The 72089-nt window shown below is 35.2% G+C and overlaps 2 protein-coding genes, 2 long non-coding RNA genes and 1 pseudogene across 12 annotated transcripts in view; 1 reads left to right on the top strand and 4 right to left on the bottom strand.

The window, feature by feature from the left end:
• Positions 1 to 1035, bottom strand: part of LOC148792164 (putative disease resistance RPP13-like protein 1) — a 1284-nt gene extending 249 nt beyond the window's left edge. Inside the window, exon 1 of the mRNA XM_088903734.1 lies at positions 1 to 1035. This exon is cut by the window's left edge and continues 249 nt beyond it. Coding sequence (XP_088759860.1) covers positions 1 to 1035 — 1035 coding nt within the window.
• Positions 1036 to 1082: 47 nt separating this feature from the next.
• LOC104607447 (putative disease resistance RPP13-like protein 1) lies at positions 1083 to 3281 on the bottom strand. Its single transcript, XM_010273086.1, has one exon. It carries the CDS (start codon positions 3279 to 3281, stop codon positions 1083 to 1085), a length of 2199 nt encoding a protein of 732 aa, XP_010271388.1.
• Positions 3282 to 30863: 27582 nt separating this feature from the next.
• Positions 30864 to 37839, bottom strand: LOC104607396 (uncharacterized). Its single transcript, XR_016085945.1, has 5 exons — positions 37519 to 37839; positions 34817 to 34856; positions 34549 to 34697; positions 31256 to 31386; positions 30864 to 31078 (listed from the first exon to the last, which is right to left on the bottom strand). It is a non-coding gene; the product is annotated as an uncharacterized LOC104607396 (long non-coding RNA).
• A 2992-nt stretch (positions 37840 to 40831) lies between these two features.
• LOC104607445 (uncharacterized) lies at positions 40832 to 41527 on the top strand (annotated as a pseudogene).
• Positions 41528 to 63990: 22463 nt separating this feature from the next.
• On the bottom strand, positions 63991 to 70788 carry LOC104607395 (uncharacterized). Of its 9 annotated transcripts, none has more exons than XR_016085355.1 (8): positions 69584 to 70787; positions 67554 to 67754; positions 67365 to 67465; positions 67173 to 67282; positions 66280 to 66556; positions 66054 to 66128; positions 64224 to 64626; positions 63991 to 64140 (listed from the first exon to the last, which is right to left on the bottom strand). It is a non-coding gene; the product is annotated as an uncharacterized LOC104607395 (long non-coding RNA). The 9 variants fall into 9 exon arrangements; XR_016085356.1 differs by having other exon boundaries at positions 67554 to 67745; XR_736950.3 differs by lacking the exon at positions 67554 to 67754 and having other exon boundaries at positions 64224 to 64389; positions 64514 to 64626; positions 69584 to 70783.
• Positions 70789 to 72089: the final 1301 nt, after the last annotated feature.

The following is a 72089-nucleotide window of genomic DNA, read 5'->3' as shown; positions in this document are numbered from 1 at the left end:
GGATTTATAGATCTTCAATTTGGGAAGAGAAGCAAGATCTTGTAACCCAACACCCTCCTCCAAAACAGGTGTCATTTTATTGGTCCACTCGATGATCAATTCCTGGAATGATGTGAGCTTGTTGAGTCCCTTGGGCAAGTATGCTAGACTTTCACAGCCTCTAATTTCCAATCTCCTAAGAGAGGCCAGAGCTTGTAAGTCTGGCAATGATTGAAGCATATTGCAATTGTAGATTTCCAAATTCTGAAGAATGGCAAGATCTTGTAATCCCTTTGGCAATGCCAAGAGGCTTTGAAAACACCAAATTTTAAGTGTTTCAAGTGTTTTTGCCAAAGGCTGCAATATTGCTGGGGGTAGGAATGTTGTATTTGGAAAATTACGAATCTCCAACTTGGACAATGAAGGGCAATTATGCATACAACTCAATATTCTCCCATCACAATTTTCTAATGATAGTCTAGAAGTGGATGGAAGCATTGGCAGATAAGTCAACACAGAACATGCCCTAATGTCTACTTCTTCCACAGAAGGGAGGAGATGGGGCAACTTCACTAAATTGGGACAACATCCAATCGAAAGCTCTTTAAGGCAAGGAAATTCACCTTCCTCTGCTCCCCACCATCCCCTCAAACTTTTCATCTTCTGGATGCATAGCAACTCCAACATTTGAAATCCCTTGTAATTGTTGTTGTTATCTCTGCACCCATAAAACTCTTTACCCATATATTCCACTTCTTTCATACCATGCATATACAGGTATTTCAGTGAAGGTAGGTTCCCAAAAGCAGGGAGGAATGTGCAATTTTTGCAGCCATAGAGTTGTATATGGACCAACATATCATAATGCTGGAATTCTTTCATCATCCAGTTTGGAAAACTTGATCCACCATAATGATGTAAACCGAGACACCTCAACTTTGTAGAAGGTTGTAGGCCCTCAAGTACAGATTCTGCACTTGCTCCATTTCCTGGAAAGTTTCCATCAAAATTGCTGCTCCATTCTAACGTTAACTTAGTGATTTGATACTTATTCATCAGGTTAGCTCTTTTGGCCTTCTCAATATCAGATACATTCTCCAGCCCTAAACATGCAAGTCATCTCTAACATGACACAGGTCTTTCAACTCTCCTATTGTGCTTCCGTCGTTGTCATTCTTCTTTCTCACATTGAAGAAACGCAATGTTTTCAAAAAACATAATCTCCTAATGCCTCTTTGAGTGAATTTGTTCCACATGTTGCATTGTTCTCCCCAGATATTGTCACCCATCTCTATGTGTTGGAGGCTGATTAGGTTTCCCATGTTTTCAGGAAATTCATCAAGCACACAACCATTAAGCATCAATATTTGCAAATTGTATAGGTTGCACAATGACTCGGGTAGCACTTGAATGCCAGTCCAGTTGAGGTTAAGCAATCTTAGATGTTTCAAATTACCAATTGAATCCGGCAAACTATTGAAACTATTAATTCCACTCAAATCCAACACACGTAGGCATCCAAATTGTTCAATTAAGTGACGAGGGCCATGTAAAACTTCTTCCTCCTTAAGAAACCAACTTCTTTGTAACAATATAAATGTCGATAAATCCTTGTATTTGTATAATTCCATTTCCATTGGCTCTGGTTGGAAACTAACCATTGATATACAATGCACCTTTTCAGAGATGGTGTTATGTGATTTTCCTTTCTCCAACCTATAATACTTGTCTTTTGAAACTAACTCTGCTAAATCATGCATCATATCATGCATCAAGAATATGCTTTCATCAATATCTGAGTACTTTTGGAAAAAGGACCTATTCAACAATTCATCAAAGTATTTGCTGCCAAGGTCTTCTATAATGTCAACTTGTTTGGATGGAATAAAACCTTCTGCTATCCAAAATAGGATCAGAGTTTTCTTATCAAATCTATAGTCTTTAGGAAATAAAGAGCAATATGCAAAGCACAGTTTTAAATGTGCTGGAAGGTAGTGATAACTAAGACGCAAAGCTGGCAAAGTCTCATCTCCTTCTACCTCCCACATTTCACCTTTTAAGATTAAATCCCATTTCTTCACATCTGACTCATTGCATAGAAGTCCACCCAATGTATTTATTGCTAGGGGCAACCCTTTGCATTTCTCAACTATTCTCTTTCCGATTTCTTCTAGTCTCGGATCTATGCCAAAATTTTCCTCATCAAAGGCCTTTTTCTTGAATAACTCCCAACAATCTTTGTTTGGTAAAAGTTTCAACTCAAGAGTTTTTATAGCACCTGTAATGGAGGAAATGCTTTTAAATCGCGTGGTCACTATAATTCTACTTCCTTTGTCTGCAACACTAAATGAGACCTTAAGGGCATTCCAGGTTTTATGATCAACACTCCATATGTCATCGAGCACAAGTAATAATCTCTTTCCCCTTAGTGCATCTCGAAGTTCACATTGAAGCAGGTCTAAGTTACTGATATTGCATTCTTTCCTAGTTGCAGACTCTAGAATTTTTCTACTTAACCTAAAAGCATTAAAATCTTCAGACACGCAAACCCATGCCCTCATTTGAAAATGTTTTACAACATTTGGGTGATTGTAGATAAGTTGAGCAAGCGTTGTCTTGCCAATACCACCAATACCCACTATAGAAATAACATAAATTTTCTTGTTATCGTATTGATCAGATAACAATATTTTTATCATCTCTTTTGCATCTTCCTCCCTACCAAAAACATCAGATTCATCGACAAAGGAAACACTCTCCTGACGTTTGTCTAATGAGGAAACAGTTTGTAGTCTTCTTTCCTTCACGTCAAGTTCCCATTTATCTGAACTAATCAAATTGAGATAATTGGGTTTGATCTTCTCTTCAATCTCAGCCATCTTTTTTTTCAGATCATTTATGACACTTGGGATTTCATATTTATGCAATATCTGTTGCTTGTTGAAAGAAAAGTTGATGTATTCGCGTACCTTTCTCCCCGACCCGGTCCTAGAAATGTTTAGATTGCTCTCATCTTCGAGACACTGTCGGTGAGATTCATAAATGAACTCGTCCATAGTATAAGTGGCACTATAAACCACATCCCTGATCTCTCTAAGGAAAATCTTCAAGCATGTATCTTTCATTTGCATCTCCTCTGCAACACAAGATATTTCATAAATCAGTTGGAGTATTTTGCAGAGGTCTCTCAGTTCATCTTCAACGCCCCAATTCAACCCAAAATCAATCAACAAATTGGAGCACAACTTGTCAAGCAATGCCTGAACAAGTGGAGATATCACCACGTCTTCTCCTGTTGCCATACTTTCTTGACTGTTGGACTTGGACGACGTATGAAGGAGAAAGAGAAGCGTGAAATCTAACTGGAAATCGAAAATTTTGGCCTCTGGATATATTTTTTTTTAATTGTCAAATAATTAGCATCTAATTGATCCCCGCTTTTATGATGCCGGAGTGGTTAAATCGTCCAAAGTCGTGGTCAAATAATTAGCATCAAAGTCGGGCCCGATATTTTAGGCTAGAACCCGAGCCCGGGGTTTGAAATCTTGTTCAAGTCCGGCCTAGCCTCTCCGGTCTGTCGGATTATCTGGCCCGTGAACAGGTTTATTCAACACCCCTCTCCCATGACTCCACACCCCAGCCCCAATCTGCCAATCATTGATTCTTAGACTATGGGTGCAAATTGATCCGATCCTATTTGATCGAATTTGGAGGATCAGCCCTGTTCAGATCTTTGCATCGAATTCGAATCACTGCTATTTGATTCAAAAAAGATTCCATCTGATATATATGTTATATATTTATATAAATAAATATATATAATAAGTATATATGTTATTTATTTATTTATAAATATATATTTATATTTTTATAAAATCATATATATATGATGAAAATAATTAAAAATATTTGTATTTTTTTATTTTCTTTATTTAAATTGCTATATTTTATTTTTAACAATTTATTAATTTTTAAAGAAAAGAAATCAAATCGAATCAGACCCAAATATCTGATTTCCTAATTGAATTCAAATTCAGATCCATGTCTATCGAATCTAATGCAATTAATAATATCTGATAAGATTCAGATATACCCTGATTTGAATCCATCGGATCGTTTGCATCCCTATCTTAGATAAAGGCCTGTTTTGACAAATGAATGAATCTGTCCAAATAAAGGAAAAGAAAATAAACAAAGTCTATTGACTTGAAAAAAAATTTGAGAGTTGGCGTCCTGGGGAATTCTGATGGGCCATTTTACTTGAGACCCATTATGCAATCCAGCTCGGACTCAGTCCTCATAATACCCTGTTTACACCGTTCTCACCGCCATTTGCAACCGTATATTAGGAATATCTTCATATTTTTATGTTTTATTTTATGGGAAGATATTCATAATTCACAGCTGCAAGTGGCCGTGAATACAGTGTTGTAAGTACTGAATCCGATCTCTATGCAATTAGCGTGGATTTATTATTTGATTTAGGACATTAAATATTAAAATTTGGTTTAACTTATGATTAAATAATTTATATTATCTACAAGAATTGGATTCACTCTAGGAATGAAAACGGGGCAGGTTTGGGGTGGGGATTATATTTCCTGTCTCCGCCCCCAATTCTGAAATTAACCCCCATCTTCGTCCCCGATCCCTATTGGAGATAAAGTTTGTCCTCAATTCTCGATCCCCAATGAGGATGGATTCATTGTGGGGACCCGAATCCTAAAAATTTTTTAGATAATAGTTTTTTTTTTTGAAAAAAGATTTACTTAAAATAAATAAGAATTTTAAATTATAAATAATGTTAGAAATATGTTTTGATATATATATATATATATATATATATATATATATATATATATATATATATATATATATATAAATATTGGGATCGGGGACCTCAATCCCCATCCCCGACCCCATTGAGTTGGGGAAAGTTGGGTTTCCATCGGGGATAGGAAAAATTGTCATCCCTAATTCATTCTAATGTAATGTCTTTAAGACTTTTATTCAAATTATTAATTTAGTTAGGAAAATAAAATAAAATTGGATTTGATTTGTTATTAGAGAATACAGGTTAATTATCCTACTATTAGATTGGGAAACAGCACGATTTGAGAACCAGAATGGGATCTGCTAACTGCACTGTACATATATTTTACTTTAAATAAAACTCATTTTGAAGAAGCACTTTTATATGAAGGATTTGAGAGGAAATTAAAAATTTCCAATTTTTTTGTCCTAATTAAAAATATAAGGAGGTTTTCACCAATATGCTTTTATGCAAGATTTTGTTTTTGAAAACAAAAACAACTGCCATGTTGAAAAAATCCATTGGTTATTCATACAGAATTCAGTATACATATAACATGAGTGTTAATATGTTAATTTTCTACAAATGGACCCGCTGATTGATGGAATGGGCCTATTGAATATCATGTATCTATATGTTGAGGATTGCAACCATTAATAATGCAACGCCACCTTACACAGTTGGTGTTCTTGTTTCGTTTGATTCACAACCAATACTTTTTGTAATCTTGTTGGTTTGGATTGGTAAGCCCAGAACATATAAATGGGCTTCTTTGGCAATGGCGATGTGGTGGCCTTGGAGGAAAAAAGTAGGGCACACATTATAAGTTTCAAAGGCCAACTCTTGGGCTTCAGTATATGAAAGGTTTACAAGTTTCAGTCGAAGACACGAGTAGAAACATATCTTCTTATTTCTTCTCCTTTAACTTTCACCAAGTAGGCCTTTGAAGGTGATGCTGTCTGATTCGAGGTGTTTCAAATTAAGATCGCAATCAGACAATTTTGCTAAATGAGTGAAATCGAGGTAAAAGGATGAAGTCGTGCATCGGAATCTGTAATCAAGAATAAAGGTCAGAGGCCCGAGGAAGTGCTCGTCCGCGCCGAAGAAGTAAAGTAGAAGTATAAAGATTCAAAAGTCCCTTACTCCGAGCAGAAATTACCTATTTATAACTGGAGGTCCGTGTCCTATTCAGATGAAGCTTTCAGGGTTGTTGGGAAGAAATTACCTATCGAGGTTAACTTTTTTGTCCATGCGGGACTCTCTTTCTTGATTGCGCTTATTTATCCCATGTGATACCGATGTGACTGGAGAGAAAAAATAGCCACAAAAGCTGCCATGTGGCAACCATGGCCAACTCAAACATAACCAAAACAGAAGCCAAGGCATTTAATGGTTTGTCTCAGGGCAACGTATTGGAGGCTACATTTCAACCAAGGCTGAGTGTTAATAGGGCTAAGAATTGCAAAAGGATCGAAACTTCTCTCCATTATTAGTAGTGGGTAATTCAGACAACATAAATAGGCTAGGAAAGAGTTAAAGGAAGTCCCTTGGATATTAATAGCGTTTTGGTTGAAACAAGGGACTTGTTTTTTCTGTGAATGCTTCTCTTAGATGGATCCCCCACGAGATCAAAATCCGTTAGCCAATATTTTGGCAAAAATTGGAGTTAATAAATTGGATATGTATAGCAGCACTGTAATGCTTTGATTTTTTTTGGTATCTTCTCTCAAAAACCACTAACTCATGGCTCTCGAATCAGAAAAATGGTGTTCTTTTAAATACAGTTATTTATAGCTTTCTCAGCCAGAAAACATGGTTCACTAATGTGAACATAACATAACAATTATAAGGTGTGTCTCATAGCTCAAATCATAATGCTTCTACTTGATAATCATACAATCAAAAGCAAATAGTGAAATTACATGTACATATGAATCATATAATCAATGATTATATGCCTTGCATGGGATTTGACAAAAGAATTTGGGACAAAAAAGTTAGGGGTACAATTTAGGTGAGCCCAACCTGAGCCTGGTCTGGCTCAATTAAATCTTTTTTTTGAGTTTTTGAACTATAAATGGGCTTGGGCCAAAAACCTCAGGTCTAATTAGGTTAGTCTTGGATTGAGGTATAGAGCAAGGTTTAAAGTATTGATACAGGGCGTATCGGTTTGTTTTGGTACTGTTTTTTTTATTTTTTTTCAAATCTGATTCAGAGGGGCTGGTCCCGTGAACCATTCGCTGACCCAAAACACCCCTCGTAGGGAAGTATTGGGAAGGCCCCGATACAATACATATTGGCTGATACAATCCGATACATATCAAAATTTTGATCCTTTGGTATCGAGTACCCTAACTTGACTCGGTCCAATTTGAGCCTACCCAAAATTTTATGATATACATATTTACATATTATCAACCTATTTTACTTGGAAATTGATTTATAAAGTTAAATACACCCAAGCCCAAGCCCAGCTCAAGATGTTGGGTTAAGTTCAAGTTAGGCATAACATTACCCCTTATGGTTTAGTTAATTGACTAAGTGTATCCTTACTATTTGAAAATTGACTAACATTACCCATTCTATTTCTGACAATTGACTAATACTTTCCTTACCGTTAATTCTCCTTAATATTTGGGGTAAATTACAAAGACTCCCTTGTACTATAAGGTTAGTGATAAAGTCCCCCCTATACTTTTTTTTTGTGACAAAGACCCCCTGAACCTTAACCGTTAGACAAAGACCCCCTTAACCGTTAAGTCAATTGATGGAAAGCATTAAATTACCAAAGTACCTCACTAATTTTTTTTCAATTTTCTTTTTCTTGTTTTTTTTTTCTTAAAATCTATTTAACCTATTGTTTTCCTTAGTTTTAAGTTTCACTTCACATACCTTGATGTTGTCTTTGATTAAGTCTTCTAATTCATCATTTTTCACATTTTCCCCTTTATTCCGTCGGTATCAAGAGAGAGAAACGGAGATATAAGGATACTAACAGTGATTGCTCCTCGTTCAAGAAGTAAATTCCTTGATTGACCCTTCATCAGACATCAACCCCACAGGTTGGGTTGCCCATTTGGACAAAGAGGGAAGAAGAAGAAAAAACATAAAGGAAAGAGAAATATCGATAGAAATTAGGAATGACAATTTTCCCTATTTCCCCGATCTCCATGGAGATCCGCCCCGAATGGGGTGGGGATGGGGATGATTTTCCCTCGTGGGGACGGGGATAGGGAAATTTTCATCCCCGTTAGCGGGGACGGGGTGGGGACGAGGAGAGCACTCTTGCCCCACGGGGACCCCGATCCCCGCCCATGGGGTCCCTACTAATATATATGTATATATGTATACATACATCTATATATTAATATTTTAAAAATATGATTGAATATGTTTGAATATTTTTTAATAGATTGAAAATTTTAATTATTTTATTTTTATTTTTTAAATAAAACAAAAAAAAATTATTAACATTATAAAAAATTATAGGAAATGGGGATCCCCATGGGGATGGGATGGGGAAAACCTTCTCCCCACTAACGGGATGGGAACAAAGACGGGATGAAGATTTTCACGGAGACGGAGATGGGGAGAGGAGAATTCAAAGCAGAGGAAGCATAACCATTCCTAATAGAAATTGAGTGTACCGGTGGCATAACCATCCCCGGTAAACGGTGGAACAAGGAGAGTTCAAAGCAGAGGAGGCATGACGAGCCAGAGAAAGAAAGAGGGGAATCTAATAATGATAAAAAGGTTTGGTGGGTATTCAAATTTTAACTAAATAATAAATTATTCATTTAAGACAAAACGACTGTTAATCTGCAACGACGATGTGAGCTCCCACAGGGTTGCACTAGCTGATACTCAAAGGCGGTTCCGACCTGAATATCAGTGTTCCGGCTGGCAAATGTGAAATACGCCAGACAATTGACGTAGATATTGTTGGGGAAGAATGGGGTCACTATAACTTTGGAGGAGAAGCTCTGAGGCGCGTCTGAAGACACTGTCTTAAGAACGTTATTTGCCCCCACTCAGTTTTACTGAGTTTGCTGTTGGGTTACAAGCAAATTCGTTCACAGGATACAACATAGCCTTGGGCGAGAATCTACAACCAGCAAAGTTGAAGAGTCTCCAGAGAAACCTTCTGTGAGACTGTAGCAGACTGGACTGAGAGAGAGAGAGAGTGAGTGAATTTCGAAATTGTGTGTTTTGGAGTCTGATTCATGCTCCTTAAATAATTTGTGAAGAGGTATGAAGAAAAGGTAGGTGCTGGTTTAAAAGAAGCACATTGAACAGTCACAAATTCAAACATTGTGACTGTTTAAAAAGTAGTTAACAGTTGGTGATTGTTAACTTTGAATTGTGCCTCTTGATCACACCCGATTGAATCATGACCGTTGATCTCATCAATGGTGATCAACGGTCATCAACGCACCAAAACCAGAGCCGCCCATCACGAGCGATGCGGATGCGCGCAAAGTGCGAGCAAAGTGCGCTTCTAAAGCGCCCCATTGCGCCGCACACACGTGCGCGCGTGTTGCGCGGTATCGAATCCCCATACTCTCCTCTACTAATTCTAAGGAGTGTAAATCAGTTTCTATTGAAATACTGAAAGCAAAACTTATAATTTTCCAATGTAGGACAAGTTCAAAACTGGGTTTTGCAAGAGAACTGATTTTTTTCAATCAAGTGTACAGGTGCAATTTCTCATGTAATTGATCAATCAAACTCATTGGATTTAATCTCTCATGAGATTAAAATCCAACAATCCCCCACTTTGATTGATCAATTACATAGTTCTCTCTCAATCCAAACTACTATGACACACTTATGCATACAAAATGTGTTTATCAACTTAAACCTCTTGTTAGTATAATTATCTCAGAGCCTTGTCAAAGTTATTGGTGGTAAGACCTTAAACCAATTACTCTCAAGACAGACCGGAGACACCTATACACACAAAAATGTCCAGTCTCTACAAGAGTTTCAAATTTTGCTTAGCACTGTTATGGCCATGTGCTTCTTTCTTAGTTTCATGAACAATCTCGAGAGCAAACCCATACCCTCATGAGAAGTGGCACCACTTCTATATTCACATAGGTGAAGTTCCACTATGTGCTCCGTTATTTGACGCATTTCAGAACCTCATTAAGAATTTATCTCAACCTCTCATCATAACGGACATCACTATTTATGTTGTGATGGGAAAATTCTCAATGTCAGTGCTAACAGTCACATTGCTGTAACTTGTTGTTACCCATTAAACCCAATACTGATGGTTTTTCAGTTCAGGTTGGGTTACCATTACAGGTGACTAAGTAAAGGGTTTTAATCTCATCTCTTTGGTTGTCATTCTTACCAATTCTCTGGCCAAGCCCTTGGTAAGAGGATCAGCCAAGTTTTTACTTAACCTCACATAGGTTATAGTGATGACTCCATCTTGAATCAGTTGCCTAACAAATTCATATCTCAGACTTATATGTCTGGACTTACCATTGTAGGTACCACTGTAGGCCCTTGACAGAGTTGCCTCACTATCATAGTAAATGGAAATTGGAGGCATAGGACTAGGCCAAAGTTTTATATCTAATAATAAATTCCTAATCCATTTAGCATCTTTTCCAGTAGCCGCTAAGGCTATGAATTCGGATTCCATTGTCAAGTGAGATATACAAGTTTGTCTCTTGGATGCCCAAGAGATTGCACCCCCACTAAGGACGAAAATCCATCCAGATGTGGACTTGTTGTCTCTATTACAGGTAATCCAACTTGCATCAGTGTACCCTTCTAGTACAGCTAGATAATCACAGTAAAATAAGCCAAGTTCCAAGGTTCTCTTGAGATACCCAAGAACTCTCCCAATTGCCTTCTAATGCTCTGCACTGGGATTACTTGTAAACCGACTGAGTTTACTTACTGCAAATGCAATATCAGGTCTGGTACATAGCATAGCATACATCAAGCTTCCTACTACACTAGCATACTCAAGTTGTGTAATTGCTTTACTAGTATTTTTTACTAACTTTATACTAGAATCATATGGCGTGCTATATTTTTTAAACCCTAAATGCTTAAATGGTTGGCTTAATGCATAGCCCCTACTATGCTTTTTAACTTTTATTCCCAAGATGCTATCTACTTCTCCTAAATCTTTCATCTTGAAAACAAAGGATAAGTAGTTTTTAGTTTCATTTATGCCAACCATATTTGTACCCACAATAAGTATATCATCCACATAAAGACATACAATTACTCCCTAATTTTCGTGAATTTTGAGTAGATGCATCTATCAGCACTATTATGTTTAAAACCAAAAGCTAGAATGCAAGAATCAAATTTCTCATGCCACTGTTTAGGTGCTTGTTTTAATCCATATAGTGATTTAACCAATTTACAGACTTTCTTCTCGTTTCCAAGAAGAACAAATCCTTCTGGTTGTTCCATGTAAACCTCTTCATTTAAATCACCATTTAAGAAAGTAGTTTTAACATCCATTTGGTGAATAGATAAGTGATAAATGGATGCTAATCTTATGAGTGTTCTAATAGAAGTTGTTCTAACTATTAGTGCATAGGTCTCAAAATAATCAATCATTTCCCTTTGACTAAATCCTTTGGCTACCAATCTAGCCTTAAAAGTTTGCATAGTTCCATCAGTGTTGTATTTTCTTCTAAACACCCATTTACATTTTATTGGTTTTGATCCTAGAGGCAAATCTACTAGTACCCATGTGTTATTTAACATTATTGAATCAATTTCATCATTTATAGCTTCCTTCCAAAAGGCAGCATCTCTAGAGGTCATGGCCTCACTATAGGTTTTTGGATCATTTTCAATGTTTAGGACAATGGGTATTTTATTTAAAATCTTTTCTCTATCAGTCTCAACCAAAAATACAATTGACTGAGTAGAGATAAAATCTGAACCTAAGTGTTTTTCTGTTCTTTGTCTTTGACTTCTTCTAAGTCCTATTGTAGGTGTTACAGTTGTGTCATTTGTTCTTTCAGTCTCATTATTATCAACATGTATTGAGATATGAGTTTCTCTGTCATTTTCTGTGGATTCATTTTCTGTAGGTTCAGAACACAGTTTATTTTCAAAGAATTCAACATCTCTAGTTTCAATTATTATGTTGGACTCTAAGTCTAGAAGCCTATAGGCCTTGCTATGTTCTGCATATCCAACAAACATACTTTTCTTAGCTCTAAGTCCTAATTTAGTTCTTTTAGGATCTGGAACTCTATAATATGCTAAACACCCCCACACTTTTAGATATGCTAAATTAGGCTTTCTTCCTATCCATAATTCATATGGGCATTTGTTATTAATTATAGAAACAATTCTGTTATGTAAATGACATGCTGTTAGGGAGCACATATTTCACATTTGAACATATTTCTCTCAATAGTACTAGGGAAATGTTTCTTAGCCATTTTAGATTTTACACATTTCACATTTTTCAGTTGATTCATTGTTGTAAGCAATTATACCTAATTTGCTCATGTTCTTTATGGATTTAAAATTCAAGTGTACTAATCTATCATGCCATAAAGAGAAAGAATCAACAATATAAGCAGAAATTTTTCCTTCATTAATACTTAATTTGAACATACCATTACAACCATATCCCTTTCCAACAAACATCCCATTGAAATACTGAAAACAAAACTTATAATTTTCTAATGTGGGACAAGTTCAAAATTGGGTTTTGCAAGAGAAAACTGATTTTTTCAATCAAGTGTACAGGTGCAATTTCTCATGTAATTGATCAATCAAACTCATTGGATTTAATCTCTCATGAGATTAAAATCCAACAGATATGGTAGTGGCTTGAGATCCAAGTACCCACCTTCCATCTAACCCGTCCATAGACCTTGATTTTGATCAAGACCGTCCTGATGTTCTGATCCTGAGACAGCGAGACCACCGGATAAGGTGCAATCAGCACGTTTGATCCGTAGATGAACGGCGACCAGATGTTGAAGTCTTTGTGACCCTCGTACGTCGGAGGCAATCTAGTAGGGAGAGTGATCTGCTGGTTGCTGTACTCCACGAACACATCGAGTCTGTTGTAGTATATGCTGATCTTGTCGTTTGGGTTCCTCTTATGGCCGTGTTTGCCACAATCCCCCTTCTTCTCCGACATCGCTTCTCGCCGTATTCCGGCCCACTTAGCTTCCTAAAAGCACCGTCTCTGTTTCAAAAGACAGCTTTGTCTCTCGAGCCTTGTTTGAGAGCAATACGACAGTTTCTGCAACAACCCGGAACGAATAAGATACACCTATCTCGAGGTTGGACCATTTTATTCTGTTTCTTTGCTTTGGTTACTTAAGCTCATATTTATTTTCTTTGATTTTTCTATAGGATTATTCAACGATTTGAAGGTTTATATCTATGAGCTCCCTTTAAGATACAACACGGATTGGATATTGAATGAGAGATGCAGCAACCATCTCTTTTCAGCGGAGGTGGCGATACACAAACCATTCCTGGATAGTGATGTACGGACACTCAATGCATGGGTAGTCCGGACTCCTTACACTTGAATGGTGAAGACAATGAACGGTATAAAAAGGGTAGTTTGGATATTTAACAATTGAATGATTTTTTTTTGGGAGTACACATTAACGAAAGGAGTCTTTGTCCCCAAAGTACAAGTGGGTTTTTGTAATTTATCCTAATATTCGTTAAAACAAAACGGAAAAGAATATTTTATCTTTTAATTTTTTTCAAATTTTCAAAATAAATCAGGATAAAAGGGACCAATCGTGATGACAACGTCTCCACGGGCATAATGCGACAACCCGGGCTTGGAGCACTGCCGCAATTCGCATTGGTCCACTCCTCGAGCCGAATGATGGACCGGCTTTCACCATTTCACATCCGACCGGGGAACATCGCCGGCCCCCATCCGCTTTCCTTCCGACAATTTAAAGCATTCTTTGACTCTCTTTTCAAATTCCTTTGTACATGTCCAAATACAGCTTTCTACTGTTACTTTTTTATTCCCAGCTGCAACTGCTGGATACCGATCAACAGAAGATCTGAAAAAGAAATTTGTCCTACTCGTACATACCAAGGGATCAAAGAATCGGAGGGGGCGGAGTCGAGTATGTTACAGCCGAAGGAGTTGAGTACGTCAGACAAAGACATGATCGACGTCTTACAGAACTCGGTAAAACAGAGCTCTGCCGGAGACAGCAAAGGGGAGAGAGAGTACATGTCTTATGTGAGCTAAGCCGAAGGCGGTATCTCACATTTGCAGTGAGATAGCCTCGGTAAAACAGAGCTCCAACCTCCTTCTTCCTTCACTTTATTGTCAGATAACCTCGGTAATACAGATCTCACCGTCCCTTCCTCTTCACATACGTCGTCTTATGTGAGCTAAGGTGAATGTTTCCACAACCCGCTGAACTTCACGTGACTCTTCCTCCTCGTCCCGGAGTGGTAGGCCGGTTAATGGTGGTAGAGGGGTTTTTTGCCGACACTCTCAAAGGGGTTTTCAGGTGCAGAAATCGCTCCTCAATTTCTGTAGGAAAAGCTATCCACCAATTATCAAATTTTGTCTATTTCGTTGACTCTGCAAGAAAGGTCTAAGGTCTAGATTCAAATGAAACATTAAATGAATTTGGTACTTCCCTCTTCACCACCTCTCGTCTCCCTCTTTTGATCTTTTCCTCTCCGCCGCATCTCGTCTCCCTCTTTCGTCGGTTCCTCAGACGTGGAAAGGCAAAGGTTAAGGTTCCGTAGATGCTGGTGCTGGTGCGGAAGTTATTATAAGGATAAGTTGAGTATTTCTGAAAATTATAACAGTCATCGAGTCACGTGATTCACATTTGCAGGGTTTATGACGGAATGTTAAAGTAAGGAAAGTATTAGTTAATTGTCAAATACAGTAAGAATAATATTAATCAATTTTCAAATAATAAGGATAGTTTAAAAGTTTTATTCGATAACTTACTAATAAATAACAAAAATAAAATGACAATAATTAGGGATAATTTACCAACAACCAAGTCTCAAGTTTACCAACTAAAGCTTATGCCCAAATTTATGGCCCAACCCAAGCTAAACCTAATATCTTGGGCTGGGCTTAGGATTAGGCGTGTTGGACAGGCTCAAGTTGGATTAGGTCAAGCTTAGGCTACCCAAGGGTTTATTGGTAATTTTCTAGTATTTTTTTATTTTCCTGGAAAATTGAGAATTGTGGTAATTTCTGGTAATTTTGAATAGGTAGACATAATTTCTAGTAACTTTGAATAAATGCTAATAATTTACCGATAAATAATTCAAGGAAAATAAAAATAAATTAATAGCTACTCAAAATGATAAATAATTTATGCTAATTACTGATAACTTCTGGTAAGTTTTGCTAATTTCTGATAATTTCTAGTATTTTTTGATAATTACTAATAATATTAACAATTTTTTGATAATTTTCAAAAATTACTGACAATTTTCCAATAAACAATTTATTGATGTGGACAGCCTTGTTTTGATATATATATAGTACAGATGTGGTTCCCAAAAAAGAAGAAAAAAGAAATATTCTATCACTTTCAAAGAAAAAAAATGGTATGGCTTTGAATTAACCATACCACCCTTTTACTTAACCATGGACTGAACACCACCTCAGTTGTATCTTGGTTCTAAGGGTGTCAATGGACCGATTTTGGATTGGATCCCATCCAGTCCAAAATCAATTTGGATGGATTGAACAACAAGACATATTGGATTGGACTAATCAAGTCCAAAATATTTATTAGATTGAATTGGACTAGGTCCATCCGTAACAAATTTATATTGCATTGGGTTGGATTAAACCAATCTAAATCAAAATAAATTTGAACAGATTGGACGGTTCATTGAATTGGGCCAGTCCAAATTAGTTCAAAACACTCATTGGATTGGATTAGACCTGATCCATTTGTAATAGACCCATATATTCCACTTCTTTCATATCAAGCATAAATAAAGGTATTTCAGTAAAGGAAGGTTCCCAAAACCAGGGAGGAACATGCAATTTTTGCAGCCACAGTGTACATGGATTAACATATCGTAACACTGGAATTCCTTCATGGAAAACTTAATCCACCATAAAGTGAGAAATTTCAATTTTGTAGAAGGTTGTAGGTCCTCAGGCTCAGTTTGGAGGAATATAAATACAAATATGTACAGTTCAAATACATATAAAATAATACAAAATAAAAGGTTTTATGCTCTACATATTTGTATTTGTACTCCTTCCCTTCTGCACTTGCTCCATTTCCTGGAAAGTTTCCATCAAAATTGCTGCTCCATTCTAACATTAACTTGGCGATTTGATACTGATTCATCTTTTGGGTTTTATCTAGTACACAGAGGACAAATTCCAGAAGTCTAGCTTTGCATTCAATTTCGGCAATCTAGAAGCAGCAGTCGATAAATTTGTTTCTTTTTTCTTTCTTTTGGGTCTGCAGATTTGGTTTTCCTTTTTCTTCTTTCTTTCGGTAGAAATAAGTCCCAATTCAAAGCCGGGCTGCCAATCAACAATGCGAGACAGCCACTCAGGAAATATAAACCACCATCCAAGACAAAAGAACCATGTTTGGCCTTCTGAGCCAAGTAGTGGGTAGGGGTGTCAATGGACCGGGTTTGGGGTTAGACCCCATCTAAATCAAAATCAATGTGAATGGGTTAGACTGTTCAATAAGACTTTGAATTGGGCCTGTCCAGATTTAATGGTCCAAAGTATTTATAGGATTGGATTGGACCTAGCTCACCTGTAATGGATTTGTACCGATCCATTGACAGAAGATACGGCTAGGAGTGTCAATGGGCAGGGTTTGGGTTGGACCCAATCTGAAAATTAAGACCAATTTGAACAAGTTGGATGGTCCAATAAGATGCAATGAACTGGAACAGTCCAGACTTAATGGTCCGAAGTATTTATCAGGCTGCAATAGACCTGGTCCAGGTGTAATGTATTCATATTAGACCAGATTGGGTTGGACCAAAACTTGGTCCATTAACAGCCTATGAACATCCCTGTTGGCTTCCTTGAGGACAAAACAAAAGGAAATACTCTCAAAGTGCCAATTTAAGGGTGTCAAAAATAACGAAGGAATGGGCTGGGAGTTAATGGGCCTGATGGTTGCTTATACCCTCAGTTGCTCTCTCGAAGGTAGTCTCACTCGACCATTATTGGTAAAGTACCCAGTTGGTGGGCCCTTGTAAGCTCATCTCTGATTGCCAAATCTTAGGGCTCATTTGATTGCACTTTTTAAATGTCTGAATCTTAAAACATTGCTTTTCAGATCCATACACTTGTTTGGTTTCTCCTCTTAAATTTGATCTGAATCATATTTTCAAATCTTAATTTTGTAGACCTTGGGTCGGCTCTTAATGCGCTCAGACATGTTTCAGAGCCGGTGGAAGGTTGAAGCTGCCCTTACAATATTTTCAAAATGATGCATGCTACCCCTATCTTCTCGTGCGCTCATCTCTCTCTCTCTCTCTCTCCCTGTCTTCCTGCCATCGCCACTACAACTTGCAGCGGTGGCTCTCTCTCTCTTTCTCTCTCTCCCTGTCTTCTCACTTCCCACCACTGCCACTGCAATTGCAAGTTGCAGTGGTGGTTCTCTCTCTCTCCCTGCCTTCCCACTTCTCGCCATCGCCACTGCAAGTTGTAGTAGCGGTTCTCTCGCTCGTTCACTCTCTCTCTTTCTCCTTTGCTCTCTCTCTCTCTCCCTATCTTCCCACTTCTCGCCACCGCCGCTGCAACTTGCAACGACGGTTCTCTCACTCGCTCTCTCTCTCTCTCTCTCTATTCGCCCTATCTCCCCGCCACTGCCCTCTCTCTCTCTCTCTCCCCTGTCTTCCCACCATCACCACCGCCGTTGCAACATGCAATAGCGATGGTTCGGTGAATAATAATAATAATATTTTTAAATATTAATTATTTTAATTTATTATTAAACATTAATTACTTTTTTATTAAATTTACTTGTGTTATTTATTAATTATTAATTATTTTTATTAAGTAGTAATTTTTAATTATTTCATTAAGTTTTAAAAATTATTTTAATTTTTATTTGTGTAAATTATTAATTATTTTAATATTTTTATAGTCATTAAATTTTTAATTTTAATCGTTTCATTTATTAATTAGTAATTATTAATTTATTATTTTTATTTGTATTGTTTCAATATTATTTTGAGGTTGAAAATTATATTTTATGAGATAATGCAAATTGAACTCAATATTTGCAAATAGTATGTTATAGGGGTAAAATAGTAAAATCAGTAAATTTCAGATAGTAAAGGGTTGATCCAAAACAAATAAACTTATGGATTCAGATTCTCTAAAAAGTAAAAAAGTATTTATGCATATTTTCATATTTCAGACACTTTTAATATCTTTTTAACTTTTCAGATCTTAATTATCAGATTTATTATTAATCGGATTAAGAAGTGAAAAAATTGCACTGGGACTACTTGACCAAGAAAGAGGATACTCCTGCTTGCCAATTTGGAATAGCGGAATCAATCGTGGCCAAGAAAGAGCTAATAGCGGTAGCTAAGGGCCCGTTTGGCATTTTCCATTCTATTTATGTTTTTGAGGAATTTTTTGTTTCGGAGCAAGAATTCTGTGTTTTGTTCCTAAAAAATAATTGAAGTGTTTGGCAATGAATTCCCAATGAATAGATTTTTTTCTCTATAGAAATAAAAATAATGTTTGAATAGTCTAACTCAATAGTGAAAAAACCAAATTGATAAAGGGGGAACCAATAGGAAGATGGAAAATCGGTTGGGATGGAAAAAATTTTGGAAATGGTAGACAATAAAATAGATTGGGTGTTACCTGGATAGGTTTCCGGAAGAACAGAAGGCCTTCTTTACATCAAGCCTATCCACTCTCTTCAAAAAATGTAATCTCCCAAAGCCTCTTATTTGACTGAATTTCTTCGGTGATGGAGGCCCATCACAAGGCCCATCGCACCCTAGGGGCGGCAGCTCCTAGGATAAGGGTAAGTCTAGATAAGGTCCAAGAATGATAAGGCAAGACTTCCAAGATTAGCAAGAAATCAAGACTCCAATCAAGATCCAAGATTAGCAAGAAATCAAGACTCCAATCAAGATCCAACAAAGACTCCAAGAAGCATCAAGAATTCCAAGACTTCCAGATTCATGCATAAGGAGAGCCAGGGAGATCGAACGGTGGAAGATCAAACCCAAGAATTCCAAGAAGGTTCGACCTTATCAAGACAACCCAAGAAGATCAAGATCAAGGTCAAGATTCATGTTCTTTCCTAGTTACTTTACAACTTCCAAGATGTATTATAAATATTGGTAATTTTCAGTTAATAGACACTTCATACTTTCATATTTTCTTCAAGTTCTCTTCTTTGAGTTTCGCCACCTTTTCACTCTCCTAGAGAATTCGGTGTTCTTCGCTAGAAGCTAGCGATCGCCCGGTGCTTGCATAGCTAGCCCGGTTTCTCATTGCTTCCACGCTGCGTCAGGTGGTATCAGAGGAGGGAATTCGCCCAGTCATGTCCAACCCAGACGGTAACAATCGCAACCCACCCCATGATGGAGATCATGGGTTTCCAGCTGTTTGGAGAGCAATCGAAGAACAGCGTACAACCACACGTAACTTCGAGCAGCAGTTGGCAGAGATGGCTGAACAACTGCGAACCTTATTACGGGAGGTTGCTCCACGGAACCGGGAACACCCACAGCAAATCGAGGGAGACGACCACGACAGACCACCCGTCCATACTGCGCTACGATGACCAGTCCTGGGCGACAACAGTGATGATGATCTGGAATTTGGTGGTGCTCCAGTTCTTCCCGGCAACGACAAAAACGGTAGAAATTGGCACAATCAAGGTAATTTCAATCCCCGTAGGAATAATGATGAATTTAAACTAAATGTAGATATTCCTACTTTTAGTGAAGATCTTGGCATAGAGGGACTTCTGGATTAGATCACAGAAGTCGATAGGTTCTTTGATTACATGGAGATACCAAAGGAACGAAAGGTAAAACTGGTAGCTTTTTGATTAAAGGGAGGCGCATCTGTTTGGTGGGAACGGATGAGAGAGACCCGGATGAGAGAAGGAAGGGGTCCTATTCGAACTTGGAAGCGCATGAAACAATTAATCAGATGTAGATTTTTACCTCCTGACTATGAACAATATATGTTTGAATCTTACCAACGGTGTGCGCAGGGTTCACGTAGTGTTAATGAGTACACATCAGAATTTTTAAAATTAGCAGAAAGAAACCAGTTGTCTGAAAGTGATAGCCAGCAGGTAGCCCGTTATCTGAGCGGGTTGAGACCGTCCATTAGGGACAAAATTGGTGTATAGATGGTTTTCAGTGTGTAGGAAGCAAGGAACTTAGCCTTGAAAGCATAATTAATGTTCCAAGACAAGGTACGCAGTGATAATTACTGCCGGTACAGCGGGAGCGACAACAGATCGGCAACTGTCGACAGGAACAAATCAGTCCCAGCAGTACAACCCTCTCACCCGGCAAGCACAAGTAACGCCGGTAAGGCTACTACAGGAGGACATACTCGAGGTAATCCTTCCAACCCTCCTAAACCCAGTAACCCTTATGCAAGGCCTGCTCCTATTAAATGTTTTAAATGTAATGAGGTGGGACATAAATCCAATGACTGTCCCAGGAGGAAGGCAGTTAATATGGTAGAAAGGGAGGAAGAAGAAGATATTGAGGAGGAAGTATACTGTGGACCTAATGGGGAGGATGAAGAGGGTCCATATGAACATGAGGAGTATACTTGTGTGGTAAGAAAATTAATGTTCTCCCAGAAAAATAAGGATACTTCTCAAAGGCATAAATTATTTCGTACCAGATGTACTGTCAAGGGAAAATTATTTAATTTAATTATTGATAGTGGCAGTCAAGAAAATATTATTTGCAGGGATGTCATTCAACAATTACAGCTGATTCCTGAAAAACATCACAACCCATACACAATTGGGTGGATCAAAGAAGGAGGCGGCGTACGAGTGGAAGAATGTTGCAAGGTACCTTTTTCTATTGGTAAGTACCATGATGAAGTATATTGTGATATTGTAGATATGGATGCTTGCCATATTTTGTTAGGGAGGCCTTGGCAGTTTGATATAGATGCAAGGCACATGGGTAGGAAGAATACCTAATAACTTGAAAAAGATGGTACACATTATACTTTGTTACTCATAGCAGAAAAAAATATTATAAATACTCCAAAGGCACATGAGAAGAATTTCCTTACCATCACCCATCATCATGCTGAATTTATTACAGAATGTAAGGATACTCATGAAATACATTTGTTAGTAGTAAAATGAGAAGATGTTAATGATGAAAATAAAATTCCAGCTGAAGTACAGGGACTATGTGATGAATTCAATGATGTAGTTCCAGAGGAGTTACCAAATGAATTCCCTCCCATGAAAAATATACAACACCATATTGATTTTGTTCCAGGTGCTAGTCTACCTAACCTCCCACATTACAGGATGAGTCCTAAGGAGAATGAAATCTTACGGGAAAATGTAGAAGAATTATCGAAAAAGGGACACATTCAAATCAGCATGAGTCCTTGTGTAGTACCTGCCTTACTTACACCTAAGAAGGATGGCAGTTGGAGAATGTGTGTCGACAGCAGGGCCATTAACAAGATTACTATTGGGTACAAATTTCCCATTCCTAGGCTGGTCGACATGCTGGACCGCTGTAGTTTTCTCAAAAATAGATCTTAGGAGTGGATATCATCAAATCAGGATCCGTCCCGGAGATGAATGGAAGACAGCCTTAAGGACTAGGGATGTCTTGTTTGAGTGGTTAGTCATGCCCTTTGGACTAACCAGCGCACCCAGCACTTTCATGAGGCTGATGAACCAGGTATTGCGCCCCTTCATTGGTAAATTTGTGGTAGTCAATTTTGATATACAGCAAATCTATCACTGAGCATGTGGGGCATATTAGGGAGGTCCTGAAAACATTGAGGGAAAATAAATTATATGCTAATTTGAAGAAATGCATCTTTATGAATGATAATTTATTATTCCTGGGATTTATTATAAGCAAGGATGGTGTGAAAGTAGATGAAAAAAAAGTGAAAGCCATTAGGGAGTGGCTGACCCCATCCATTGTCACAGATGTCAGACGATTTCATGGGTTGGCAACCTTCTATAGGCGCTTTATTAAGAATTTTAGTAGTATCATGGCTCCCATTACCGAATGCTTGAAAAAGGGTAAATTTCAATGGGGAGAATAACAAGAGCAAAGTTTTGCACTCATAAAAGAAAAATTATGTATTGTTCATGTTCTTGCCTTGCCAGATTTTAATAAATTATTTGAAGTTGAATGTGACGCCAGTGGAGTTGGCATAGGAGCTGTATTGTCCCAAGAGAAAAGACCCATTGCTTTCTTTAGTGAAAAATTATGTGAAGCCAGGAGAAAGTGGTCTACTTATGACAAGGAGTTTTATGTTGTAGTTAGAGCCTTGAAGACATGGGAACACTATTTAATTGCAAAAGAATTTGTTCTCTACACTGACCACCAGGCCCTAAAATATCTTAGTGGGCAAAAGCAATTAAAAAGTGATTTACATGCCAAATGGTCTGCTTTCCTAAACAAGTTCCCATATAAAATTGTGTATAAGAGAGGACAACAAAATAAAGTGGTTGATGCACTTAGTAGGCGTGTAGCTCTCATCAAGACCCTCAGTGTTGAGATTGTGGGTTTTAAGTGCCTAAAAGACTTATATGCCCAGGATGAAGATTTCCAACAGGTATGGGAGAAATGTGTGAATAAGCAGCCAGTAGAAGACTTCTTTATTTATGATGGGTTCCTTATGAAAGGGGAACAACTGTGTATCCCTTGCACTTCCCTACACGAAAAGATCATTAGGGATTTGCATGGGGGTGGATTAGCAGGACACTTGGGAAGGGATAAAATAGTAGAAGCAGTTAAGGGGCGATATTACTGGCCGAAGTTAAGAAGGGATGTATCCACTATTGTAAGCAGATGTTATATTTATCAGACAACTAAGGGACAAACCCAAAATACTGGTCTCTACATGCCCCTACCCGTTCCTACTGCTATTTGGGAAGACCTGTCCATGGATTTTGTGCTAGGCTTGCCAAAAACCCAAAGGAACAAGGACTCCGTCTTCGTGGTGGTTGATAGATTCTCAAAAATGGCTCACTTCCTCCCATGCAAGAAAACAGTAGATGCATCCGCTACAGCCAAATTGTTTTTCAGGAAGATTGCCCGTTTGCATGGGGTACCCAAGACCATCACATCAGATCGTGACACACGGTTCCTCAGTCACTTTTGGATGACCCTGTGGAGGTTGTTTGATTCATCACTTAATTTCAGCAGTACAACCCATCCGCAGACAGATGGACAGACAGAAGTGGTAAACCGGACCTTAGGGAATTTAATTCGCAGCATATGTCGGGAGAGGCCAAAATAGTGGGACTTCGCCATAGCCCAAGCCGAGTTCGCCTATAACAATGTAGTGCACAGTTCTACAGGCAGATCTCCATTCTCCATTGTGTACATGAAGGTCCCTAACAGATGGTAGAACAAATCCATTCCGTCCAAGAGGCCGTGAAGCAGAAGCTAGAGCAATCCAACGCCAAGTACAAGATGACCGTAGACAAGCGCCACAGACCTCAAGTGTTTGATGTAGGTGATGAGATTATGGTCTTCTTAAGGAAGGAAAGAATTCCCGTAGGTACTTACAACAAGTTGAAGCCTTGGAAGTATGGTTCATACAAGATCGTGAAGAAGATTAATGACAATGCCTATGTAGTGGACCACCAGATCATATGGGTATATCCAAGACCTTCAACGTTGCAGACGTTCAATGGTACCTACTAGAAATAACACTCGCCTATCCTAGTCACGACTCGGGGTCGAGTTCTCTCCAAGTGGGGGAGAATGATGGAGGCCCATCACAAGGCCCATCGCACCCTAGGGGCGGCAGCTCCTAGGATAAGGGTAAGTCTAGATAAGGTCCAAGAATGATAAGGCAAGACTTCCAAGATTAGCAAGAAATCAAGACTCCAATCAAGATCCAAGATTAGCAAGAAATCAAGTCTCCAATCAAGATCCAACAAAGACTCCAAGAAGCATCAAGAATTCCAAGACTTCCAGGTTCATGCATAAGGAGAGCCAGGGAGATCGGACGGTGGAAGATCAAGCCCAAGAATTCCAAGAAGGTTCGACCTTATCAAGACAACCCAAGAAGATCAAAATCAAGATCAAGATTCATGTTCTTTCCTAGTTACTTTACAACTTCCAAGATGTATTATAAATATTGGTAATTTTCAGTTAATAAACACTTCATACTTTCAGATTTTCTTCAAGTTCTCTTCTTTGAGTTTCGCCACCTTTTCTCTCTCCTAAAGAATTCGGTGTTCTTCACTAGAAGCTAGCGATCGCCTGGCACTTGCATAGCCAGCCCGGTTTCTCATTGCTTCCACACTGCGTCATCCGGTTCATAAATTAGAAATAATCATCACTTCACTATATACTGGAGATTGGAGATTGATTAGGTTTCCCATGTTTTGAGGAAATTCACGAAACTGATAACAGCTTTCAATCATAAAATTTTGCAAATTATAGAGGTTGCATGCATAATGACTCAGGTAACACTTTAATGCCCGTTTGGATTGGTTTAGATTAAGCAATTGTATGTCTACTGAATTATTTGGCAAATTAACCAATTCAACCTTTTTGCTCAAATCCAATATACGCAGGCATCGGTATTGTTCAAATACGTGTCCAAGGATACGCCTGCCCGCCAATCACGACACCATGAACGGGACAACATTAACGCTGACTAGTAGTCCTCGTATTTATATAGTTCCTTCGCCATTCACTCCATCGATCGCTTGATAGGTAATGAACATTTTCATCAACAAATGAAACAGTCGTCGGACGTTTATCTAATAACGACAAAACCTGTAGTTTTCTCCTTGTTTCATCTACTCTCCATTTCTTCGAGTTTATCAATTTGAGATAATTGGGTTTTATCTTCTCTTCAATCTCAACCAGCTCTTTGATAAGAGTGGTTACGGTAGTTTTAATCTCATCTCTATATAATTTTTCTTTATCATTGAAAGTAAAGTAGATATATTCACGACGTACCTTTCTCTTTGTTGTGCTCTCATCCTCCAGAATCTGTCGGTGAGCTTCATACATAAATTCTTCCGGTGTGTAAGTGCCTTTGTAAACCACATCTCTAAGAAAAATATCGAGGCATGCATCTTCTATTTGTATCTCTGCGACGCTAGCCATTTCAGAGATCACTTGGAGAGCTTTGGAGAGGTCGGTCAGTTCTTTCGCAACGCCCCACTTCAATCCAAAATCATTCAACACACCAGAGTCTAATTTGTCGAGCAACGCTCCAATCAGGGGAGATACCACCACATCCGCCCCCGTCGCCATATATATATATATATATTTCTTTTCTTGCCTTGTAAAGAGGGAAGAACAACAGGAAATAAGATTGGAAGTAAGAAAGAAGCAGCTAATTAAGTGAGGAGATTAATGGAGCTTCAGCAGTAAGGGTGTTAATGGACCGGTTTTAGATTCTATGTGTGCAGTATAAAATTAATTTGGACGGATTAGACGGACTAATAAAACCCAATCCTGTCCAAAAAACATATTTATTAGATTGGATTGAATTGGGTTGGGTTAAGTCAATATCTAATCCATTGATATAAGATAAAAGTATAAGTGTCAATAAACTGGGCTTGGATTGAAATCAATCTAAATCAAAATGTATTTGAGCAGATTAGACAGTACAGATATTAAATTGGACCAGTCTAAATTGGTCCAAGATATTTTTTGGATTGAATTGGACTTGATCTATTTATAATAGGCTCACATTTAACACTGGATCGGCAAGTCCAATTGGCACCTTAACACCTACCCTCCTTAAATTATTGGATAGCTTTAACGTTTACAGGATCCATCATGTGCGTATGGGACCCCAAAACAAAAGCTCCAAACCGGATGAAATTGGCCAACCACCCACCCACTAAAAGGTTATTATGTTAATACTTATGGGCCATAATTGCTTATTTGAAGAATATTGAAAGAATAACTGGGGAGTGTATATTTGAAGAATATTCAATAATTGCTTATTCTAAGAAATGTTTACAGTGTTTACTGAAAAAACACTTATTTTAAACAGGGGTAGTATAGGTACCTTCAAAATTATGTGGAGACTAGAACAGAAATAATCACTTATGAAATAACATTAAAAATAAGCTCAAATTTAGGACTTCCCAAATAATTGCTTATTTTGGATTTATTTCCCAAATGCAAATAAATGCTTGGTGTGGTCCCAGCCCAAAATAAGTACTTATTCGAGTAAATATTTATTTTTAAGTACTCCCAAATTTAACCTAAGCATTTGAACTCTTAATGCACTCCAGATCTGCTCTAAATTAAGGCGTAAAAAATTGGTTTTAATTTATTGACAAAATATTCAAAACAAAAATAAATAAATAAAACACTTGTCGTGCCCAGCCTTATTTCTCTCTATAGCTCTTTCCCACCCTTTCTTCCCTCTATAATCTCCTCTCTTCCCTTTAGTCAAGCGAAGGAAAATCAGAAAAATCTGAGTTTCTAAGCAGATGAATGTAGCATGTATATATATGTCCAATAAAATAATGAAAATGAAAAAAAAAAAAATAAGAGTCCCCAATATCAAGAGATTAAAAGAAGACAGTTTCTTTCCCAGAAAGGCTATTTTATAGAAACATTCAGTTCTTGCATTTCTAAATCACCAACTTAAGTTCTTGAATTCTTCAGAACTCACTAGGAACAATGTGACTTAATAATGAAAGATGAGAATATCCATGATCTTACTATGTAGTCATGTCCAAATCAGGCTGACTGATACCAACTTACGAGTTCACTTTTGACTGTTTTGAGAGCCTCTGCGCGTGGCACCTTAACTAATTCAGGTCCCCATTTGTCATTTCATTTCATTTAAAAAAAATATTAAGCGAAAATACTATTTTACCCGTACTCATTATGAGATATCATTCACACCAGTCTCTAAAAACAGATAAGGCTATTTTTTACAAACAGCCCCAACTTACCATTTGAAGGACATATATACTAACTCTATTCTTAAAGAGTGGGACAGGTTTTTTACATCAACATAATCTCTCTCTCTCTCTAATAGCTCTAATTGCTATTGCTGTCTCCCATCATTTCACATTAAATCTAGTGTCCTTGGTTAGGCCTATGATATGAAATTTTTATTTATAATATTTTACATTAGGGATATATATTTATATACACCTTGTATTTGAATCATTTCAGAATAGTTTATTCTAGTGACTTTTGTTTATTACGTTTGAGATTGCATAGAGTGTCTCATACTTAAAGAGGGGCACAAAGGTCATTGTACTTTGTGTGTGGAATATATATTATTCTGATCGACTAGGTTCAGTGATTTTTTCTTTTTATCAAAGAGAGCAGCCAAACCATTTCTTCATCTTCTTCTCTCTCTTTCTATTATCTTCCTCTCATTCTTTGTCTATATTTCTCGTCTCTATTTTCTCTTTATTTCAGGAAGAAAATCGGGTCTAATCGAAATATCTTATATGGTATTAGAGCCCTCGTTTTTTTCCTAGTTCTTTTTGGTCTTCTCAGTGCCCTTAGCAGATCGAGTTTTAGATTTATTGGAGGATCAAAGAGAGACTAAAAAAGAATTGTCGTTTTTTGTCTAGGGAGGTATCCGTGTCCTCAATTACTGTAGAAGGTGTGGTTTTAGTGGAGTTTTAGAGAAACATTCTAGTTGATGTATCGAGGAGGGACTATTAGTGATCAGTAGGTGTGCAACAGCCTATGTGGGGTGTTCTGATTATCTAAAAGGTCATAGTTGGGTTTTTTTGGACTAGTTGTAATTGGTCTATTAAGGGTATGTATGAGAAATGATTTTTTTTTTTTTTCTGGATTTCTCTTATTAGTGGAAGTGAGTAATAGGTGTGAGAGCAATGTTGAAACCTGTTATGGCACATGTTTCAAAGATTTTGTTTGTGTTTCTTGTTGATAAAAGTGGATGATATGTGTGAAAATAGTGCTGGAAATTAATTATTGCACATGTTTTGGTCGCAGTTGTTTAGTTGCGATATAGTGTGGGTTGTAAAGTGAAGTTTTCTTTTTTTTACACATGGAAACCCTTGGAGAGAATGGTGATAAAAAAAATCCAATGTTATGATTCCCCCTAATTGTATAAATGACTTCCATAAAGATGAATGGTAAAATTATGTGTTATGAACCAAATCAGTAGAGGTTTATCTTAAAGTCAAAAAGAAAGTGAAACATGCGAACCATTGATTCTCAAGGGTATAGTGATTGAGAACAAGAAGATGCACAAATTATAACATAGGTATGGAATAGTATGGAACCTAAAACCAGTCTAAATTTTATGTTTCTTGATACTGTTAAGGAGATATGGGATCATGCCAAAAAGCTCAATTCCAAACAAGATAATACTACAAGGATATATCAATTCTATCAAGAATACTTTAATCTGCAAAAAAGAAAACAGACATCAACTAGATGTAACTAAATTTTTGGTTGGTTTGAAGGCCGAGTATGTACTAGTTATAGCTCAAATTCTTGGAGGCTCTGCTCTATCTTCTCTTGAGGAAATGTTTGTATGGCTTTGTAGGATTAATGTTGGGTCTTCAAAGAGTCCCGTAGTTTTAGTTAGATTAGCCTTTGTAGCGATGAGAGAGGGAGGCCGTGGAAATAGAGGAGGAGGTTGTATAATTCAAGGAGGTCATAGTAGACCCATATTGCACCATGGTTGTGGACATAGTGGAGGTTGAGACTTAAGGGGAGGTCATGGTAGAGATCGTGGTTATGGGCCTAAGAAGTGTACACATTGTGGGATAGAAGGACACTGTTAACTTTTGTTATGATTTACATGGCCATCCCTTTACTTGGGCCAATCATGTAGCAAGAGGGGGTGGTGGTGATGTAGTTAACACTCAATAGAATGGTCAAGCACCTTCTACATCTATTGGTGCATTCGGGAAGATTGAGTATCTTAAGTGATGAATATGAAAGATTCCTTCGAACTACTTTCCAATAGAATACAATCACTCTTACTCACTCAAGTATGGATTGTTTGGCTTCCAAAACCCTTACATTGGATTATTAATTCTAGAGCCTCTAATCATATGATTGAGACTCCATATTTGTTTTGTTCCCTTTCCTCATCTTCTATATCATAAACAATCACCTTAGCTAATGGTTCCACCTCACCCATTTGTGGTACTGACAATATTGACATTGCATCTTTATCTTTTCATTAGTATTGTATGTACCCAAATTATCTTTTATTCTTATGTCTATTAGAAAATTGACCAAATCTCTAAATTGCTCTATAATTTTTTTTTCCCGATTCTTATGTTTTTTAAGGATTTCAAGACGGGGATGAAGATTGGTAGACAACATGAAGTTGGTGGGTTGTATTATCTTAATGGTGGTGGTTCGATAGTAACTCTTCAGTCTTCTCTTATACATCTTCAATGGCATTGCAAATTTTCTCATTTTTCTCTCAAGACACTTGAGATACTAGTTCTATCTTTGAGTCATCTTTCTTCTTGTCTTAAAGTTGATTGTTGTACTTCAAGTCATTTTTCTTTAGTTCATTTTGATATTTGGGTCCAATCAAAGTTGTGTTGTACAATGATTATAAGTACTTTGTAATTTTTGTTGAAGATTATTCGATGATGACATGACTCTATCTTATGAAAGAAAAGAGTGAATTGTTCTCCATTTTTCTAAAATTTTATGCTAAAGTTTGCATTCAATTTGGTGTTTACATTAAAATTCTTTATTCTGAGAATGGGAAGGAATACTTCTATACTCCATTTCAAGAATACTTAGAACAACATGGGATCATCCATCAAAACTCTTGCACCTATACACTTCAACAAAATGGGATGCTTGAATGTAAGAACCATCATCTACTTGAGACTGCTCGGCCCCTTTTGCATCACATGAGTGTTCCTAAAGCTTAGTTTGGAAGGTGTACAAATGCAAATATGTAAAGTGAAAAACCTTGTATTTTATATTATTTTGTATGTATTTGCATTGTACATATTTGCATTTGCATTCTTTCCAAACTAATCCTAAACATTTTTGGAGTGATGTTGTTCTTGTAATTTGTTTTATCATTAACTAGATGCCATTGTTTGTCTGTGGAGGTCAATCTCCCTTCTTTGTCTTGTTTTCCATGTTGTCCCCCTTTTCTCCTATTCTAAGGTTTTTTGCATGTGTTTGTTTTGTTCATAATTTACATTTGGGGATAGACAAATTAGATGCACACTCTACCAAGTGTATCTTTCCTTTGTATGTCTTGATGTCACATTCATTGTGTCTGTTCCATTCTTTACAAGTAGTGAGAGTCATCCTTCATCATCTGTGGTTCCTCTTCTAGTACCTATCACTACAGGAAAAAATGGTTTTAGCCACGAACAAAACCATTGCTAAACGCTCCTAAAAACCATCACTAAAGGCTATAGCAACGGTTTTTTGTCCGTGACGGATATTGGCATGGCTAAAACTTATAGCCATGGATATTGTACACCATGGCCATAAATATACGTATAGCCATGGTTTTAACCGTTGCGAATTTAAAACTTTTCTTGCAACAAATTTATTATGTACCATTGCTATATCAATTTGTAGCAATGGTTTTAACCGTGGCTAAAATGTGCAATATTGATGAATAACTAGCAATAGCAACGGTTTTAGGTAAAATCGTCGCTAAAAGTATTAAACTTCTTTTGTATTACCACAGCTTTTTTTTATGCTAAAAGTATTAAATTTCTTTTGTATTACCACAGGTTTTTTTTTTTTGTATATTAATGGTTGCTATATGATAGAAAAACTGTTGGTAAAACAACTACTAATGGAACGTTTAGCAACGGTTTCATGAAACCGTTTCTAAAAGTTTATTTCTCATTTGATCCTAAATAGACGCCATTACAAAAAAATATATATTTTTTCACCATGTACCTGTATAATAAAAGAAGTTTTTACAAATAAAACATGTACACATTTACACTATATCCATAATGGTCTTTGTTCAATATATACATTTTATATATTCTTTTTCATCACTAATAAAAGAAAAGAAAATTAACAAAATTATCCTCATTGCATCTGAATAGTTGCAAATATGCACGTGCATCACACTCAAGATTTTTGCTTTGGATCATAAGCTTCGATCTGTCAAGTTCAACAAAAATGAATACATAAGAATTGATGTCAAATATAATTAGATATATAAATTAAATAATGTAATAGATTTATATGCATTAAATAATGTAATAGATTTATAACACTACTCCCAGATCTGCAACAACTAAGGTTTGTACAAGGGAAATCTGCACCAGCATAACCCACCTTCAAATCCTTCTTTGCAGGACTTCTTTTGCCTTGCCTGGAATTCATATTGTGTAGACCAGAAGACTTAACAAGAGCCAAATTCAAATTTTTAGACAAAGAAAGGGAAGGTTCTAAAATGAATGCAAGATCTGCAATACCAAAAACAAAAGAATCTTCAAAAATTAATAAGTAATGAATTGTCAAAACCATATAATAATCTAAAATATCTGTTTATGCTTATGCAATTAGAAAATATTCCAAGATTGAAATTTTCAAGTTCCATGCAGCAGAGGATCCAGATTAACTCACACAGTTCCTTGAAATAGTGTTGGGTCTTGTGGTTTGGAGCTCAATGGCTCCATTGACTGGCCATTCAGGGCTTGGTCTGTAGTTTTCAATCACTAATAGGGCTTCACTTAGTATGGTCACTACAGTTTTCAACAATCAAAATACTGTTGAGCTCTAGAGAAAGCATGGATGATGTTACAAAACCAGTATAGATAAGTAGACATGTTCTAAAGGACCAAATAGGACATACCTGGATCCAAATTTAGTTCATTAATAGAACCACATTGTGATATGCACTTGTTCTAATGAATTTTTCTTTCATAAGAAATTAATTGACATTCTCAACAGAAAGAGGATTGGACTTTCATTGACAAAGAAAAATAATGAGTAGATAAAAGAAAAAAAACAATGTTGAGTTTACTTGCAAAAGTGGGAATGGAGATCCATTTCATACTTAGGAGTAAACTGAAACAATGCAAACCCAAAATAAACATTTACTTATTTGGACATAAGAAAAACTTGGTGTTCAAAAGGAATGACAAAATGTTAATGAAACTTGTCTTTTCTTGAAAATGGCTATTCCAGGTAAAGTATAGTTAACCCACTCGATTCAGCTATTTTCTCTTTTGATCCAAATCCCCATATATGCTACATTAATCATGCACTGTTATATATATATATATATAGTAATAGCTAGCTCATCGAAGTAACCAAATCAGTAATTCCAAACTGGGATTGCCTAGCCCAACAAGTAGATGTACATGATGAACCTGAATTGGTAGAGTCATAAGAATTCAGATCTAATGCCCAGTCAACCCCACAATCTTCTTTTCTTATCAATGCAGGGGAATAGTACATCTTCAGAATTCCTTTTTACCTCCCCTGTATTGTGTTAAACAAGAGATATAGGTTCAAAGGGGATATGCATTGTAAAAACCCAGGTAACATGGTAGTCCCAATAATTGGACCAACTTATGACATTTTTATCATTTATTAAAACATGATGTAGGGGAGAAGTAGATCTTTAGAATCCCAAACTCTGCTGTCTTAAGAGTGATTTTTTCCCTTCACAAGTATAAGTTAGGACTGATATGTTCATGATATGTCTAATTGCCTATCTGGAAAGATTCTTAACAAGGTTTCCTCCCGTATAATTGAATTCATTAGCATTCAGCATATAGCATACAAGTTGTTTTTAGACCCATGTTCCCATTGCTTGCTGGGAAGATGCTTGGGCAGATACTAGTCACCAAAAAAACTGGACCCCAAGGGAAAATTGTGAGCAAGGTTAGACATTAATACCTTCCTATTTTCTTATCTACTAGACTACTTCATCAACTAGCTCTCCATTAATGTAGAGCCGAGACCAAAGGCTTTCTAATGAGTCTTCTATTTCCAAGTTCTATGTAGCATATATATATGTGTGTGTATGTGTGTGTGTGTGTGAGGAATTTGGTCTTTAGGTTGGTATAACCATTGCAAGAAGTTAAAGGACTGGATTTGGTTGTCCTGGCTTGGCCCTACTATAAGTGCTTGAGATCATATCAAATATTCAAGCAGTGTTTCAGGACTTGATCTGTGGCTATGGCCCAAACCTGTTAACAATTGCCTCTACTCCATTAATTTGAACTTGTACCCATTTAAGCAGTTGGGAAATATGTACTATAAAAATAAACCAATTCTTGGGAAATATGTACTATAAAAATATTATCATCAATATAGCTTAATTTTCTTCTAAAAAGTTAATCAGATAACTTTTCTTTTGAGAATGATGAACGAAACAATTATACAAAAGAAAAAATCAATTAAAAATTAGCTCTAACCAATAAGCAATTAATAACCCCAACTTCCTAGACAGTCTACGAAAAATCAATCCCTTACATATACATCAAACCCAGCAAACTAATCAATCTTCTTATCCAAGTGAATGAGAATCACATCAGGACCTTCACATGACTATAAATGAATGGCTTGAATAAAGATGAATCCTGTAAGGTCCATATAGAACACAACTTTATGACATAAATAATACATGTCAATTCTTCCATTTCAGATAAACAATATTCCATAGGCACGGGCATGCATGCATTTGCATAGGCATATAGATACATAAATGTATTTCTTTTTCTTTTACACAGATAAACATAATTGCTAATGAAGAATGAAATCTACACGGCAACTTTCTTAGTTTTCTCAGTGGAACAAACTTTGCTACAAATGCCAATGCAATATGTACACCAAATATAAAACCCCCAAGCTTTCAATCCCAGTGAAAATACAAGAAAATTCTTCAACTATAGGAGCAGACATGTAATTTCTTCATGATGTCATTAAATTAGCCAAGAACATATAATTTGTGATAGAATTCTACCAAGAACGTGATAATTATTCAATGTCATAAAATCAAATAAGAAGGGACTAAATTCTTCATATTCCATTTGTCTTTGTTTCCAAGTATGTCCTATGGATCTATACAATAGTCACTCCCATTTTGTTTTTTGTAATAGTGTGTTTTTTTTCGTTATGCTACTAATAGCTCCTTCCCTAAACCTAACTAAAATCAAATGCATCAAAGAGGCCTATAAAAGGCTTCTAAGGTCCTAACCCTGCCCAACAACTATTCTAAATTTGACTCTTTTAATAGGTATTACATGACAGTATCAAAGTGTGAAATCCCCTATTCAGGAGAGCTCTAAATGATTAGGTGGTGGTCTCAACTTATGGATTTAATGCAAAAACTATGTTGGGCTAGTTCCAATTAGCACACTTGGGAATGGGAAGAGGATATGGAGGTGGAGCAAGGATGAGGTGTTCTAGGTTAAATGCTTTTTTGAGAACCTGATTGGAGTTAGTGTAGAATAATCTAATAATTCTCTAAATGTAAGAAGCCCATATCACCTCCTAAAAAGATGGAATTTACATCATATTTTCAGGAAACAAGAAATCAATTAGATATGGTCCAATATGACAAAGTGATATTTCTTCTACTCATTATTAATGGTAGAGAAAAGACTTAAACTTACCCATATGCATCAAGAATCTCTTGAAAAGCATAAATAAATTTATTTGTTTGGAAATATGTTAGTGTATATTCCTTCATATTCAAGGCCTGGAATATGGATCCAACTTTTGAGTTGCTGTCAAATGCTACTCATTGTAAGGCATCTTGAATCTGCACAAAACAAAGAATGATATATTAAGGGTTTAGTAAAATATTTTGACATAGATGATTTATTAAGGGTATGATATATGTTGAACTAGAGAAGTATTGAACATTTAAAGGAAGAATACCTGATTTGTAGCAAAAAGAGAAATAAAAGGCTCCAATCCTCTACAACAAGAAGTTTCTTTGTTAAATCAAAGCTATGCATTTTCAGTGTATGATATATATATGGATTTTTCCTTCCTCACCTTCAAGGTTTCGAAGATAAAAAGTTCAAGTATTAAACATGAATTCAACTAATAAATACCACTAATATCTTTCTATTTTTTTAGCTTAATGGAAAAAATGGATAGAGATGGGAAGAAGAAAATTCCATGGAAGAAATTCCCACATTACAACCCTTAAGAAACAAGAAACTCCATTTAATAGAATAAGTTTGGACTGACCAAAAAGCTCCACCGTTTATATTCATAGTTGATAATCTTTAACAAATTGTCTTGATGATGCATCAGCCCAACACCAATAGTAGTCTTTAGCTTGTTATTGATAAAAAAAAAAATAGTCTTTAGCTCAAAAATTTTCCTAGATACCTAAAAGTCGGAATTTTCATAGATTTTCATATTATGCCATAGCAGTAATTTTCTTTTTATAATAAAATAAAAATTCAATAAGAAAATAAGTCTAAAATATATATAAGCAGACCCAATTAGGCTTGTATTTTTAAACTATGGATTGAGATTGGATTAGGCTTTGACCTTAGGTTGGGCTAGGCCCAGAACCAAGGCCCAAGTCTTAGCATTGGGACTGGGTTGGTCCAAAATCCAACCTAACATGACTAAGTGGCATCCCTGCTCATATGTAAATCTTTTCTTAATAAAAAGATTTTGGCATAATGAAATTTTACCTTGAAGCTTGCAGTATTCAAGCCTTCGTGAGTCTACAACTACAGAATGAAAGCATAACCAGTGGTCCCCAAGAGAATCCAATTCAATTCCATAAATATGATAGAAAACTTAGAAATATTGGCTATCTCAACATTGGCAAACCTTTGCTTATCAACAATCTAAAGGGCCTGGGGATCTGAAATAGAGCACAACCAAGTAATCACCACTTGGTAGCTTAATTCTAGCATCAAACCATTCAAGCCCATGAGAAGGTTAGTTTTGATCCTTGAAGAAACTCCACCAGTTCTTCCTTGGGGGAAAAACTACAGGCCTGGGTCGGCAGTAATATTATGTCAATAATATTAGGTCAGGTTAGGTCAACCCCAATTTATGTCAATAAATTACATAATTGATAATATTATTAATAAGCTGCTTATTTTGTATGTGAGATGATAACATGATAAACTTGACTGAAAATAGGTAGGCACCTTTATCTTTTTTATAATTATATAATTGGGTTGGTGAGATTGGACCTAAAACTATTCAAATCCCTGCCCAGGCCTGTAGTTTGCAGTCTAACCCTCTCCCAACCCAATTGGCCTGTATGCTTTACTCAAAAGAAAAATTAATAAGTGTGCTTAACTACCAAACTAATTGCTATTCTCTATACATGATAAAGACACTCCTTTGTCTTTATATATGTATGTTACTTAACTGTAATATTAGTATAATGAAAAAATAAAAAATGATGGAAACAAATGTTATAATATTGTGATAGAAGGAATAGTTGACCAAAGGGCCGATGGATACCATCACCATTAGAGATACTTAAAATCCGAGCACTAGACTTTTATATAGATGACATTATCTAGAGATGGACCCACTTAGCATGTTCACCTTCAGTCAAGTAGGAGCTCAACCAAGTTTGGACGCCTCCCCCTCAAGTTGTGAAACTAAACTTTGATAAATACATTAGAAAATCCAGGTCTCTAGAGAAAAGAATTTTTAACAGTATTTAAGAGAGGTCTTATTGGCTAATTTTAGGCCCAATTGGTTTGGGTTTTTCTATTTCAGAACTTTTTTTTTTCTAGCCATTATCTGGTTCTAGACATGATTGTATATTTTTAAAGCTTTATTTAGTTACTAACAAGCTCTTCTGATCTTATAAATTATCCAAAAAATCACGGAATGAATGACACCCCCTGGATCATATCCAAAATATGCAAACATACAATCTTCATCTGTTTAGATCAATACATTCATACCGTTATTGAAGTAAATGAACAAAATATATATTAATGAAATTATAGGGGTAAATGAAAAATTCCTAAAACACCAGAGCATAATTGTTCAAGTAATTCCTACATTTCTCAGCCACGAACATTGTAAGGACATGCATTGGCTCAAAAAATGAAAAACTGTTTTATTTTCAAATCTTTTGATTTTCCATTATTTATTCTGGTTTCATCTGGACTGACCTTCCACAACACATCTTCGTGCACCTTTATAGGGCTCAATTGTGCCTTCGGAAGATGACAATAGAATATGGAAAACAAACCACAATGGTGAATCTTCATAGAATACCTTCTAATAACTCTTTTGGTGAACCTTATACCATCATTTAGGAAACATGCTATTAGTTTATAGTTTATCCATCATGGTAAATTTTTCAGTTTTTAATCACCTAAGAAGTAAAGGCATTTTCTGAGCGGCTAACACATATAATCCCACAAAGAATTGAGTTACTTCCTAAAATGCACAGTAATCAAATAACACAAATACACTTATAGATTTAGGTAAAGTATAAGGAAACAGCACAAGAGTTTGATCTAAGAAGGTAGTAACTTATGCTTTTCAGATTTATACTTTCTTTACACATCGTTACTTTGCAAACCCCAATGCCTGTTTATTGAAATGAGACTCTATTGAAATAGAGGTATGCACACCTTTTATTTGCAAACCCATAGGAGAGAGAGAGAGGGGAAAAATAAAGGTGACAACGGAGAATGACAGAGGAGGAGAGAGGGGGAAAGGAAGAGAGAAAACAATAGCGGGGAAGGAATAGCAACAAAAGAGAGAGAGAGAGAGAATGGAGGTTTAGAAATAGGTCATTGGGTTAAGAGGGAGAGAGAGAATGGAGGGAACGCAGGCCAAAATTTTGGGGAGCGCGCGTTAACCCCCAAGTAGCCACCGTCCTAAGCAGTTTATCAAATATTAGCTTCGGTCTGGTTTAGGTACCGTTGCAGTAGGTTAATTTAAACAACGGATTACAGGACCGTGACAAACCTGTTGCAAGTAAATCAATTTACAACCACGGGCAAAGAATTCCGTTGCTATATAGTGTTTAACCACGGTTTTTTGCCCGTTGCCAGAAAAAACGTGGTTAAAAACCATTTTTCTTGTGGTGTATTGATGATCCCATTCCTCTTGTTTCCGTTACTCTCGCATCTTCGTCCTTTTCTTTGCAAGTTTTTACCGAGCGACCACCTATCAAGTACGCGTATATGCATTGATAAATACTTCCTCTAGTTTCTTCAACATCAAACAGATCTAACAGTTGTTCCTAACCATATAATGTCTTTTTCATCTGATCTTGATCTTCCCATTGCATTGCGTAAAGGTAAATACAGTTGTACCTTGCATCTTATCTCTAATTATGTTTCTGTCTCTTGCCTTTTAATTAGTTAATTTTTCTTTTATCAATTATTTATATTCCTAATAATGTTCAGGAAGCCATTACCTCCTTAGAGTGGCGAAAAGCAATGGAAGAAGAACTCTCAACACTTAATCATAGTCACATGTAGGAGTTTACCTTTCTTCCTCCTGATAAACATATTATAGGTTGTAAGAGGGTTTATATAGTCAAATACCCTACCAGATTGTAGCATAGAGCGCCTAAAGGCTATGTTGGTGGTCAAAGGGTATTCTTAGTTGTATAGTGTGGATTATATAGAGAGATATTCTCTCCAGTTGCCAAAATTGGCTCATTTCGTGTATTGATATCCTTAGTAGTCATGTTTGATTGGCCCCTATATCAAGTTGCCATTAAAAATGCCTTTGTACATGGTGATCTCAGTGAATAAGTATATATGAAGCAACTACTAGGGTTTGTTGCTTAAGGGGAGGATAGTAAGGTATATTTTTAAGAAATCAATTTATGAATTGAAACAATCTCTGTGTACCTAGTTTGGTAGAACTAATGAGGTAGTTAATTACTTTGGTATGAAACAATGTTAAGTTGATCATTTTGTGTTTAGCTATGATTTTGAAGCTAGAAAGGTCATGTTGGCGGTATATGTAGATGATATTGTCATTACAGGCAATAATAAATTGGGTATTGATAAATTGAAAGCTTTTCTGCATGATCACTTTCAGACAAAAGATTTTGGCAAATTGAAATACTTATTGTGCATAGATGTTATAAAGTCGAAGCGTGGCATAAATTTGTGTCAGAGGAAATATATGCTTAAGTTGTTAGAAGAGACAGGATTGTTGGGTACTAAACTAACCGAAACACCTATGAACCAACACCAAATTAAGCATCATTGCGGGTGAAGAATTTGATGATCCTAGAAAGTATAGGAGATTAATGGGTAAGTTGAATTATTTAACTATTACCCGGCCAAACATTTCCTTTGCAGTAAGTGTAATCAATTAGTTTATGCAGAAGCTTCACATTCTCCATTTGAATGCAGTTTTGAGGATTGTACGGTATTTGAAAGGGGCCCCAGGTCAAGGATTATTATACAAATTAGGAGAAATTCTTGAAGTAAAGGGTTATACAGATGTAGATTGGGCCAATTCATTGTTTGATAAAAGGTCTACTATATGATACTATACCTTTCTTGGAGGAAACCTAGTAACATGAAAGAATAAGAAACAAATAGTGGTAACAAGAAACAGTGTTGAAGCTGAATATATAGAGCTATGGCATACACAACCTGTGAGTTAGTGTGGTTAAAGGACCTTTTCCATGAGATTGGGTATACATTCAACAATCCTATAAAGTTGTATTGTGACAATCAAGTTGTTGTTTACATTACATCTAATTCAATCTTCCACGATAGAACAAAACATATTGAAATTGACTGTCATTTTGTAAGAGAAAAAGTGTTCAATAGGGTGATAAATACAATATATTTGAATGCAGAGAGTTAATAGGCTGATTTACTTACAAAAGGATTGAGTCAGGGAAAGGTGGATCATATATGTAAGAAATTGGGATTGTATGATACTCTCCAACTTGAGGAAAAGTGTTAGAACCAATAGCCCAAGGGTATTTGAGTCATTTTAAAATAGTTTATTCTAGTGAGTTTTGTTTATTATGTTTGAGATTGCATAGTGTCCCATACTTAAAGAAGGGCACAAAGGTCATTGTACTTTGTGTGTTGAAATCTATATATATTATTCTAGTTGGCTGGGTTTAGTGATTTTTTCTCTCTATCAAAAAGAGCAGCCAACCATCTCTTGACTTCTTCTCTCTCTTTCTATTCTCTTCCTCTCCTTTTTTTCTCTCTATTTATCCTTGTGTTGCACCACCCCTACACATTTTGAAAACTGACCTTGTCGTTAATTGTTAATGGAAAAAATGAAATGTAAAATTTGCATTCTGTTATTCTTCAAATTAGGAAAATAAAATCCAAATTTTGAGAAAATAGAAAACATAGCTGTTCCGTCTCCATCTCCATTTCTGTCACCGTTTCCGTTTTGTCTTTCATTTTTATGGATGAAGGCGTTGCTATAGAAAAGTCTGAAGGGATTTGTGAAGCATATGAAATCTTGACAAACGAGTATTGAAAGCAAAACAAAATTAAGAAATAAAAAAAAAAAGTAAAAATAGATACTTTGACCGCCTAGTTCGAAAGACGATAAAAACTAAGAGTAAAAGTACAAAGAAATTGTTACAGACCAAACCCTTCCATGGAACGGATGCCATTTATGAACAATTTTAGGGGGAATAAATTGTTCACGAATTTTTTCTCTATATCACCATTAGAAGAAAAGCTGTCATTTTATAAACCTAACTTAAAAAGGGATTCATTATTGAATCCATTCACAATGGTTTGCAGATGTTTTGAGAAAGCAAAGTACTCGAGTGAAGAAGAAATGATTGGCACTTGAAACAATTTCTTCCAAATGACTTCCACCCATATTTGGTCTACAATCGTTTGTTTATGCATCCACCGAAGGTCGATTGCTCGGGGGCTGTGCACTGTCCTGTGCCGTGTGTCCTTAAAAAACTTCTCATTTCTCAGTTTCTCAAAATGCAGGGAGTCGAGAAATTTTTAGTGGAAGATGAAATTCATGGATTCACCTGTGAATCTGTGATCAAGCTCCCAGTGTGTGATGCACTCCTCTCTTTCGAACAAGACAATGACTCTATGCATGTCGGCACCTCTATTTGGCCCTGCTCTCTTGTCCTCATCAAATTCATCGAGGGTTGGCTTGTGACCCACACCTCATCTCCCTCCACTCTGAACCCTTATGCTCACCTTCTCAACTTCTTTGGCAAGCGAACCATTGAATTGGGCTCTAGATGTGGCCCTGTTGGAATGGGAGGGACTCTTCTTGCTTTGCCTGGACATCATTCTTACTGATATAGCCCCAGTCATGCTTGCACTCAAGTGTAACCACAAATACAATAAACCCACACTTGGAAAAAACTTGAAGATCAAAACCCTAAACCTTTCTTTCGATTTCGTCATCGCCAATGATGTCGTTTACATAGAGGAGTCTGTTGGTCCACTTGTTTCTGCCATGGAAGCTCTTGTGTGGAATTCTGGTGTCGTGTTGTTGGGTTACCAATTGAGGTCACTGGAGGCTCACCGGTTGTTTTGGGAATTGTGTAAGAGAGTTTTCACGATTGAGAAGATGCCCCACAAGGATTTGCACCCAGTTGTTCAAAACACCATGGGGATTGTTCAGACACCTTCTTACCCAGCTTATGGAGGTTGAACAAAGGGTTACATTGGGTTTTAAAAGAATTTTACATGTCACATGGTGTCACATATGCATAGATTTTGACCATACATTAACAGATGATAATAGAAGAGGTGGAACTACTCAATTGTCAGAAATAGTAAGGGTGGTTTAAAACCATAGTTAAATAGTTAGGGTATAGTTTGTCAATTAGTAAAATAGTAGGGATAGTTTAATCTTTCAAATGTTAAGTCTAGGGTGTCAATGGTATACAAAAATCCGATTTTGAATTCGAGATTCGATATAATCGAATTGAATTTGAATAATTAAAATATCTAATTGCTCGAATTCAAATATCTAGTTCATAACGAATAGCTAATTGTATTTGAATTTGGATTTGACTTGATTCAATTTGATAAATTTCTGAATTTGACAAATTATTTAATTCTTATATATAATATATAAAACATTTAAATGTTTTATATAATATTATATACTTTATATAAATAAAATATTTATTTTATATATTTATTAATTACCTAAACTAATTAACTGGTCAAATTTGAATTTGAATATTAATATTCAATATCCGTCAAATATCAAATTTTCTAATCAGATTCAAATTTACATTTTGCCTGATTCGATTTGAATTCAATCCGTTTACATTCCTAATTAAGTCTAACAAATATTCTTTCTTTTTCTTGAACCACTTCCACAAAGCTTTCAACCAATAGAACCATTGTGATTTTCATCTTTCTTGATTGCTAGATATACATGAATTGACAATTTAAGAAATCCAATGAAAATTTAAGAAAATGTGTTTTGTTCTATAAAAAATAATAAAATAAAATGAAATCTGACAGAAAATTCTAGAAGAGAAAAAAAACCCAGATGTGAAACAAGTTTCATCTTCCCAATGTTTTACTAATATGACACTACCATCTATGTCATCCAATGTGGCATGGTGATGAATTGGTATGGTGCATCACATATCATACAACACTTTGAGCAAAACTATATAACCTCGGTCTTCTTCACTATATAAGCTCTATCGTTGTCTTCTTCTTGAAGCAGCTTGAAGCTCTTGATAACACATTTACAAACATAACACCCCTTTACATTGGAGAAAAATAAAATCTAATGAAATCCTGGATTTTGAAAATTCTTGTCCATTAAATTGGCATAATATTAATTGGAAGTGTGATTGGTGTTGGTTAGTACTTTAAACACTTCAACATGAAATAGGATATACCAGACACTATCTAATATAAACGCCTAGTCAGCATATCTGTTGAGACTATAAACATCAAGTGTTAACCAAACACACTATTCAATAGTCAAAACTTTTTAGCCTAAAATGGCAATGATGCCAAACACAATCTTAGTGGCCCAATCCTCTAAGACATTTCTAATGGGTTGAATTATTCATAGGGGCAGGGGAAAAAGGTCAAAGTAGATTGGGTCAAAGGTTATCCATTGGGTTCCTGCTAGTTTGAAGCTAGTCACACCTCACAAAATCCCCAAAAAAAATAAATAAACAATCGAAAAATGAATGGAAATAAACCTTGAACAAAACTGTGCTTACCTTCCTCTTGATTGATCTCATGGATCAGTGTCTCTGCATCTTCAATGTCTCACATAGCCTCATTTTTTAGGGAGTTTCATGCGTTTTAAGCCTTGTAAAGATCAGAGCACAACCGTGAGACGAAAAGGGAATGCTACACACTTCATATATTTTTATTAGAAAATACAGGTTAATTAACCTACTTGGAGTGGAAAACAGAAAGATTTTAGAGCTAGAGTGGGATCTGCTGCTTTATTTTAGACAAAATTCATTTTGAAAGAGAAGCTCTTTTGTATGAGGGAACTCAGAGGAAATTAAAAATTTTCAAATTTTTTATCCCAATAATTAAAAGGGTAAATTGATGAAACCTCCCCTTAAGTTTTTGACCATTGCTAAAACCTCCCCTAAAGTTTGGTAATGGCAATCACTTCCCCTGAACTTTTTGATACAGTTGCAAGTAGATCCTCTATGGTAAAAACCTCTAATAAGAGTTACAAAAATGTCTAAAATACACATGCAGTTACTATTGAGTATGGTTTCTACGGATGAAAACAATACAAACTTTATGAAAAGAAAAGAATTTAAAGTTGCAGCTTTACCTTTGAGTGATTGATATGAAGGTCAAATTTGGAAAATAAATCAATTTCATAAAAGATATTGGAAGTATTTGGTGTAGTGATTCATATGAAGAGAAAATTTGAAAAATAAACATTTTCGTCAAAAGTAACTGCATGAGTATTTTGTAGGGTTGTCCATGAAAAACCGAAAATCCGAAAAATTGAACCAAACCGAAAAAACCGAACCGCAAAATGCGATTAACCGCACCAATCAGTATAGGATATTTGAAAAATCGAAGGACCAGCTCGGTTTTCAATTAACCTACAAAAAAAACTGACAGTTAACTGAACCGACCAGTATATATATTTTTATGTATATTTTATATATATTTTTAATATATGTCACATATTCTCTATATATTATATGTAAATATATATTCATTATATATATATACTCATTATATTTATAATGATATATTTATAAATATATTATATATTATATATTTTTCAATTATTTATAATATATTATATATCATTTATTATTTATAGTATAATATTATACATATATTTGTATAATATATATTATAAATATAAAAAACCAAAAAATTGAAGAATCGAACCGATCAAAAATCGAAACCAGTGGACCAGTTAACTGGGGGTACCAATTCGGTTTCTATTTGGAGAATGGGAAAAACCGGTACCACCAGTTGGGTTTACAAAAAAGTACTATGGTTTGATTAATCGAATCGTGGACACCTCTAGTATTTTAGATATTTTCATGACTCTTTTTAGAAGATTCTATCAAAGGGGGCCTATTTACAACTATGTCAAAAAACTTCGGGGAGGTAATTGCAATTATTAAAGTTCAGATAAAATTTCAGCAACAATCAAACTTTTGGGGAGGTTTAGCAATTAACCCCAATTAAAAATATGAGACATGCTTTTATGCATGAAAAAAGCATGATTTTGTTTTTGAAAACAAAAACAGCTGTGATGTTAAAAAATAATTTCATTATTCATGTAGAAACCAGTATGTCATATATATATATATATATATATATATATATATATATATATATATATGTTAATTTTCTAGGTAAGAATTGGATGATTGACCAAATGAGCCTATAGAATATCATACATTTATATATTGAGCACCCATACTATCCATGGTTCCGGAACTAGAAAAATGGTGTTCCTTTGAAATTTGAACAGAGTTTTTTTTTTTTTTATAGCTTTCTCAGCCATGACATAGCAATTAAATGGTGTAAGGTGTGTCTTATACACGAATATCATAACGTTTTTATTTGATGACATTGAATAACAAATAGTGAAATTATATGTACACATGAATCACATAGAATGGTTAAAAAGTTAATTATAATAGAACTGCCTCTTTTGCATTATATGGTTCAAAAGATGAAAAATAAAACAATGTCATTTTCAAAGAAAAAAATGGTATGGTCTTTGGGTTCTGAAACTATACCACCCTTTTAACTGAACTATGGACTGAAAACCACCTCTATTGGATCTTGGATCCTGGATCCCCATATTATATCTATATGCATTTACATGTGGAAATATATTTAAGATAAAACTATTTATAATTCATTGGTAGTTTCTGAAATGAGAGTAAAGAACATATATCCTGTCTTTATGCCCGCTGTGTGTTTAGATAAGAGGGATAGAAAACGTCTAATAAAAATTTTAGAAAGAATGAAGCATTTACTTTTTTATAAATAGTATATATATATATATATATATATATACACACCTGTGACACTTTATTTGGATGAAGATCTACTAAAATACCCCACAAAAAGTGATTCATTAGCATTTGTGCACCAAGATTAGAGATATTGACATTGACGGATAATAATTTTTTGGTCCAATCCCTGAAGAACTCGGTGATTAAGTGGGCACCGTAGCATTTAATTCACCTGTGTTTCTGACTTATAAGCGTTTAATTCACCTGTGTTTTCTATTTGATAGAGATGTAGGCAGATTGGGCATTTAAAGTCTTTGGATTATTTATGCTTAAAGTGAAAACTGTATGACATCTCAAAAAAGATATCAGAATTTTTAAATTTCAGCATGATACCTCTTTAGTGATTCAACATCATCAAAGAGGTTAAAAAACTGTCAATTTTAACAATTCAAGACACGCCTCCTTTCCCAAATCTTGGAATTAATCATTGCAACAATGGACAACACTTTTTTTTCAAAAATGGATTTCCAAATGCAATTAATTTGCGTTTCCGTTTTTTTTTTCTGATGTGGCAAACTTGTGAAACGGAACAACAAAATCGTTGACTATGACACAGAAGGTTGTGTTTGCACAATTATTTGAAAGGCAAAGGGAGGTTTTTGTAAGGGTGAAAATAGAGGAGGGATTTAAATAATAACAATTCCTTCGTTCATTTTCTCTATAACCGATTGGAAACTCTCAGATTAAATAATTCATTATAGGGTTGTGGATAAGTCACTGACTCGCCCGAGAGCCTTAGAGGGCTTGACCTGCAAGGGCAACCATACAATCCATTGGCTACCAACTACCATGTGAACCACGAAGATCTCAACCTATAGAGGAGACCTTGCAAACAGAGCTGATGAAGTTCGTCTAGGCTGAATTGCAATCAATAGAGTTGCTCAGTCTGTTGGCCATCAACTCTCACAGAAACCATGAAGGGTTGACCTGCGGGGGCGGCCTTACTCCGAGGTGCTTGTCGCCAGAATACTGGTCGTTAAGGTCATTCTACTACTAACTATTTTACGACAGCATGAGTGCACTGAACTTCTCCTCCCATGCCCACATCTGGAGATTCGTGCTTCAGCTCATAAAACTGTCGCGCTTCAATCCTGGCAGGAACTGTTGATGGTTCTACTGTAGGGAGAGGGGCATTCACATGAGATAGTGATGTGTTTGTCTAGGGTAATAGGAGTGCTAGGTTCGGCACAGTTGCTACTCCAAGAAGTGCTAGGGGCACTAAACTTACTTGGTTGTCACAAAGGGGTTCTCAAGGTTCATCACAGATGCTCCATTAATTGATACTTCATTCTTGATGTTGGTGTTGCTCAAAAATGTCATTGAGTTGATAAAGGTGAAAACTAGAAGGTGAGAACTTAACTTTCTGATGTGTTTCCCACAAACAGCACCAATTGATGGTGCGCAATTTAGTTGCTCCTAGCTGGAAGGCAACTTGAACGTCAGTTGCTTAGTTGGCTAGTCAAACTGCAAAGCAAGTAAGGCTCAAAGTACCCGTGTGGATGCTCTAATGCTTAAGTTAGTTTTTAATGAGTGTGAGCTGAAAGTTTGATAGCAAGTGAGCTAGAATGTAATAAATCACGCGTACCTCATGTCATTGGGGTTGGTGCATTTATATAGGCATTGTTTGGCATGGACTTCACGCATCGTGTCATTGTCTTTCCATTGAAATAATAAGGCATTGAATCTTGGATATAAACACCAAATCAAAAGTAAATCATGGAAAGTCAAGTATAACTGTAGTAATTTAGTATTTGCATGGAATGTCAAGGGAAGTTTTAGTTGTTTACCTTAAAAGAAATGTATATATAACTGTTCATATAGATCACATGGCTATGGATGCCATGGATGCATAAGACCTTTTGTATGTAATGAAGTCCATTTATAACACTTCCCGCCCCTGTGATTCCTTGTGGGGAGCTCTTTATCATGACACCAAAATTCAAGAATAGGATAGACTAATGAATAGCATACATGTTAGGGTAATCCAATTTGATCACCATTATGTTGAGATTCATGAATGAATAGTGTATAAAGAGAGTCTCACATTCAAAACAAATGAGACTTATATACAAGAATAGCCCATAAGTGTGTGTGTGTGTGTGCGCGCGCGCGTGTGCACGTACATGTATAGTAGGGGTGCTCACTTTTTGGTTTTTTTTAAAACTGAACCGGTGGTACTAGTTTTTGGAAAACTAGTAATTGAAGCCAATTGGTTAACTAGTCAATCAGTTCGGTTAACCACCGATTTGGTTCATTGCTTTTTCGATTTTCATAATATTATATATAATAAATAATAAATATTATATTATAAATAATAAATAATATATTACATATTATAAATATATATTTATAATATAATACATATATGTTCATTTATAATATATAAATAATATAAGATATATATGAAAAATATATAATATACATAAATATATAAATATATGTATACTAATTGGTTCAGTTAACCAGAATTTTTTGTTCGATTTCATCAGTTTGGTTCAATTTTTTCAGTTTTTCTTGCTCACCCCTAGTGTATGTCTCTCTTAAAAAATTTGAGATATAAATCAAGTTTTTAACTTTGTTGGGGTTGTGCCTTATTTTTCAAGTGTTGGATTCATTTTAGTCTAATGACTATGTGGTCCCTCCCTTAAGTTAAAGATGAGTTTTACACATAAAAGGTTTTTTATATGTAGGGTTTAAGAGAGAGAAAATAGAAATTAGTATATTATTTTTCTTGTTGGAGAGAAAAAAAAAAGGTCGAGGAAAAGATGGTGCTCTTGGTGTAAGAGTGGTTTTTGGAAAACTAGTAATAGAAACCAAATCAAAGCCAATCAGTTAACTAGTTAATTAGTTTGGTTAATCATTGATTTAATTCATTGGTTTTTCGATTTTCATAATATTATATATAATAAATATTAAATACTATATTATAAATAATAAATAATATATTATATATTATAAATATATATTTGTAATATATAAATTATATATGAAAAATATATAATATACATAAATATATAAATATGTATGCTGGTTGGTTCGATTAACTGGAAATTTTGGTTCAGTTTTGTCAATTCTTTTCAATTTTTCGATTTTTCTTGCTTATCCCTAGTGTATAGGTCTCTCATTCAACATTTGAGATCTAGATCAAGTTTCAACTTTGTTAGGATTGTGTCTTATTTTACAATTGTTAGATTCATTTTAATCTAACAACTGGTGTGGCCCCTCTTTTAGGTTAAGATGGGTTTTACATATGTTTCTTTTGTATGTAGGGTTTAAGAGAGAGAAAATATAAATAAGTTTATTATTTTTCTTGTTGGAAAGAAAAAAATGGTTGAGAGAAAGATAGTACTCCTAGTATAAGAGTGGCCTTTTTCTCTTGCTTTTGTTTTTGAGGTTAAGAGAGAAACAGAAGAATGGGTGTACAAGGGTTAAGGGATGGTTCAATTATAAGCCATAAGGTACCTATGTTGTTTTGTTGTTTCTCATTTTCTTTTATAGTGAAGAACAATTTTTTTTTCTCTTGTGGATGCATGCGGTAAGGCCAAATCACGTAAATCATTTGTATTCTTGATGGTGTTTATTTTTATTTGTCTTTGTTTGAATTTCATTATTTTTTATTGCTATTGAATTTTCTAGGTTATTATTTCATTTCAAATACTTTATGAATTTATCCCTATGAGTGGTTATTGTGAGTGCCAATGAAGTGGTATCAAAGATCTGAAGTTTATAAGATGTTTATGAAATTTCTTAAGAGATAATGAAACTAAAATGTACAAGTTTTCAATTTTAGATTGAAACATTTGATGTCAAAGGCAGCTTTACCTTGTTGCAAAAGAGGATGAAGGATTTCCTAATTTAACAAGGCTTGGCTAAAGCACTGAACGAAAATGATAAGAAGCCAGAAGACACTAAGGATGTTTATTGGGAGGACATAAAATCAAGGTGTATTAATAAAATTTGATTGCTCTTAATTGATAACGTTATGTTTAATGTTATGGAGGAAGATTCTACATCGGAGTTGTAGAAAAAGCTGTAAAACCTTATTTGGGAAAAAGTCAAGGTGCATTAATAAAATTTGATTGCTTGTAATTGATAACATTATGTTTAATGTTATAGAGGAAGATTTCAGATCGGAGTTGTAAAAAAGTTGTAAAACTTTATTTGGGGAAAAGATTAACCACGAAGTTATATATGAAGTGACGGTTGTATGGATTGAAGATGGAAGATGATGGAAATCTTGTAGAACATCTAAACATGCTCAATGGTAACTTGAATCAACTATAAAGTTGATACAAGGTGGAGGAAGAAGACAAGCATTATACTTTTAACCTCACTTCCTCGTTCATATGAAAACCTAGTGTCATGATGTTAGGAGGAAGCCTAAGTATGAGAGTGGATAAAATTTTACATTGATTATACAATGAACATATCAAAAGGATGGTCGTTTAATAGGGGATTTGAGAGTAATAGGTCTAGATTTGATGTTAAGGAAAAAGTCAAAGTACAATGTTACATATACAAGGAGTTTGGTTATATAAAGAGAAATTGTCTGCATGGAAAAAACAATGTGGATGAATCTAAAAGTGTGACAATTGCATCAGATGATAATGGAGATGGTCTTACTATTTCCAAAGGTATATGTGCATTTTTCTCTAAATGAGTGGGTTTTAGATTATGAAAAAGATGGGTGTTGTCTTTTTGTGATAGTGAAAATCAAAATGTTTAATAAAGTGGTGTGACGTATGTCCCAAAAATGCATAAGAATCTAATATCGCTTAATGGGTTATATTCTAAAGATTGCAAAGTCTTGGACATAGGTAGGTGCATGAAAACCACATGTAATGGCATGGGAAAATTGCAAGGAATTGTGTAATTTAATTGGGAGTATAATATAGAAAACTAGCTTTGAATAACTTTGCCTCTATAATCTTAATTATCCATTTAAAAGATTTTTTTGAATGACTAATTTCATATAAGAAAATGTAATTTTTTTTACTATGGCATCATCATTATTTATTAAATTTTGTAGCATTTTACATGACCATTAATGAGATTTATTGTTCACATACTTATAAACTATTAAAGCAAATGTTTCATAGGTATAGTATTATTAAAGTTGTTGATTATATATATTTGAATTTCTACGGTATGTCCATGTGTATGTTAATTACCTCTTCATTATTCTTTGAACTTTTCCATGCTTTAAACCTTGCACCCAATTTTATATCACATAAATAAAATGTGATGCTCCTTTTTAAGTAAAAAATGATATAATAGGTCAGTGCTAAAAATTCCTATAATGGGATACAAGGGTGCGTTTATACTTGGGTATCACTGTAAATATAATTGGGTTAGGGTAATGATACCCTAATGTCAAAACCCAAACCTGTTTCAAACTCTATAATAGACGGGTCCTATTAGGATTGGGATAAATCAGGTACCTTGAAACTCCCACAAAATTGCCATCCCTAAAAATAGTCGATTTCCTAAACCGATAACTCCCCAACCCTAGTGGTACCAAGATTTGATCCCAAGTCACAATTGCAACCAACAAGAGGTGGCCTTACCAATCAGCCACTTGGCACCTTACAATAACTCGGAGTATATGTTTGATGTTTCAAACAATGGTTCCTCTAGGCACTTGAGGCCTCATTGTCTTTGGTCGAAAATTCTACCTTACAATGATAATACTTAACATTGAAGTTGAACTAACATTACCAAACGAAATGCTGCTAAAATCATTGAGATGTGGCCTTGTTATGAGTGCTATGCTTGATAGGGGTGCTCACAGTTCCATTAATTGAATTCTGGGCATATTTCTGAAACCAAACTAGTAGTACCAGTTTTTGGAAAACCAATAACTGAAATCGAATCGAAGCCAATCGGTTAACCAATTGACTAGTTTGGTAACCATTTATTCGATTCATTGATTTTTTGGTTTTCTTATATTTAAAATATATTATAAAAAATATATAAATATATAATAAAAAAATTAGAAATATATAATATTATATTTTAAATAATAAATAATATATTATTATAAAATATATATTTATTAATTTATAATATATAGAAAATATAAAATATATATAATATACATAAAATATATAAAAGTATATGTATACCGGTTCGGTTAACGACTGGTTTTCTATGTTGGTTAATTGAAACTGAACCAATACCTTCGGTCTTTTAAAAATAACGAATTGACTGGTTTAATTAACCAGATTTTCAATTTGATTTCGATCACTTTTTAGGTTCAGTTCGATTTTTCTGTTTTTCTTGCTCACCCCTAATTATTTGAAAATACCTTTACAAATAAAGGAAAATTATATGTAAACTGATTAGTTAGAACCGGCTGATTGGTGCTGCAATTACTATTTCGGTGCTTTACTTCAATACATTTTGTTGAATAGACCCAAATTTTACCGGGTGCTTTAATTGGTCAAAGCTTTTCCGCTATCATGTTTTTTGTTTTTCGATATCAGAGATTTTCCCGAAAAATAAACGGTCCTTCAACCAAACTACCAAAGTCATGAAGAGCTAACAAAGAAAAACCCTTTGATTTCTTTCTATGTTTCTAAAGTTTTCGGCATTACAAAATACAAATTCACCTACAAAAATTGCCTAAAGAGTCAAAGCGGCTAGAAAAAAAACAATGACTACATCTATTTCTAATTTAAAGATATGCCTATACTACAGTTTTCTAGTGATCAACCCATTGACCCATATCAAGCAATATTGGTCACATATAATTCTAAAGAACAGGCAAACCCAATGGATCCAAAACGCAATAGATTTCAACATTAACCGAGATGTTGTACCAATAAAGTGTAAATCTAGAGGACCATGTTATGGTCGTGGTTGCAAATCCAGTTCAGCTTTGTTCATGTTGATTTTGGTGATGACCACGCATAACACATAAAAACATAGAAATAAATAAATCAGTGCGAGGTGAATAAGATCCCCAAAAGTTATCCGACAATTACTTAAATCTCATGGTTTTTGGCCCAAGCAAAAATCTACCATTATTTCTAAGTATATGTTTGGCATTGATGTTGCAATTACAACATCACTTTCTTAGAAAATTGTGCTTTTATTTTTGTTTGGAATTGTTGCTGTCAGGTAGGATATTTCCTAAAGTAACAGCAACTTTTTCCATTTGGTACCATTGCTCAAGAAACGTTTTCAGCACTAGTACCCATTATCCAGTGCCACAGCTCCAGGAAATGCCAAATTTGACATGGCATTGCTCCAAGCCATGACTTTCCGATTTCTGAGGCGTAGTTTGAAGCATGGTTTTTTATTGAAAAATGGTTCCAGACAAATGACCGTTTCTTGGAACACCAATTTTTTCAATGTGACACTGATATGATGCCATTGCTCCAAGAAACAGCAACGATGCCAAACAGCCCCCAAATAAATGTACAACACAAACCTTCTATTAAATATCCTAACCGAAAATGTTGATGTAAGGCTACAATTTTTCTTAATCCCATATTTTCCATTTTGTCCAAAATACATTTTATTGGAATGAGTATTTATTGAATTACCCCCAAAAAGGTGGTTCGCTGGCATTTGTGCAGTAATGAAAGGTTGGAGATATTGATATTGATGGATTCCACCTATGCTACACTTTCTCCTTTAAATTGTATTGTAATGGATTCCACCACCTACTACTGTTTCCAATTATACAAAATCATAAAAAATTTATGAGGTAGACTGACCGATTGAACAATAAAAACCCATCAATATCTTCTCTATCAGATATTTAACTAGGGAGTGTGTTTGCACATTTATTTAAAAGGTGGAGGTGGAAGAGGTTTTTGCAAGGGTCAAAATGCAGGGGGAAGTTTAAGTAATTTTTATAAATAAAAAAATAATAATAATAAAAGTAAGGGAAATTTTCCAATAGATACTCTTTATTTTAGATCAAGTGTCAATTTAATACCCAAACTTTAAAATGTGACAATCTAATACGTAGAGTTAATTCACGTTAAATGTCATGGGAAAAGATACAAATATCCCTCAAGTTTTATCTAAATTTTGATTGTTCATCGTCTCCTTAGTTGAACATCGCCACCGTTCCCCGCCAAAGAAGAGAAAACCAGTGTTAGTAAATAAGCACATTATATATATCAAACTTAATTAAAGAAAATTCCTCACGATTCCCCAACTAGTTGCAGAAAAACTGCAAACGGCCCCATGGGTGGTATGATATCGGGAGGCATCAACGGTGGTGGGTCGATACTTGGAGGCCTAGGCGGTTGAGGTGGCACTACATCCGGCGGCTTTGGTATCGGAATGTCGGGAATGCTTGGAGACGGAATTGGGGTCCTGGAAATTTTGGCCCAGGATTAGGCCTTGGTGGTATCTGAGATGGAGGAGCAGGAGGAGGATTGGGGATCCCTACTTCAAGCGGCAACGCGGTTTCGATATCCGGAGCTGTACCAGTTGCAAGCACCTCCGGTGGAAAAGAGGATGGCTCCGGAGTTGACCTCGACGGTAGCTCCAGAGGGCTTGTTGCAAGTGGATCAGATGAACCGAGGGCAGCTAACACATGAAGAAGTGAAAGGCGGGCGTGGATTGGATTGGTCTGTAGCAGGTGGCTTACACTGTATCTCAAGGAAACCGCTTTGCAAGAATATGTGAGAGGAGATGGAACGGTGGAGAGAAAGAAAAAGAAGATGATGAATAGTGTGTTTTCTAAGGGTAATTTTGATATTTTTAAAATTTTTAAATGGTACATGAGCTCAAGTGATATATATATTACTGACGGTTTAATAATGATAGATAGTAGATTGTCACAAAATTAAAGTTAAAGTACTAGATTGTCGCATTTTAAAATTTTGGTGCTAAATTGGCACTCGGCCTTAAGTAGGATATTGATCAGGAATTTTCCCTAAAAGTATCAATTCCTTTGCCCATCTTTTCTATAAGTAACTGGAATCTTTCAAACTAATTGCAGGCTTTAGGCTTGTGGATTAGCAAATAGCAACCATGGATGAAATTGATTATGATCTGTGTAAGTCTAATGGCTGACTTGGATTTTCAGATTAAGCCTTGTATGCACCACAGCAGCAATACATAACTACATGAGCTGTGATTTCTTATCCCTATTTACCTTTTTAAACTCATAAATGTAACTTAATTTTTGAAAGCTTATGATACTGAAGCCTTATTATTTTCTATAAAGCATTTATCATAACAATTATGAGACTTAGCACGTGTAAAAGCTTAGCATGATAATAGCCATGATTATGATCCACATAACATTTAACCAACCATTTTTCCAAAAATGAATGACAATAGGAACAGAGCAAGCACATGACCAAGCAACAAGACGAAGAGTATTAAAAACACACTACATCTATTTTGGATCTGAAGGTACCCACAGTTCTTTAAGTGACCAACTGAAAGATCCTGCTCAAGGAATATTAGCTAGATGGAATCTTCAAGGAAACCCATTGGATCCAAATGCAATAGATTTCAACATAAATCTGACTGAAAAGCCAAAACCAATAAAACAGATTTCGTGTGAATTTCTAAGTAGGCCTGTACGCCAATCAGAGAAACTTCCTCCAGGTTTATGATGATGACCACATAACATCAAGTCATGAATGCTGAAAAGCATGGAGTAGAACACTTCTTTAACTATCTATCTAGCACCTACACTTGAAGTGATATCTTCAATCCCCATTATAGACTGCATTTATTTACCTTATGAACTACAAACATGGGATCCTCTGTTCAACAAAAAAAGATCGAATATTTCTTAAATTTTCCATACGGCAATGCATAATGACAGGGAATTTCACAATTGCGCCAAAACCCCAAAGATATGAAACTGATTGGCAAATAGAAGAAACGAAAGAAAAACCATACTAGAGCAACTCAAGAAAGCACACACAGATTTAACGTGGTTCGTCTTTAAGCCTACATCCACGGTAGGAGGAACAAGAATCCATTATAATCAACAATGGGGGTACAAGTATGAACAGATTCTCTCAGACCCTTGTGCCATATACACCCAAAACCTTCTCTCTCACTCTGTTTTGTGTAACATTCTCTTGTTTCAAACCCTAGAAACAGTTATACTGTACATGGGATCCAAGCCCTCTGCATCCACCAAAGACATCAATGAATTTTTCCTTGCAGGATTTTCACCACAAAAGTAGGACCAGATCATGGCGCAGGCTGCAACTGGAATTCAAGACACATACACAAAAATCACTATCTGAACTGTTGCACTTGAGCCCTGCAATCGAATATCGTACAGTAGGTATTGAATTACTAATGACCCGAATCATGAACATGGGCATGCATCCCACAAACAAGATCTCCAATTCCTTGGATTCTGGAATTAACCCAGTTCATTATCTCCAAAATCCCCATCTTCATATCTAATTAATAGGAATTGCACATTTTCACATGAATTTGCATTTATAAAATGTTAGCAGATGGCCAAAAATAAGAGAACAAAATTTTCAGTAGAGCTCCTAGACTCCTAGTTCTAGAAAGCTGACAAGAATTCAAGAACTAGCATTCTATCTAGCAAGACAGAAGGTTACAATTCTAAAACTGCAAGGACCCATTTATTCAGTTTCAATATTGTTCATATCAAACAGGCTTTGAAAGATTAAGTTCCCTATAGAAATGCATTTGTTTCAGCTTCTTCTATTGATCCCAAGCATTGTGACTCTTAATTAAACACTCCAAAGTAAGTTATGAAGGATATTGCAGTAAAATATTAAAATCAGAGTATCATATTCATATCTGACCTTATTTGTTAACGATGCATCATTTATACACGAGAGCAATGGTAGAGTCATGGAATTCTTGAATTCATCAGATGAAATATGCAGAATATAAACTCCATAACCCCTTGTGTATTTGCTTACAAGCATGAAAACCTTATTTATGTTTTGTGCACTTGTGATCTCAACACAGTACTCCCCTCTGATGCTAGAACTGCTCTCACATGCATGGAATGCCGATGAAAGTAATTAAAATGAAGCCAGCAATTGGTTGTAGAGTGTTTGAAACCATGCCGCATTTACAGATGAAATCCTCTTATGAAAGCGTATTTAGTAATTGCCAACTATATATTTTAGCCTCCAAAGCATAGTATGGCTGTTCTGTAAGGGAAAATTCTTAATTAACAATTAGTCTCTGTAATAAATATATCTACACTACACAGTATGGAAGACTTTGGCTACTAACTAATATATAGAAAATTAGAAAAAAAAACGGTATCTTACCTCGTGGCTTCTAAATGATTCGTTGATCCCTATCTGAGCATATATGCATAGTGAAAATGAGTAGGGTAACACCAGAAACATGAGATGGGGAAGAGAAGCAACAGACTTTTCTGTGATGGGTGCTTGTTTGTTGGTCAGAACCACATGATTAATAAGGTTGAACTTTGACCTTTGAGATCTACTACTGCCACAAACTTGGGCTCATTAAGATCAAATGAGCAGAACGCTAGCTCCATACGTGTGCTCACATCAGCAGACAGCAGTTTTTTTTTTTTTTGATAAATCAGAAAGAGGGGCTACACAGAATACGGGTAGCATATCCCCAGAAACCCTAACAGGTAATGACAGATAATGGTGCTAACAGAAAATTCAATGCATATGGAGTCAGGCCCTGTTTCAAATGAAAGACAATCAATCAATATATCCACAACCATGGAACAGAAGTAGGAGCATTGAAAAGAATAAAAACTTGGAATAAATTGTTGACACTTGTTTTGATCAAAAACAGTAAAAAAAATCCACATTTAAACTTGTTTTGTTTATGAGAGATTGAGAGTAAGGTGTTATTAGGATTTGAATGTTGTGTATAGATTGATTGATGGAGAGCAATCTATTGATAATCCAATGGTTCTGAACTTAAGGGTTATAATTTGCAGATTAATCGGTAAAACCAATATAGTGTTTATGGAGCTTAAAAGAAAGATGAGAGCAAACAGACAAGAAATATGATAATTCTAAAATATGCAAGTAGAAATCTAATTAAATGCCTTAGAATATAATCTAATAATTCTAAAATGCTGGCAAGAACATAAAGAACATAATGAACTTGGAGCTTAGAGATTCTTGTTCTAATGAACTTAGAACTTCTATTTCTATAAGCTAATTAGAACTCAGCAGAAAAATAAAAATAAAAAAAAAAGAACAAGAAAAGGGCAAAACCCAAAACTATGACGACCCAAGCTGCTGAAGCTGCATTAGCAGATTGAACTCCTCGTACCAATGTCTTTGCTTCTACATCGTTCTATTAACTATTGTAAAAGAAAAAATTACAAGATTGGAACCAATTGACAAGTAGAGAAAAACAAGAAGAAAATGCAAAAGTAAGAGAAACCCAAGATAACACAGAGGTATATCTTGTTTGACTTATAGCCTACATCCATAGGTAATGGAGTAGATATCCACTACACAAAATGGCAATGGAGAGTTGAAAGTTGAACAGCCTCTCTCTCAACTATATCTATATATTAAAATGCAATGTGCCAAGCTCCCACTTTCTTGCTCTATGGTTTATTCTCAAAACCACTTATCTCTATTCTGGTTTCTTCTTAAAGGTACCTATCCTTTTTAATTTTTTTTTTATTTTCTAATTTAAAACTAAATAAAATAACTCAGTGACCAATCACCTGTAATACTTTTAACACTCCTTATTAAAGCACCATCCTCTCTCTCTCTCTCTCTCTCTCTCTCTCTCTCTCTCTCTCTCGTTAATTATGCCATTAACTCTCTCCTTCAATAACTCATGCCACTAATTCTCTTTCATCTCCATTACACATAAAATTCTCTCTCTCTCGTTATTTGCATTAAACTGTGATTATTAGTAAGATTAACTATATTGTAATTTAGATATTCGATGATATATTATTGTGCTAAATAACCTACTCTCATTTAAAATTATATTCCATTTGAAATTAATAAAAATAATTTAGTATATTAAATAAAATAAAATTAATTATTAATTATTGTTATTGATAAAAATGTTTTTATTGATATAATAAAAATAATTTAATTATTAAAAGGAGTAAGATAAGTTAAAAAATAATATCAATTTAAAGTTAATATAAAACTAATACAAAATTATCTAACAATTATTAGTTTGTATAGTTTACTAAATTTCATAAGGAATTTAAATTTAATAAAAACTTAAAATCCTTAAATAAATTCAATTTTTACTAATTTCAAAAATTAATAAAAAATATTAGTTGTACACATAGTTTATTTATTTTAAAATCAATTTAAATTTCATTTAAAAATAAGGAAAATTATAAAAACTTCTTTGGGTTTTCTAACAATCCTATGAAACTCCCCAGTGTTTTGACCCTAACAAAAACCTCCCCTATTGTTTTGAGAAAAGGTGCCAATTGACCATTCCAGTCCTAAGTCCATTCCGAGTATGTCAAATGCCACCTTGGATTGAGTTTGACTTTGGGCATTAAGCCCAATATTTAAGGTTGTGTATGGAGTGGCTAGGTGGAGAGATTGGAATTTGGGCCTTAGGCCCAATTTTCTTGAATAGAAGAAGTAAGAATTTGAAATTGTTAATTTTTTTATTAACATTTAAATAGTTGATAATAAAATTAAATGACACTTAAAAGGTGTTTATGTCTTTTTTAAATATCACTTAATGACTAATTAACAATTACTTAACGATAAGTAATGAGTTAACACGTTTTAAAGTTTGGATCTTAAATTATCGCATTTTAAAGTTTGAAGAGCAAAATGACACTAAATCCAAACACAAAGTATTAATCGAGAATTTTCCTTTAATATAATTTACCTTTAATCTATAAAAATAATCAAATAACGTTTTTTTTTCGAAGGGAAGAGATCTTTTGAGTTTGACCTTTTTGTCAATCATTTCCATGTGGCCAATTTATCATCCTAAGTCAAATGACCTTAATTAGTACGCTTTTGTATTGCTTATAAAATGAGAAATCCAATATGCTAGAAAAATCATATTTGACGAGGCCAAAATCCAAGTCCAACGTGGATTACCACATAGCCCAATTGAAGATTTAACATGTGGTGGAATGGAAGACTAACAACAAATGGATGACCCAAGGAAGAACGCCCATATGAGCCATGGAACCTTGACATGCGGAATCTTGAACCGGTGTTCGTGATCAGCAAATCATCGTTGAGGAAACACCATGTGAGTTGCCCGTCGTTAGGAGTGTAGGACATGCGGTGAACATCAGCCAACCCTAGACCAACCATCTAAGTCGGTGCAATGATTCAAAGCCTCCTTATCCTGAGTTCGCATTAGCCCCTCACGAGGGGGCGCCCCACAACGTTCCACAGCACATCCTGGCCTTGTCCATGGTAGAACGTGCGGACCATGTCAAGGAATGGCCTGATTAGAGATTATGTGGCACGATGACATGTGTTCCACAAATAGCGGGATGCACAATGACTCTGTGGATGCATATCAACTATCTACCCACTCTTGCAATCTATACTTTCGATATATATGCATATCCAAAAAAATTAAGATAAGTATAGACACATAGGAACATCATAAAAATTTTAATATAATATAAAAATACATCAATAATACTAAATTAGTATATTTTAATAGAATTTATGCAGAACTGCATCGTACTCAATAAGACAACATATATAAACATACAATGTTTATTAAAATTATAATCACATTAATACATATTAAAATTCAAAAAATCATATTTGAATAATAAGTGTCAAATGATCTATGGATATATTAGATCGGTCATATATTAATAATATATTCACTCCTTAAGACTATATCATAACAAAATATAATTAAATAATATTTATTATTAATTCTAAAAATTCAAAAAATCATATTTCAATAATAAATGTCGAATGATCTATGGATATAATAAATCAGCCATATATTAAGAATATATTCAGTCCTTAGAGCTATATCATAACAAAATGTAATTAATTATTATTTATTATTAATTCTGAAAATTACAAAAAAATTCAAAAAAAATCATATTTGAATAATAAATGTCAAATGATCTATGGATATGATAGATCATCCATATATTAAGAATAGATACAGTTTTTATGGATAAATCATAATAAATAATAAATAATTAATATTTATTTTTAATTCTAAAAATTACAAAAAAATCATATATTTAAAGAATAAATGCCAAAATTCCAAATGATCTATGGGTATGATAGATCAGCCATAGATTTACAATATACTCTGTCATTATGGACAAATCATAATAAAAAAAATAATTATTTAATAATTTTTTTATTCCAAAAAAATAATAAAAACATTACATAGAAAAGTTCAAATCTTACATGGATATGGAAGATCATCCATAGGTTTCTAACACATTAAGTCCTTACATTCAAATAAAAAAACAAAAATTTTTTAAATTTTTTTCTTTATTTTTTATTTTTCCAGATTTATTCATAAAAATCCATAGATCTACACATATAATCAAAAAAATGTGATTTTTGATAAGGTAAATGTAGATCATCTCAGTTTAGAACACTTTCAAGCATTCAAACAAGAAAGCAACAACAAATCAAAGAGATTAAATGAAACAAATTGAAAAATTCACCTATTTTCACAATATTTTCCAAAACTTCAAAAAATCTTTCCAAGTCTTCACGTTTGATACGTTTTTGTTGTTTTATTTTATTATTTTTTTTTTTGTAGATCTAGCAATCTGGGCAAGTATATCAAAGATTTGGAGTGGTTTGAGAGGGAGAGAAGGCTTTTTTCGAGAGAAAGAAGCCTTTTTTCACTTGTTTGAGCTTTTTAACATCCATCGTGTCATTTTGGGATCGCATTGGTCAATACACCCCCGTATCGATAGCATATCGACCGATATGGCACCAAAATGGTCGATATGCTACCATTCAATATCGATATGGTATTGATACGAGGGAAAAGATATGCGAGACCTAATTTCCTTACGTTCCCCATATCAGCCATTCAAAGATACATTACGATACACCCCATATCAGGCATATCGTATCAAAGTTTTAAACCTTGATTCCACCCTGAATTGGGAACATCTCCCCATGAATAATAAACATAAGTCAGGTGATATACCCGATGTGCGGCCAGAACATGCTGTAAGGTTGGTGTGAGCACGAGTTGTGAGGAGCAAATCCAGACTCACCTAAGGCCTCTAGCATCTTCAACTTATCTTGCACTCAAAAGCACATCACGTACTTTAGATTGGCCTAGTTGACCCCTCTTTTCCTTTTACTGACTTCAGCGTCGAAATCTCTCTTCGGTATCCACATCTCGAGGCCTCTAACCTCTAACTATTTGTGCTTACAAGTCACTGAATCCAACTCACTAGCTCAAGACTCCTTAGCTTGTCCAACTTAACCTAGGATCAATGTTCAAAATATCGACATGTATTGGCCGGTATTGGTCGATGCATATCATATCGAGAGCTTCTCGATATGCCCCTACAAAGGGTATATCGGGGTTTTGACCGCTTTACGGGGTGGACGGACCTTAAACCAGCCCCCTTGAATTGGATTTGAAAAAAAAAAAACTTAAAAAAAAAATAATCGATACTGAATTGAAACCAATCAGTAAACTAGTTGACTTGTTTATTTTGGTTTTTTGAATTTATAATATATATTACCAGTAAATATATAATTATGCAATATAAATACTAGAAATATATGTAATATATTATATTATAAATACATATTTATATATAATGAATATATATTTATATAATATATATATATATAAATACATATATCTAGGGGTGGATTCGAGTCGAACCGAGCCAAATAGCTAGCTATTCGAACTTAGCTATCTAAGAAAATATGAGGCTTGAGCTCAATTTGAGCTAAAGACTTGAGCTTGAGTTCAACTTGAGTCAAAAGCTCATAAGCTCAAGCTCAGCTCAGCTCAAGCTCGATTGTGAATCAAATGCTTTATAAAAGTAAAAAAACATATATTTTTTTATTTAATATATTAAAAAATTCATAATTATAATAATTAGTTATTATATATATAAATATATATATATATGTATGTATGTATGTATGTATGTATACATATTTGTAGAAACTCAATTAGGCTTGCAAGCCTCCCAAGCCAAGCTTTATTAGGCTCAAGCTCGACTTGATTAACAAATGAGCCTGTAAATTGGGCTTGAACTACCTCAAAGCTCGGTTTAAACCGAGCCGAGCTCGAATAGCTTGTGAAAAGCTTGACTCATTGCCACCCTTACACATACCGATCCATTTGGTTAATCATTGATTTTTCATATTAGTTAGATAAAACCAAACCGATGCCTTTAATTTTTCCAAAACACTGAATTGAAACTGAACTAATCGGTTTGTTATACTGCAATTTTTTGTTCAGTTTCATTGATTAGGTTCAATTTTTCAAATTTTCAGCTTTTGATGAAAACCCTAGGTGGAAGGATAAAACCAACATAGTTGCTGCCCAAAACATTCCCCACACTACTCTGAGCACCAATCGCAATAGCACAGCCAAAATGCTTAGCTCTCCAAGGTGCAAGTATTGACCAAGGATCAATTAGGACAACAACCACCTCTCTCAACAGTCTCCCATGCTGAATCTTAATTAAGGATAGGTGCAATCAGTCCCCAAAACTTAACAAGTGGGAAGAATACGTGGATACTCTAATATAAGAGATGAGAGAACTTCTCAATGTTATTGAGGAAGAACAAAAGAGGAGCAGAGATGTTTCTACCGATGCCCAAGTTTTCAAAGAATTTATGTTCACCATGGAGATCATGGATGAGCTAGCCATTTCCAGAGAACTTGCTAGTAAATATCGAGCCAAGTTGGAAGCACCCTATCCTTCATATCGACAAACTCCAAAAGATAAAACTAAGGCTTCTAGCCTTATCTACCAAGCTGCTCGTTACTGCATCATTAGAGGGGAACCTTCTAGAAGGCCCCACTCCCTACATTACCTCAAGCGTCTCAACCAAGATAAGGCAAACTACATATTCAAAGAAATCCATCAAGGCACTTGTGGTGACCCCTTGGAGTTGGCCCCTCAAATACAAGGCCTTGCAATAAGAGTACTTTTAGCTGACTATATGAAGCAAGATATGGCTTAACTAGTCTAAGGGTGTGATTGGTGTTAAAAATATTAGAACATAGATCACTAGCGAGTCGTTCTCTTGATGCTAATTAGTAGTCCATGGCCTTTACACTACAAGGAAAAAGGTCAAAACCGGCTTAGGTCTAAGGCCGCAGTCATGCGTCCGCCCACTAAGAAGCTGCCGGCTTAGACCAGGACCACCGGCTTAGGTTAAAATGACCACCACCTTTGATGGTTGGTCGCAGGTGGTTCAAGTTGCTCTAAGGCGGCGGGAGCCGCCAAGTTAGCGTTAATAAGGCGGTGGTTTGGACCGCTGGCTTAGACTATATATGGCAAAGCCAGCGGTCATTTTTTTTATATTTTTATATCAAGTTTATTCCGATTTTTTTTTTTTTGCACTAGCACTTTTACTAATTCTTCACTTTAATACCTACTTAGCGAAAATCTCATGACAATTGATATATAAAGTAACTTAAATAAAAATGTAATTTGAAAAAAAAATGTATTAAATTAAAAAAAATAAGTATTTATTATTATTTCCAAAAGAATTGTTCAAATACAATATCCAATTGACATAAAAAATACAAGGACTTCAAAAAAAAATCAATTTGTCAAATAATATAGCACATCTTCCAATTCAAATCCACTTTAACATAATGATCAAACCTGAAAATCATAACATGTAAATTGTTAGAAAATGTAAAATAAATAAGATATTAATAGAAAAATGTATAAAAATAGATATTTACCAGAGCAAAATATTAAAATGGGCCCATTCATGCATTTCCCTCATAGTACAACTCTATATTAACATGCCAAAATTTTCCCAAGCAATTCTTCCAAATCTAGTGATCACAGTGCAAGCATTGAATATGGCAAGGAAAAAACAACAAGAATGTTGTCCAGATGCAAACCCTGCATTTATAAATATCCCATTAAAACTGAGTACAAGAAAATTTCTTATTCGAAAGAAAATGGATTCATTATGCAGTATGATTGAAGAGACTAGAAAAATACAACAGCATAGACCAAAAGACACCATATGATGAGGTTTGCAAGATGTCAAACGTGACAGATCAAAATCTATTAATGTTACATGCCCATTGCTCTGGAGTAGGATATTTTTGGGTTTCAAATCCCCGTAAATTATACCTGTAGAGAAAACAAAATAATTTCACCATCTGATTATCTTCAAGGAGCATGTCAATAAGGTGGGCACTAAGTGAGGAGAAAGAGATGTAAAACTTAATTATGCTTCATTTTTTTCTAGCTTCACTCTCTTAGTTTAACAAAGTGTATATTTCAGTAAATCAATACATGGTCATGGATGGTCCTTGCAATGGTTGGTGAACTATGCACAAGTATTTGCACAAGTATTTGACTGAAACCTCAGGGAAGATATAAAGTATTTGCCTTATCTATGTCAAAACAAGTAATGTACCCTGTCTATATTAGCATTCACATGACAAGCTTCTACGCATTCTCCTCTTCCATGTTCCATAGTAACAAACTTTCCAACCAACCAAGCATGAAATGCATACAACTACAAACAGGTCTGTTTTGAAGCATTACCAGATTAAGACTAAAAGTGTGCACTTGAGAGTTTAGACTACCTGAAGTTATGCCTCATACTTATTGGATAAGCCCATCAAAGCTTCCTAAAGCAAGTAACTGCCCACTAATGCTGAAGGCGAAATTTATAGCCACGCATCTCAAACATCTTTCATACTTGGATGGGGGTTGTACCATGGAGATGGCAATCATATTTTAGTTGTGTGGCTACAATCATGTTGTCATTTTAGTAACAAACTTACAGCATCACAAACCAAATTCTATTTTTATATTTGCCAAGATATAAGGAAATAAATAAAGAGTTTCGAGAATTCCATCTACCCTCTATTTTGGGTTCTCTACCAAGTCTACCCATTAATTTTTTTTGGTATTCTAGCAATTACAATTCTGCAAAAAAAAAAATCCTATAGAACTTTTGGATGATGTCCCAACCTTGGATCCAACCAGGCAACAATCTCTCTCTCTCTCCCCCCACTTTTCCTTGGTAATTGAGTCACCCATGCTAAAGTTCATTAATGGAAATACTGTACTTCCACTAGAAGTGTAAAGTTCAGCAATAGATTTAAGAGAAACAGGGTTGCTCTGTTTCTCTATGGTATTGTACTTGAACTTCAATTTGAACATCTTACCCATTGTTTCAAAATAGAACCATAAAAAAACATGTTGAACTTCAATCTGAACTATTGTAGTAGAACATAAAAAATTTTCTTTCTATAAATCAAAGATTAATCTAAGACCATGTAACATTGATAAAAAAAAAAAAAACCTGGACTGCTCCATTTATAAATATTGTTAGAACTAATCAATAGAAATTTAAACATATGATTGTTAAAACTGTCTATATACTGGAGTAAGATTCATGTTTTCCATTATTTTCACCTATTCACCGTCCATTTCATCTCAAATCAGGCTAAATTGTAACAAAGATGAATGACCGTTTTTCTTGTAGTGTAATCAAATAGGAGTTGTATCCGGGTTCCTTCAGAGTATGTATGTAAACTTATTACCTAATACCATGTCACAGTTGATGTGATGAATATGAACATTGGAACACCCAGTTTGTATAAATACACAATCATCTCCTGTAAAAATAGAACCAGTGCATAGTTAGGAATAAAAATTAATTAAATCTCTAGAAAAAGAAAGGAAATGAGAGATGGACTAACTAGTCAACCTGAATTGAGAGAGAGAGAGAAGAGCTATACAAATAATGGACAAATGTCCTGAGCTTACTAGGAATACAATCCAGTCCACAGCATAGTAGACAGCTGATTCAGGCTCCATTTCCAATTGATCAACCGACTCTTGTATTGAACTTAATAGGCAATAGCATCTTGCCAGGCTCGTAGCCACTATGGTACTCTTGCGTCACAACATAATGACCAGCACAGGTATCATTTCCTCTCCAAACTAAAGTGTTATAGCTAACTAGCTAAGCTATCAGCAACCACGGTATGATGTCAAAAGAGCCAAAAACCTACGCATTTTCTCTTTCTCACTGCTAAATTACCTGCAGCCGAATAGAACTGTCAATGGACCGGATATTGGTTCAACCCAACCTGGTCTAATATGAGTCCGTTACAGATGGACCAGCCCAATCCAATCCGATAAAATACTTTGGACTATAATCTGGAGTGGTCCAATTCAACATTTCTTATTGGAATGTCCAACCTGTTCAAATTGATAATAATTCTGATTGGATCCAACCCAAAGCTAGTCCATTGGCACCTCTACTCTGATCTACTATCAATCGACTAGAAATTGGATAAACCCAACCCAATCCAATATAAATCATTATAGATGGACCAGGTGCAATCCAATAAATACTTTGGATCATTAAATTTGGACTGGTCAAATTCAATGTATATTGGACTTTCCAACCCATTCAAATTGATTTTGATTTGAAAGGGTCCAACCCAAACCCAGTCCATTGACACCCTTGCTTCAAAGATAAATAAATAAGTATACCTTTTACTGTATCTCTAATAATAAAAATAAGACAATAAGACACCATCCTAGATCTTAGTTGTCATTGGTGCATTATGCATCAACATACAGAAAACGTGATTTTAGGTACCGCAGAAAACAAATTAATTTCACAATGGAAAGTGATAAATGAATTTCACCTCATCCATCTAGTACTAAAGTCCCATCCAGATTCAGCTGTTGACGCAACCTGGCGGTAAAACTGCTCTTTCTCTGATACATTCAAGAGCTTGGAAGCAGATTACTTGTCCTGAAAGAATGCAGTCAATACTAATTCATCAATTACATCGCTTTTAGTCATTTCTAAGTTCAATAAGCTGTAAAGAACCTACAATAGTTGAACTTTCTGGTATGAGCTTGTTCCACATTGCATTGTACCGATTTAAAGTGTGAGTGCGTGCTTGAGCATCTTGAATGGTCACCTCGTGTATGCCTGCAATTAGAAGAAACTCAGACTTAAAGGGGGACCCAAATTGAATGTAATCATGTTTCCTGTTATTAGTCAGCTCTAGAAGCACCACCTTAGAAATTGGAGCACCTGGTATCTGAATAGAACATCCATCTAAGTTTAACTTGATTGCATCTTGGGGAGGGGGACCCCACCACATTGATTGATTCCAAGTACAGGAACTTGCTAATACTTTGCCAATTCCATTTATTGTAAGACCTCCTATAGACCCATTGGATTTGAGGATTCAACCATGATAGAGAGCCTGTTAATACTTTAGACACTCAACTTGAGATCAGTAAGTGGTTATTGATTAGGGCATCAATGTGATTATTAATTGGATTGCAAAGGAAACTGCATGTTGGCACATGGCTCCTATATCATCTCATCATAGAGGCCAGGGGGTCGTTTGATAACAAACACAATGGCTGAATTGAATTATTGTTGTTCTGTGTTTTAGTGGATAAATAGTCATAAGATATAGAAATGAACTCAACATGCTATCCAGCTCTTCCTTTTTTTTGATAAATGGTGATTTTATGAAAAGAGGGAATCAAAGAAGCCATTCATTTCAGCCATGTCAGTTGTTATCAAATGGCCCCTAGGTCTTTGACATCCAGATTGAAAATCATATTTAGATGGATCCCAAGATCATCTTGTTTATTGGGAAATAGCTTGCTTAGGGGAGAGGTTGGGAGTTACTTTTACAGGGTACCTCTCTCCCTTAAAATGGTTTCCACATGATTTTTCTGCTACAACTACATGAATGTATTTCTTCAATGTGGAAGGAATACATGTAACAAGGGATTGGAGGTGGCTGAGGCCAGCTTAAACTTCTTAGGGTGTTTGACATACTTGTAATATTCTAAACCAATACCAATTTGACTATTTTCATCTATTTTGTCATTGCTTTTGTCCAATACTGTGTGTCAATGCTGTGAAACTCATATTGGACACAAAATAATTTTGGTCACTTGGTCAAGGTTCAGTAGTCTGTTCATCAAGTCCTACCATTTGACTCAAATAAAAATGCAAAAAAGAAATGAAAAATTTTTCAAATTGCTTCAAAGTATATTCAAATCAATAAAAATTATACATTATAATAGATGCTGACACATGTATTTGAGGTACATTTTACCAAGTCCTTCTTCCATTCTTGTCATCATAGTAATCAATCATTAGTTAGTTTTTTTCTCTTGAAAAGTAAGGTGATTTTATTAATTTAGTAATAAACGTACAATAGGATGCCCCCAAGGAACATCACTCAGAAAAGGAACAGCTAGATCGAAACAACATTACAATTGCCAGAAGTTCCTAGAGTTCAGCCTAGCCCCTAGCTGAGAGACCTGAATTCCCTTTACAACCAAGACCACAGAGATCTTTCCATAGGAAATGGCAATCAGCTCTTTTGGATCTTTGAAAATAATGTGAAAGAGCCATTTTTGCCCAAACAGTAAATCACAGCAGCCAGAATGCACACCCACAGGCCGCTAGCACTCTTTGACAGGCCTTGTAACTCCCAGCACCCTAACAACTCCTTCATTTAGCTAGTTTGGTAATTAATTTAAAAATAAATACATTTTCCACAAGTATCTAATTAGAATTTCTCTGGAATTTGTTTGGCCACATATTATTTTCTTCAACTTTCTGTTGTTCAGTTATTCTAAAACGTATAGTTTTAAACTTTTTGTTTTTGGACAATAACATGTTCTGGTACTAGTGTAGTGATGTACAATATGAAATTATCTAGATAAACAATATGAAATTCAATGGTGTACATAATGAGAGACTTGAATTCCATAAGTGCAGTCAAATTCATTTATAGGGAAATATAACACATACTTTTAAAGCAAAGACACGTATGTCATCATGCATATAAAGAGAACAAATCATCTGATAATAAGTTCAAACCTTCATATATTCCCATTAGTACATAATGTCTTCATTTCTAAATCAATTATAGGGATTCATGAACAAAGTTATGGCCGTAAAGAGGCAGAATTATAAATGAAATCCTTATAGTTTGAAAAGGAAACCTTTGCAAATTCTATGGCACAATAAAAAAGAGTCGTCGATAAGAAAAGAAGAAAAAATGGTTTTTACCTTGGAAACGCACAAGGAAGCAAGAATGACGAGGAGATCGTCGATGAGATCTTTGAATGATGTCTTCTCCAGTTAAGGGGGTTTGAGGGGGGCAGGGGGGTGTATTGACATCGACAAAGAGGGAAAAAGAGAAGAAGAAAAAGCATGAACTGGGCTTCTAATAAGAAAAACTAACAGAACTCCTAAGAAATCACGGGCTGTCCTTGTTAAAAAATCTACAACTTGTGAGAGAACTCAAAGGATGTTCTAATTTGAATATAATGGAGATGGAAAAGAATTGATGACTGGAGTCGAGTCTGGAGGGATGAGCCAACAAAAGTCAGGTTCCATCCTTCCAAATGGCCAAAAGGGACAAGATTAAGAGGGAGAAGGAGTTGGGCTTTCGGGTTGATTTTGAAAATCAATGGCTTGAAATTCCTGTTGACGAGAGGTGGGTATAGAAAGATGGGACTGTAGAAGTAGATTATTTGTGGGGCCGATATCGTCCCAAACAGGGCTACCTGGACCCCAGCTACCTAGTATGGCATTGAACCAGGCCTCTTGCATGTCTCTCCATACCAACTCTAAAGATGCAGAAATCCCTTCCCCGGTTATGGAAGCTGATGTTACAGCCTGAACATCCATTACTCCACTCGATTCCAATCCCATTCCGACAGGAGAATTGCCCTAAAAATTAGGCTTCTCTGGATCATCAATGCTTGGATAGTTGGGAGGCATGGGTGCAGTCTCCACATGTTGAGCTTCCGAATGAGGCTGAGGCGGCGATGGTTGTTGCTGGGTTGGTGAGGATCTGCAATGGGAGTTGGGGGTGATGAACATGGAGCAATGCCAGCACCATCCCTGCGAAGAAAGAACTTGGGGAAGTTGAGGCGAGCATGATCCCCTCTCTATTTAGATTCCCGCTCTTGGGACTCAAATGCTAGGCGCGAAGGAGAAGAACAACGCGGAATTCCCCTATTTGCAGTTTTTCTTTAGTCCATGGACCGGTTCAAATCCAGTTCAAAGTTCTAAACGGCGGTCTTTTATGACACCGCCAATTCAGCATTATTTGTGGTGGCGGTTATACCGCCGCCTTAGGAGGTTTTGCTCAAATGGAGTATTCACCCTTTCCGACCATCAGTCAAGTAGAAAAGGTTTCTACTTCTGGCCAATAATTACTTCACGAAGTGAGTGGGTTTGAAGCCAAGCCCTTAACTCAAATTGCTTCAAAGAATGCCTAAGGTTTCTTTTTTGGAGGTCAATCATTTGTTGATATAGTATTCTTCATATGCTTATTATTTGCCATTTGAGCATAGTCACACTTATTTTTTGCAACAAATTTTTAAAAATACCTAACTTTTTATTAGATACAACTACATCCTAAAACATTGTTCTGATCAACCACTAAAAAGTCAAATGCATGGGTTGATTTTGATTAGTTCAAAGTTCATATGTACCATTTTATCGGATCCCAGCATGCAAATAAAATAGGCAGCTAAATCAACTTAAATTCCACTTAGAAATGGGGAAATTATAAAAACTTGTTTGGGTTTTCTTATAATCCTTTGAAACTCCCCTAGTTTTGACCTTAATGAAAATCTTTCCTATTGTTTCAAAAAAAAAAAAGTGCAAATACCTTCCTTTCATTAGCATTCCAAATAAAAAATATTTACATAATGCACTAGTGTTTTTTAAAATACCAAATTTACTTTTAACCAACTTCATTTATTTCACATGTAAATTTACTAAAATACTTTGAAAAAAAAAAAACAGATTTGCTTCCTTTTACTTCACTTCAGCCTTTTTCCCTTACTTTGTACAAGAAGAGTATGGAGAGTTGCTCTTTGAAAGTTGTTTGGAAAAATAAATTAGTGGATGGTAATGTTGAAATTTTAAATTGTGTATAATAATGCCTTGACAATGATAAAAGTATTTTGGTAGCTTCAATGTCTTTGTTACTAAAAAGCCAAGGGGAATGAGGTATTTGCATTTTTTTCTAAAAACTATAGGGAAAGGGTAAAGTTGAAATTTTGTAGATTTAATGTCTTTGTTACTAAAAAGCCAACGGAAATGAGGTATTTGCACTTTTTTTTTCAAAACCATAGGGGAGGCCTTTGTTTGGGTCAAAACACAATGGTAATTTATAGAGTTGTTATAAAATAAAGTTATTTTTATAAATTTATCTAAAAATAATAATAAACCAATAAAAATTAATAAAAAAATAGCATTAAGATACAAAAAATTAATACAAATTTATCTAAAGCATAGGAAATTAGCCACTCACTAAAGCACAATTTAGCTTGTGATTGGGTAAACTAGACATAACTCCAAAAATATTACTTGAATTGGACTTAAATGGGCATCAATTAATTGGAAACGTCATATAACTCTGTCCTTAATTTTGCTTATAAATATAGCCCATGCATTGCATGGGTCCTAACTAGTAGCTCTTATTTTGGTATGAATATGGAACACCCAAATTTCCTACTACATTAGGGAAGAGGAAGGGGAGAAGGAGGAAAAAGAA

This window comes from Nelumbo nucifera, chromosome 4 (assembly GCF_055504915.1).
Source record: "Nelumbo nucifera cultivar China Antique chromosome 4, China Antique-T2T, whole genome shotgun sequence".
In the NCBI taxonomy this organism is placed as follows: Eukaryota; Viridiplantae; Streptophyta; class Magnoliopsida; order Proteales; family Nelumbonaceae; genus Nelumbo; species Nelumbo nucifera.
Note: the sequence above shows the minus strand (reverse complement) of the source record. Positions and strands in the feature narration are given on the sequence as shown.

What these genes read in the sequence shown, in the direction of transcription:
- LOC104607447 (XM_010273086.1), bottom strand. Translation starts at nt 3,281, where the DNA reads ATGGCAACAGGAGAAGACGTGGTGATATCTCCACTTGTTCAGGCATTG.